The sequence below is a fragment of the Hemibagrus wyckioides genome, linkage group LG10 (genome assembly GCF_019097595.1).
Source record: "Hemibagrus wyckioides isolate EC202008001 linkage group LG10, SWU_Hwy_1.0, whole genome shotgun sequence".
Classification (NCBI taxonomy): Eukaryota; Metazoa; Chordata; class Actinopteri; order Siluriformes; family Bagridae; genus Hemibagrus; species Hemibagrus wyckioides.
Genome location: NC_080719.1, coordinates 2,098,351 through 2,170,439, shown reverse-complemented (window position 1 = coordinate 2,170,439; position 72,089 = coordinate 2,098,351). Strand labels below are relative to the sequence as shown.

The 72,089-nt window shown below is 39.0% G+C and overlaps 2 protein-coding genes and 1 long non-coding RNA gene across 3 annotated transcripts in view; 2 read left to right on the top strand and 1 right to left on the bottom strand.

Moving 5' to 3' along the window:
* Positions 1-11,512, top strand: part of ext2 (exostosin glycosyltransferase 2) — a 47,825-nt gene extending 36,313 nt beyond the window's left edge. Inside the window, exons 14-15 of the mRNA XM_058400973.1 lie at positions 5,475-5,557; positions 9,342-11,512. Of these exons, the coding sequence (XP_058256956.1) occupies positions 5,475-5,557; positions 9,342-9,480 (222 nt within the window). The 3' untranslated portion in view covers positions 9,481-11,512. The remainder of the gene's footprint in view (positions 1-5,474; positions 5,558-9,341) is intronic.
* A 2,362-nt stretch (positions 11,513-13,874) lies between these two features.
* alx4a (ALX homeobox 4a) lies at positions 13,875-43,707 on the bottom strand. Its single transcript, XM_058401146.1, has 4 exons — positions 43,161-43,707; positions 28,656-28,969; positions 21,636-21,764; positions 13,875-19,020 (listed from the first exon to the last, which is right to left on the bottom strand). The coding sequence occupies exons 1-4, from the start codon at positions 43,540-43,542 to the stop codon at positions 18,703-18,705; spliced, it is 1,143 nt and encodes a 380-aa protein (XP_058257129.1). The 5' UTR covers positions 43,543-43,707; the 3' UTR covers positions 13,875-18,702.
* On the top strand, positions 43,679-51,317 carry LOC131360560 (uncharacterized). Its single transcript, XR_009205890.1, has 3 exons — positions 43,679-43,994; positions 49,556-49,678; positions 50,250-51,317. It is a non-coding gene; the product is annotated as an uncharacterized LOC131360560 (long non-coding RNA).
* Positions 51,318-72,089: the final 20,772 nt, after the last annotated feature.

Sequence of the window (72,089 nt, the reverse complement as noted above, 5' to 3'; positions counted from 1 at the left end):
ACACAATGGAATTTGAAATACTCCTCCTAGGGAATTGATACAACCGCCACCAAACCCAGGCTAATATGATCTCAAGACATTGATACAACCGCCACCAAACCCAGGCTAATATGATCTCAAGACCGATACAACCGCCACCAAACCCAGGCTAATATGATCTCAAGACCGATACAACCGCCACCAAACCCAGGCTAATATGATCTCAAGACCGATACAACCGCCACCAAACCCAGGCTAATATGATCTCAAGACAGTGATACAACCACCACCAAACCCAGGCTAATATGATCTCAAGACTGATACAACCGCCACCAAACCCAGGCTAATATGATCTCAAGACACTGATACAACCGCCACCAAACCCAGGCTAATATGATCTCAAGACAGTGATAAAACCGCCACCAAACCCAGGCTAATATGATCTCAAGACACTGATACAACCGCCACCAAACCCAGGCTAATATGATCTCAAGACTGATACAACCGCCACCTAACCCAGGCTAATATGATCTCAAGACACTGATACAACCACCACCAAACCCAGGCTAATATGATCTCAAGACAGTGATAAAACCGCCACCAAACCCAGGCTAATATGATCTCAAGACAGTGATACAACCGCCACCAAACCCAGGCTAATATGATCTCAAGACCGATACAACCGCCACCAAACCCAGGCTAATATGATCTCAAGACCGATACAACCACCACCAAACCCAGGCTAATATGATCTCAAGACAGTGATACAACCACCACCAAACCCAGGCTAATATGATCTCAAGACACTGATACAACCGCCACCAAACCCAGGCTAATATGATTTCAAGACCGATACAACCGCCACCAAACCCAGGCTAATATGATCTCAAGACCGATACAACCACCACCAAACCCAGGCTAATATGATCTCAAGACAGTGATACAACCGCCACCAAACCCAGGCTAATATGATCTCAAGACCGATACAACCACCACCAAACCCAGGCTAATATGATCTCAAGACATTGATACAACCGCCACCAAACCCAGGCTAATATGATCTCAAGACCGATACAACCGCCACCAAACCCAGGCTAATATGATCTCAAGACCGATACAACCGCCACCAAACCCAGGCTAATATGATCTCAAGACCGATACAACCGCCACCAAACCCAGGCTAATATGATCTCGACATTGATACAACCGCCACCAAACCCAGGCTAATATGATCTCAAGACAGTGATACAACCGCCACCAAACCCAGGCTAATATGATCTCAAGACAGTGATAAAACCACCACCAAACCCAGGCTAATATGATCTCAAGACCGATACAACCGCCACCAAACCCAGGCTAATATGATCTCGACATTGATACAACCGCCACCAAACCCAGGCTAATATGATCTCAAGACCGATACAACCACCACCAAACCCAGGCTAATATGATCTCAAGACAGTGATACAACCGCCACCAAACCCAGGCTAATATGATCTCAAGACCGATACAACCACCACCAAACCCAGGCTAATATGATCTCAAGACATTGATACAACCGCCACCAAACCCAGGCTAATATGATCTCAAGACCGATACAACCGCCACCAAACCCAGGCTAATATGATCTCAAGACCGATACAACCGCCACCAAACCCAGGCTAATATGATCTCAAGACCGATACAACCGCCACCAAACCCAGGCTAATATGATCTCGACATTGATACAACCGCCACCAAACCCAGGCTAATATGATCTCAAGACAGTGATACAACCGCCACCAAACCCAGGCTAATATGATCTCAAGACAGTGATAAAACCACCACCAAACCCAGGCTAATATGATCTCAAGACCGATACAACCGCCACCAAACCCAGGCTAATATGATCTCGACATTGATACAACCGCCACCAAACCCAGGCTAATATGATCTCAAGACAGTGATACAACCGCCACCAAACCCAGGATAATATGATCTCAAGACACTGATACAACCGCCACCAAACCCAGGCTAATATGATCTCGACATTGATACAACCGCCACCAAACCCAGGCTAATATGATCTCAAGACATTGATACAACCGCCACCAAACCCAGGCTAATATGATCTCGACATTGATAATGCAAAATTTGATGAGGGATTTTTGATCTCAAACGGTTCAGCCGTGAGAAGCCCTTAAACTTATGGCGAATAAAACGAAACAGGATGTGGCTAATAACTTCAGTGTACATTAAGTGATCTACATGAAACCTTAGGATTATGTTAAGCATTGGAAGCTGATCACACTGATATGACTACTGTGAGTCTCGGTCATAGCGCCACCAACTGGCAGGAAGTGTCACTTTTTGAAATCTCTAATATTTTCTCCCTTACTTTCACCTGATTTGGTTTAAAATCAGTCAGGATAATGTCAGGACATCGCTGATGTGAAATCTTGAAGGAATTTTTGATACCTTGAATCGTGTTACTATGGCGACGATTTACACGAGAACATAATAGAACACAATGAATCTTCTCATATCATATGAGTGGAAAGGCCTAATGTTCCAAAATATTTCCCATAGAGAGTGTACATGTTTATGAGAAAGTCCAGTGTGGCTGGTCCCCGGGCGTGGCACAGGGCTGTCACAGCGCCCCCTGGAACTTTGTCAGAAATATAGCTGCACAGCTCATCTTCACTTGGACGTATATGCATGAGAGCCGGGATACATTTAGATCTCATTGAGATAAATGACGTTCATCCACCTGTCATGGGATCTGCTTAACAGGAAGTCAGTTATTTTGGGATGTTTGAAAAACACACCCAATGGAATTTGATATACTCCTCCTAGGGGATTTGTATGATTTTGACCAAACAGGGTCCAATATGATCTGAAGACATTGAGGATCTAAAGTTGATAAGGGATTTTTGATCTCAAACGGTTCAGCCGTGAGGAGCCCTCAAACTTATGGTGAATAAAAAGGAAACAGGAAATGGCTAATAACTTCGGTGTATACTGTGTCATGTATATCAAACCTCAAATTTATGTTAAGAGAAGAAAGCTGATCACATGGACATGACTACTGTGAGTGTCAGTCATAGCGCCAGCAAATGGCAGCAGGAAGTGTGTCACTTTTAGAAATCTCGAATGTTTTCCCTTCCTTTCTCCTGATTTGGTTGAGAATCAGTCAGAATAATGTCAGGACATGGCTGATGTGAAATTGTGAAGGAATTTGTGATATTTTGAATGATGTTGCTATGGTGAGGACATAATAGAAAAAATGTTCTTATATCTTAACAGTGGAAAACCCTAATGTTTCAAAAAATGTACAGAGAAAGAACAACTGGTTGTGAGTAATTCTGCTTAGCTTCATGATTTTGTGACGCTCAAACGGCTCACAACAAATTTTTACATTTATCAGTCCATTGACTGGACATGGTTTAGGCCTGACTCCTGCAGTACTAGACTATGTCCACTAGAGGCTCTTTCCACTTCATTTTTATTTTTTTTAAATATGGCTTCATGTTCACAATTTATATATACAGAGTCAGCCAAAAAATGTATATACACTTCAAGAAAAGAAAAAGTAGACATTTTTTCCTGGGTGTCTCTGTCTCTCTCTCTCTCTCTCTCTCTCTCTCTATATATATATATATATATATATATATATATATATATATATATATATATATATATATAAACTGATATAGAAATATAGTTTAGAGAGAGAGTCATTGTCCCTTTTGACATCACCGGACATTGCTATGATCTGTTTCATTACACCCAAACTGTCCCATTTGCCCTTATATAGTTTAGATGGAGAGTTAGTTTTCTTGTTGCCATCAGTGGACTTTGCTGTGATCACTTTCATTAGACCCAAATTGTCACTCTTGTCCTTTTGGTATTTCCCCTTTTAATGCACGTACCCACTGTGCCCACTGTGTCTGGTGCGCCTGGGCGGCGATGGCACCGTGTAGTGATGACCCATAGTGCGAGGGCCCGTCATTGCTGCTTGCAGCTATATTTTTATTTTTGTTGTACTGCTGCTGCTACTTTCTCTGTTGCTTCTTTTCCTTCTGATTTCTTTTTGGTTCTTCTACACTTTTTTGTTCTTCTTGTACATCATCATCATCATCATCATCATCTCTTTGTCATTATTGCCATCGTCATTTTCTTCTTCTTGATTTTTAACTTTGTGTTTGTGCTTCTTTTCTTCTTTTTGTACTTTTTCTTCTACTTCTTGCTCTTGCTGTTCTTCTTTTTCTTTCACTTGCTCTTCTTGCTGTTCTTCTTGCTCTTGCTGTTCTTCTTTTTCTTTCACTTGCTCTTCTTGCTGTTCTTCTTCCTTTTCTTCCACTTCTTGCTCTTCTTCTTCTTCTTTTTCTTCCACTTGCTCTTCTTGCTGTTCTTCTTCCTTTTCTTCCACTTCTTGCTCTTCTTCTTCTTCTTCTTAGTTATTTTTGAATTGTTGATCTTTCTCTTTACCTTTTTTTTGACTTCTCTTGTTTTGCTGCTTTTTTGTTGACCTTTTTCTTCTTCTTGTTCTTTTGCTTGTTGATGGAGTGGTTGTTCTTTTTTGTCTCCTCGTCATTTCCTTTTCTCCTTCTTCATGTTCCTCATGATCGTTCTTCCACTTCCTTCTACACTTCATGTTTTTGTGCTTTTTCTTCTTTGTTGGCTTCAGAATTCAAAGTCTTCCTCTTCTTTATACTGAAATTCTTCTACTTGCCTTTCTTCTTCTTCTTTTCTTTTTGTTTTTCTTGTTGATGATGGTGCTGTTTGTCCTCTTTTCTGTTTGCTGTTTCTTCTTCTTCTTCTTCTTCTTCTTCTTCTTGATCATAATGTTCTTCTTTGTACTAGCTTATTTTCTTATTTTTGTTCTTGTTCTTCATTGTTTTCTTCATTGTTCTCGTGTTTTTTATCCTTCTTTTCTTTTCTCATACTTCTTCTTCTTCTTCTTTTACCTCTTTTTCTTGTTCTTCTCTGTACTAGCTAAATTTCCTTATGTTGTAGTTTTTGTTCTTCATGTCTATGTTCTTCTTGTTTGTGCTTTTTCTCCTTTACCATTCTTCTTCTGCTTCTTCTACTTTTTCTTCTTCATGTACTACTCTTTTTGTTGATTTTGTGGATATTTTTCTTGTCAGTGTTCTCTTGTGTTTTTTTTCCCTTTTCTTCTCCTTCTTCTTTTTCTTCTTCTTCTTCTACATACCATTCACAAATTTTCCTCTTTTTGTTGTTTTTGCTCTTCATGATCTTCTTGTCATTGTTCTCTTGTTTGTGTTTTTTCCTCCTTTTTTGTCCTTCTTTTCTTTTCTTTTCTTTTCTTTTCTTTTCTTTTCTTTTTGCTCTTTTTCTTCTTTTTCTCATTTGTTCTTATTAAAGGCACCACACTGCTGATTGTCACGCTTTTTTTTTTTTTTAACTTCGATAAATGAAGGCCATGAAAGTTAGCAAATTAAAGTCAGATTGTCGATCAGCTCTGATTTGCCCTCCCCCCTCCCCCCCTCCAGGTGACGCCTCGTAAGAAGTTCAAGTGCCCCGAGTGCACGGCGATCGACGGCCTGTCGCTGGACCAGACGCACATGGTGGAGAGGTAAAGTCTGAACCGGGTGTAGGAGCGAGCAGAACCCTGGCAGCTCTCAGGACCTGGCATGGCTTTTCCGCCTGCATCTGAAACACATTCTGTATTTTCTCCCCCAACAATAGCCTCATTGTGGCGCTTCACAGGAGACATGTGCATTTATCAGCCAAACACTGAGGAACTTCTCCGTCCAATTTCAGGCAGGGGTTTGCGTGCCAAGCTCCAGTCTGATCAGCACGGCGACGTTCACGCTTATCCAGAGCACACAGAACAGCGGCTTCCATTTCCCCAAGCTGCTTCACACACGAAAGAACGCACACACACACACACTCGACAATCACGACACACGTTTCCAAAAAATCTTCTAGTATTAGTTTCTGCTTTAGTTCAAGAATCAAACCAAATGCAGCTCTGCAGTCTACACTGCTTCTGTCAGACCCTTTAAACGTCCTCCATACTGTGTCCTCTGTTCACTAAGAACTAATTATTCAGAGTTCCAGGATTGCTAAATGCTAAAACTGCTGACTGGTTCTAGATATTATGAGAAAAAGAATTTCTGCCACATTTCCGCAAGGATCTCGAACGGGTTCTGTAAACCTCCATGGGATTAAACAGGGTTCTAAAACCAGGCAGAGAGGAAGGTTCTATACGTTCTGTTCAGAACACACTTTCTCTGTTCTATAAGGGTTTGTTGGATCACTTAGGGATCATAAGGCTTTTTGAGTGGAAAAATATTTCCTGTGTTCTACAAAGAAACTTTAATGGTTCTAGCACGAAGGTTTTTGGCACTAAAGAGTCAAATGAATCACAGACAGATGATTATTGAGGAACGGAGTGACAAGAACGTGAAAGAACAGATCTGTACGTCAATTAAGAGAGTTAATTGCCGCGGGTTACGTGCCACCTCCGCGTGAGTGACGGCTGTAACACTTGAAAGTGAGGCGGTAGCCTGCGCACTGCTCCGGGCCTGAACAAGTGCACGACCTTGGAAGTGAATAAAGAGTGTTACTAATAGAGTCTGGCTCCACAGACCATGCAGCCCTTTGACTGGAGGCTCAGCGGAGATTGATGGGGTCTTTCTGGTCACGCTTCTCGCTCTGAACATGTTTCCTGCCATAAAAGCCAGGCTTTACACCGCTCCAAAAAATGCCAGCACTCTGCCGTTCTGCAGTCTGAGCTCAAACGCTGGCTCACAGGAGTGTTCACTCCCTCTTAAAGTTTTTCCAGATTTAAATCGGAACATCAGTTATATCACTAATATACAGAGGCAGAGAAGTGCAAAATAAATGAACAAATCGGGAAACAAGATGAATCATAAAACAAAATAATAAAAAATCTGAAAACAAAGTAATAAAAAAAATCTGAAAATGAAATAAAAAAAATCCAAAAACAAATCGGAAAACACAATAACAACCCCCCCCCATAAATAAATAAGAAAAATTGGAAAACATAATACCATCCAAAAAAAAGGGAACAAAATAACAAATCCAAAAAAAAACAAATTGAAAAACAACAAACACAAGGGCAATTCAGACAAAGCGGAAAAGGAATGGAAAGCTCGTGAATGGAATTCTTCCCTCTGATTGGATGAGACTGATTGGATCTGTCACTCAGGATATACAAGAAGTAGGAAATTGTGTATCTAACTTGATTTCTTGTACATGTGTGGAGTTCTGTCTTCACTTTAAACCATTTTTTTCCAATAGGGCAACTTTAAATCTTTTAAATAAAATGACAAACATCTAAGCAGAATAATTTTGTCACCTTGAAGCTCAGCTCTGATTGTGAACGGAGGGTGGTGTCCAATCTGTGTAACACAATCCCGGCTTTAGACATCTGTTCACTCGGGTATATTTACTTGAACTCAGGAGCCACTGCAGTTCATCTGTAGTGTCACATGATCTTAATACAAATACACCTGTTCTTAAAAGATGACACATAATTAGAAAATAGTGGCACAGCTATACCCAAAAGGAACCGCTTAGCTTGATGCTATCACCATTACCCAATCCATCACCACCTCACTACATCCACCACCATTACCATCATCACTACCACCTCCATGACCACCATTACAACTATCACTATCACCACAACCACCAAATCCACCACCGTCATCACTGCCATCACCACCATCACCAAATCCACCATCACCACCATGCACATTAGACCTTATTAGTGGAACTCATGAATCCACATCTGTATTATATATACAGTGAGGTAAAAAATGATTTGATCCCCTGCTGATTTTGTACGTTTGCCCACTGATAAAGAAATGATCAGTCTGTAATTTTAATGGTAGATTTATCTGAACAGTGAGAGACAGAATAACAACAAAAAAAATCCAGAAAAACACATTTCAGAAAAGTTCTACATTGATTTGCATTTTATTGAGTGAAATAAGTATTTGACCCCTTTGCAAAACATGACTTAGTACTTGGTGGCAAACCCTTGTTGGCAATCACAGACGTCAGACATTTCTTGTAGTTGGCCACCAGGTTTGCACACATCTCACATCTCAAGGAATTTGGGCCCACTCCTCTTTACAGATCCTCTCCAAGTCATTAAGGTTTTGTGGCTGACCCTTCAGCTCCCTCCACAGATTTTCTATGGGATTATGGTCTGGAGACTGGCTAGGCCACTACAGGACCTTAATGTGCTTCTTTCTGAACCACTCCTTTGTTGCCTTGGCCGTGTGTTTTGGGTCATTGTCACGTTGGAATATCCATCCACGACCCATTTTCAGTGCCCTGGCTGAGGGAAGGAGGTTCTCATCCAAGATTTAACGGTACATGGCCCCGTCCATCGTCCCTTTGATGCGGTGCGGTTGTCCTGTCACCTGGGGATGGTGTACTTGGGATCAGAGGCTGCATTCCTCCTCCTCCAAACACGGCGAGTTGAGTTGATGCCAAAGAGCTGGATTTTGGTCTCATTTGGCCACAACACTTTCACCCAGTTCTCCTCTGAATCATTCAGATGTTCACTGGCAAACTTCAGATGGTCCTGTACATGTGCTTTCTTTAGCAGGGGGACCTTGCGGGCGCTACTGGATTTCAGTCTTTCACGGCGTAGTGTGTTACCAATTGTTTTCTTGGTGACTGTGGTCCCAGCTGCCTTGAGATCATTGACAAAATCCTCCAGTGTAATTCTGAGCTGATTCCTCGCCGCTCTCATGATCATTGAAACTCCATGAGGTGAGATCTTGCATGGAGCCCCAGACCGAGGAAGATTGACAGTCCTTTTGTGTTTCTTCCATTTGGGAATAATCGCCCCAACTGTTGTCACCTTCTCACCAAGCTGCTTGGTGATGGTCTTGTAGCTCATTCCAGTCTTGTGTAGGTCTACAATCTTGTCCCTGACATGGACAGCTCTTTGGTCTGGGCCATGATGGAGAGTTTGGAATCTGATTGATTGCTTCCTTCTGTGGACAGGTGTCTTTCATACAGTTAAGGAGCTGAGATTAAGAGCACTCCCCGAGAGTGCTCCTACTGTAATCTCAGCTCCTTACCTGTATAAAAGACACCTGGGAGCCAGAAATCTTTCTGATTGATAGGGGATCAAATACTTATTTCACTCATTAAAATGCAAATCAATGTAGAACTTTTCTGAAATGCATTTTTCTGGATTTTTTTGTTGTTATTCTGTCTCTCACTGTTCAGATAAATCTACCATTAAAATTACAAACTGATCATTTCTTTGTCAATGGGCAAACGTACAAAATCAGCAGGGGATCAAATCATTTTTTCCCTCACTGTATATATAAAATCTCTCTCTTCTTTCGTTTCTTTTCTCTCAGGTCTGAGTGCATCAACAAATTTGCATCCGTATTCGGCACCATGCCTCTGAAGGTTGTGGAACATCGCGCCGATCCCGTTTTATACAAGGATGACTTCCCGGAGAAGCTCAAGAGTTTTCCCAACATCGGAAGCTTATGACCGAGTCCCGCTTCCATCCTTTACACCTCCGTCCGGTGAAAACCACGTCACGGATCACAGACTTCACAAACTTTTTATCAAAGACATGACGTGACCTGACAGAGGGAAAAGCATCCTGTTGCTGTATCTACACGTGTTCTTTTATCGAGATGGATCTCCAGGAACCCGGAAGGAACATCCAACACCTGGAACGTCACGGAACAGATCACGTCTGTCGATAACACTGAAACTTTGAGGTTCACTGAACAGAAATGTCTGACTCTGAGAAGCCAAAATCATGGCTTTTTATACGTTTTTATGGAAAACCAGGATTGGACTGGAGAGTCTCAGAGCTGTATGAGTATATTAAAACTCTCAGTGGTCGGAATTTCTCACTCACAATTACTCACATTTTACACGCTGTATTTAATGTTCAATACTTCACACTATTCAATATGAACTGAAGAAGGTTTTAAGGGTTAAACATTTAAAAAGTAGTTAAATAATTACCCTTTTTTTTTTTTTCTTTTTTTTTCTTTTTTTTTTTTGAAGTAAAGATTCCTCGGTACTAAATTACACACCAGAGCTGCTACGTAAATAACTGGGAAAAAACTCTTATTCTTTTCCACAAACAGGAACTTAAATCCTGTCACATTTCGGTTCTTCACTCTTAGAAACCATCGTTATCTCAAGGGTTCTTATGAAGTTTATTCAGATAAGTTCATATCAGGGTTCTTGGCTTTTTAGGGAAAGATCTAAAAACGTTTTAGAAGATCAGAGCTATTTCATTATCATATGAACCTTTGAAGAACCCTTGTAGAACCCTGCATGTGACAAGATAGCTCAACCTGACAGGTTCTAGATAGCTAGAAGAAATAATGAGCATCATTTGGAGCTTCTACTGCACACCTATAGAGATAGTCCACACATTCTCAGAAATTAAAGGTTCTTTAAGGCTTCATTAGCTTATAATGCTAAATTTAAAGCCATTAATGGTTCTCTGGAACAATTAACATTTTCCCAATGAAGGCTTGAAGAACCCTTTGTTCTAAGAGTGTGTGTATTAACTGGGTTCTGTCAACCTGCACATAGTTTTCTTCTTGATAGAAAATTCAGACTTTTAAAAAGGTTTTAAAGTGGAATATTGAAAGAATAAGGGTTCTTAGTTTTAAAAAAAAGCTTGCTTCTACTTTAGAACCAGATGTTATTTTATCAAAATGAATTTTTGAAAGCTAAGAACCCAGAAATGATCCATTAAAAGCGCTGGAGGAACTCTGTAGTACCTGGGTCCAAAGTGTAAGGTCCAAACTCCAACCTTAATACCATGTAGAAGTAAACAGTCAGTTCTCGAAGAGCTCTTTAAGTGTTATTAACTGTAATAATCGTTTTATAAACGGTTCCTGTAATGCTGAAGCTTCAGATCTCCTGAGGATCGTTATTTTCTTTTTAATATCTAGAACCTGGCAGGAGTTTAATGTTTTGCTTGTGTTTGGTTCTTGAAGCTTTTAGCCTTGTTTTACCGGGGGAAGAGTGGTGGTGTGTTCTACATAGAACCTTAAAGAATTCCCTCATGGGGAAAAACTGGAGAACCCAAACTCTTAACTTTTCAGAACTAGAATTAAAACATTTTTTTTCCAAAACACTTTTAAGAACTAAAATTTTTTTTCCTGCAGCAGAAATTTGAGCACTTTACAGTCGAATTTTTAAACAAAACAGAAATGAAAAAATGTTTAAAAATCTGATTTTAATTGTGTCTGGTTTCATCAGCCGTACTGTTAGTGTTGTGCAAAAAATGACCAAAATAATTTTACTTTAATTTATCTAGTAATTAATCCTGTTTTTAAGAGGAACTGAACTATACAGTAAACAAAGAGCTATCAACATTTAGGATTAATCGCAGCGCTTACTTTATATACGACTCGATCCTCTAATAACACAAGATCTGAAAAAATACGCTTTTTTAAATAAAGCAGATGAATAACATTTCTGCTTCGTTCGGTGTTTAGAACGATGCTGAATTTAAAGAAATTCATAAAAGAGGAAAAGATGCTGATGTGAACAGTGCTTTTGTTTTGTTTTCAACTACTTTTGCTAGGTCCTGACTTTATCCTCGATCTCATGAGCCAATAGGAAAGTAGTGGGCGGGGCCATAACCTCTTTGGTCTTTCTCTCTCTCCAGTAACATATACACTAAATGTATTTGTGGTGCAATTCTGTTTTTGTTTGTTTGTTTGTTTTTTCTCCAATTTCTAAGATTTTCGCATTAGCCAGCATTAATGCTTGTAATATATTGATCTGTGTGTTTTTTTGTTTTTTTTTAATAATAGAATAAAAAATAATAAAATAAAATAGTCGCACGTCTTATGTCTGGACCGACATATTTATAAATAAATCCTGGTTAAAAGAAAAAAAAAAAAATTTACATTTTTTTTTTTTGCATTTTATCCCCCCCAATAAATATTTTTATTTATTTCTTTTTTTAAATAAAAGTTTATTTTGCTGTTCGTAATTTTTTTTTTTTCCAATCAACAAATGATTTTTTTTTCTAAAGCATGCCGAAGTGACATTGTGAAGTTAAAACTAAGCAGTGGTGTGTGTGTGTGTGTTTTGTGTTTTTTTTTTTTTTTATAGTTTCTGTTGTCTAGGGATGGAGCAGATGTCTGAGCTCTGTGAATGATTTAAGTGCAGGAGCCTGCATGTCTGAGATAAATGCATTTCATCTCTATGGGGAGTGAACTTGTGAAGAGAAATGTATTCCTGCTCCGCCTGTTCCCTGACAGAGAGAGAGAGAGAGAGAGAGAGAAAATCTGGTAAGGAGGAGGTTTCAGCAATGACTCGGCTATTGGAAATGTCAGCGAATGACCAATTACGTAGCGAGAGCCAGATTGTCTGCAGCTCTTTGCTTTATGAAGTGTCTGTTATTTAGTCCAAGCGAGCGTTTGTGGGAGTGTTGCAATTGCTTCGGGTTTAAACGGGTCTGCTTTATGAGAAGTGTGTGTGTGTGTGTGAGAGAGAGAAATAGAGAACACACCATGACAAGCGTTGTAATACATTTCTCATGGTTTCTATAGTAACAGATCATTCGCAGGGACTTTTACGCTGGACAATCCGCTAATAATAAACAAATTTATGGGTCAGGAAAAGCTGTAACGTCTCTGTGAAAAGTTGAGAGAGAGATATTAAGAGAGAGAGAGAGATAAAGAGAGAGTAAAATAGAGAGATTTAAATAAATATATATATATAGAGAGAGAGAGATTAAAAAAAGACGGAGAGTAAAAAATAGTGAGGAAGGGAGAGAGGTTAAAAACGATGAGAGATGGAGAGAGAGAATTAGTGTTTAATACTGGCACTAATTAACATCACATGTAGCTATAAACGGATAAAAAAAATCTCCATCATTGGTAAGTTGCTGTCATGTAAGTGAAGTAAAGTCCCGATCCTCACGGGATGTCGCTGATTATTGATGATTTTCCTTTAACAGCGCCACACGCTGAGTGTTTTATTCCAAACCCTTTTACAGTATCCTGAGAAAGAGCATGTTAAAAAAGCTGAGTCCATGTTAAGGCTTTTATTGATCAGTATCTAAAGGGAGGGGGAAAAAACCAAACAAACACACACACACTAAAACACACACACACATTCAATTCAAAGCCCCAAATAAAACATCTTAAACCGAGCCAAGCTCCCTTCCCCTACTTGGGTTAGAATGTAATGTTCTTTTCTTTCCCTCCACTGCTGGAAGACGCTCAAACCCACGCTGCCTCTTCTCTCGGCTGGAGCTCCATTAGTCCAATTTATTAGAGAATGGAAGAGGAATGGTGGTGCTTTGAGAATGCATGCGATTTCACAAGCCAACAATCTTAAAATAGTCTGCTGAGTGGGAATTGTCCTGGGGCACAAAAAAAAATAAATACGGCGCTCATAAAACCAGTGCGAGCCTCGGACGCTTTCTTTTTGTTTGTTTGTTTGTTTGTTTTTTTCCAGAAATGCAATGATTTGTAGCTGAGTCATGTGTAATTATGGTCGCGTAAGACAAATCCGGGACGAGGAGAAGAAAAAAGAAATGTAAAAAATAATAATCAGTGACACCAAATGTTGGAGCTTGATTATAAACCTCTTATTAGTGATGATAAAACCCAGGTCATTAACTACGAGCATGTCCGTAAGTGCAATAACTTACTGTTCAAATCTCACACACACAATACACACATGTATGTATATATAATATATATATATATATAGAGAGAGAGAGAGCGAGAGCGGGAATATCCACAAGCTTGGAAGTAAATAATTAATTAGAATGCCGTACATTTAGTTTGAAGCTTTTTGGGGAGGAGGGGGAAAAAAATAAAATAAAAAACCACACACAAAAAAAAAATAAGAAATCACATTTAAATCCTAAAATTCAAACACAAACCCAACAAAATAATATTAAAATTCCTGGCAAGGATAATTACAACAAATTCATTACATTTTTTAAATTCCTAAACAGCAAGAAAATGAAACATTTTTTATGTTTTTAACGCACAAGAAAATTGTACATGCCCGCACACAAAAAAAACACAAAAGCATTATATTATTATTATTATTCTAGAACTCGGATATGCCTTCTTCAGTAGTATTAGAAGTGTGACGAGGGACGACGACGCAGAGCTGGACTTCATTCAGAATTTTTTATTTATTTTATTTATTTTTTGGGTGGGTTTAATGTTTAGTAGAACCTAGTAGTATTTATTTATTTATTTATATTTTATTTTAATTTTTACATTTTTTTAAACCTAAATGACCCCACTAGCCGTTTGTTTGACCTGAGTTCTTGTAGCTGAGCTGTCCGCAGTTGTCCCGGTGATAATTAAGAAAACTTCCCGAGTGTCCGAGAGCGGAGGGGTTTCGAGCGTGAGAGCGTGAGTGGAACCTGGTGCAGTGTGCGACTTTGTGAAAGAGGAGACTGGACAGCTGACCGCGAGCATGAGCCAGGCATGTTTGTTTTGCATTTACTCCACACACACAGCTGCGTGGACCGTCCTTTCTCAGAACGCCGGAACACGATATCGTCAGTTTGGCCCTCGGAGTAACCCGAGAGCGAGCAAAAAAACGTTGTCCTACATGATGCAGGAACGTTTAGAGGAACTGAAGAAAAGCACTAACCCTCAGGAATGTCTATAAAAAGATGTAAAAAAAAAAAAAAAAAAAGATGCAACTGGATTCCTGAAAGCTTGGAACCCATCCTGACTTCCTAAAGAACCCTAAAACAACCGTTTTGGTATCATGTAGCAAAGCTTGAACTTCTTTTAGAAAACCTGGACATTGCATCATCATACTAGAACCCTGCTAGGTTCGATGTAGAACCCTAAAACAGCAAGGGTTCCAAGAGGAATCACTCTGAGAACCCTGGAAGATCTCAGACTGCAGGAAGAAGCTGAAATGGAAACTTCTGAGAGGTTCTAGGTAACAACCAATGAGCAGGAAAAAAGGGGTTCTTAAGCGGTTCTTTAAGGAGGATCATTACGATTACCTAGTGTGCAAAAAAAGGGCACTGGTGTCCTTTTGAAGTCTTCTTGCTTCTGTGTAGTGTTTCCTTATCAGAACTGGTTCTAAGCAGAACCTTTCAAGAAAGCTGAGAATTCTGAGTAACAAGCTGAACTGTAAACTTCACACAGGTTCTAGGTGTTCAAACCTTAAAGAGCAGGTAAAAAAGAGGATACTCAGGTAATTGCCGGTTCCTCGTTTGATTAAAAAGATAAGATAAACCTTTATTTGTCCCACAGTGGGGAAATTTCCAAAAGGCTTATGCTTGGAACCCTTTCTGACAGAAGTTGAGAACCAGTGAAAGGTTAAGGAACCATTCGGGAACCAGTTTTTTTTTTCTCTAAAATGGTGTCACATCCCAAGCTTAAATTTGAAATAACGTTCAATAATTAGACGTTACTACGTACACGCTAAGAACAAAAGGTTCTTCAAGGGTTCTTTAGTTAATTATGGGTTCTTCATCTCATCCTTCCTTACATTCACGGAAATTGTTTGGTGAAGACATGATATTGCGCGCGTTTTCTGCTAAATGCTGCGAATCTACCTGCAGTGGAAAAGTCCAGCGCTCGTTAGAAATGTTCAGAATTCCGTACTTTTCTGTCGTCATGGCAACAAAGCGAGTAGGCGGTAAAAAAAAATGACCGTAGTGTTTATTTAGTGTAAGATGAACCTGATTTCTGAAGCTGATCCTCTGTTGCAGCTGATCACATGCTTCCTTTCAATTCAGTCGATTTAGGTCAAAGCATGGAGTGGGGAACGTGTTGTCCCAGAATTTTATTTAGCCTTTGGTCTGATTAGCAAAACTAGACTTCACTAGCTTTAGATAAAAGCGTTAACGTGAAACAAAACATAACTAAACTGATCGAACTGATGATTTAGTTCTAAAAACGATTTGTTAATGGTTTAACGATTAAATAGTCACCGTTGTCTCCGTTCACTTCCGAAAGCAGGAATCTTTCCAGATCTAAACAAACATTCTCGATCAACTGAGCTTCCTTCCTTTTTCTCTCTCTTTTTTTATCATCATCTTCATCCTTTGACCTCAGGCGAGTGTGGACGTGTTAAACACCGGCGCTGATCGCTCATCTCCGTTTCTGAACACGATTGAAGTTCTCCACCAGGAACTCCGAAGCCTCCCATTAAGATGACATAAACGTGGTTCCCATTTCTACACTGGAAACGGCTTGTCCAAATATGTATCGGATTCTTCCTCAAATTTAAAACAGATTTGCTTTCTTTCTTTCACCTGATCTATATCTGGAATCCGGAAGAAAGAAAAAAGCAAAGCAAATCGGACTTAAAAATTCGTAGCTTTTAGCTGTGTGAGTGAAATTTCCGCCGATAAAGACGCAGAAGGAGGGACGGTGTAGAAAGCTGGACGTCTCTCCGACTCGGAGGGACGGCTGCCAAAAAAATAATGAAGTAAGGATCAAACTCGGGCCTGCTTTTAAATGTTTATAGGTATCGTATTCTGAGCGGCCCTCTCGCTGGAAGATCGGACGCTCAGATAAACCCTCCAGAGGTCTCGGCTAAATCAGCAGAATTTCTCGGCGTCCGAAACCTCGAGCCTTAGAGTTTATTTCTTTTCCTGCCTAATGTCCCAAACCACTGTCAGATCCCACTTCCAGGAATCTCGTCCCTCTAGGAGCCATGATGATGTTTGACGTTATTGTTATAGCCGTGGAAAAACCCCCGGTCCGAGCTCTCGGACACGCGCGGCATCACTTCGGCTTCAACATCTAGCCCTGATCCTCTCCAGGAGAGAAAATAAATTTGGATTGAGATGTAGAAGAACTGCTAATATATTTCAACAAATCTGTCATCTCGCTAACGTGAGGCTCGGGTCAGCCGTTAAGAGCCGTCTCACCTGGGAGCTCTTGGAGCGAGGGAACGGCTTTTCTTTTGTTTTTTAAACTCGTGACAGATTGCTAAATCTGCACAGAAGGGGAATACATTACGTAGCATTTTTTACTGCGATGCAAATGTCAAATTTTATTTATCCAGACATGTAAGGAAGGCAAATTATCCATAATTCTTCATGTTGCTGCAATTTCCATGCCTATGAGGTGAACCTGAGCTGAATTTTGGGTCACACTCTGACATGGGTACCATGATAGCTGAGCTGGGATATGTGGGCGGGGCTAGACAAATAGCGCAGACTAGCGATTGGTTGAAAAATCGATGTGGTTTAATAGTCTCGATTAAATTTAGTGGGCTTCTCAAGTTTCTCAAATCATCTTAAAGCTGGAATTTTCACGAGTTCAAGTTTCCGATTAGTTACTAACTAGTTTTAGCGTTTTCTCAATGCCGATCTCTTTGATATTTTTTTAGACTGTACGAAATCAACGCTTTGTGTCACTTATTATTCAGTCACTCTGTTCAGGATCTTTTGAGTTCTCCAGGTCAGATTATACCATACCACAGAGATCTAAGAACCTCTAATGATACGCCTGCCATGAAAAGAAAACGTCAGCGTATCATCATCATCGATCAGCGTATCAACATCATCGATCAGCGTATCATTATCATCGATCAGTGCATCATTAGCGATTAGCGTATCATCATCAATCAGAGTGTCATCATCAATGATCAGCATATCATCATCATGAATCAAAGTGTTATTATCAATCGGTGTATCATCATCGTTTAGCGTATCATCATCATTGATCAATAATAATACACTGATTGATGATACGCTGATCAGAGTATCATCAATGAGCGTATCATTATTGATCAGCGTATCATCAATCAGAATATTATTATCGATCAGCAAATCATTACTGATCAGTGTAATCATCATTATTGATCAGCATATTATTATCAGTCAGCACATCATAATCAATCAGTGTGATCGGGAAATCAGCTGGTGCAGAAAACAGGCTCATTTAAAGCATCCTCCCTCTAACTGAACTAAAGGTAACGGGTTTCTTTATGTCTCAGAAGTTTGCCGTCGTCCTATTGGTGGATTTAAAAAAAACAAAACAAAACATCATAACAATCTGAAATGTCTCACACTAACTTCGAGTGCAGATTTCACGACGTCCTGTCGAAAGTCATAAAGCATAAAGCCGACGTTTTTCTACACCTCTAACTGTCCAGGGTCGCTCTCTTAGTGTCACACACTGCGTACCAATGAACACTTTCTGCTCTGTGGGACGAAAACGCCGCTGTTAGACATGAGAAAAAAATCTTCAGTGCAACGATCGGGTGGAACGATTTAACGACGTCTGAGTGTTCGTTTTGCCCCAAAGGAAAGAAAAGCTCCGTTTCATATTTCATAATTTGCAGATTAAGAGATTTGTATCAGATTTGTGCGGACTCTCAGGCCTGTTCCGGTTTCTGCATAATTGCTCTCTACACCTGGGACCTACGGGTTCATCTGATAAGTGCAGAGGTTGCTTTTATTATTAAGTTTAAGTTTAATCCCAGAAGCTACAAATCCTTCACTGGTTAATTCTCAATTGATCTCAGATTATTCTCCTCCTTAGAAGAGGTTTTCCTTCACAGGTTTTTTTTTTTTTATGATAATAATAATATTATAATATCATAACTTTTCTGTTCTCAGAGTCAGTCCACTCCCTCACCGTCTTTGTCCTTTGCCACACATGGCATCGTGATTGCTCTGGTATTCACCCACGCTCGTTTTTTTTGTCCTCTTCTCTCCCCATGTTGTTAAAGAGCACTACGAGCGGCCGTGCCAGTGGGTCAGGGCGATCATGTGGCCCAGGAGATGGCTGCACTGTGTTCCTTGGCTTTCATGCGCAGAGCGGCGATGCTGGACGACTTCCGGTCAGGGTCCATGTTCAGATCGTATCCGTTGATGCCGGCGCTCATGCCTGGACTCCCGAACAGACTGCCCATGTGGCTTTGACCCATGTGACCTCCGGGACTGGGCACGCCCAGGAAGTCGGACACTCCGCTCGCCGCGTGGGGGTGAGGGGTCATGCAGGAAGTCACAGAGTCACACGGAACAACGCAGCCTGGCACCGGGGACGCCGCGCTGCTACCTCCGATCCATGAGGGATTCTGGATCTGTGATGCAGTGGAAATAAAACATGGCTGTTAGTCTGATTATCACAGCTCTGTACTTATTCTGCCATGTATTCAGACACAGGAAGTTAAACCGTTTTTTTTTTTCAAACCTTTTCAGACCAGTAAAACAATCTGTCCAGAACAACACTAAAGAAACGACCAAGAAAAGCTTCTGGAAAAATCTCTACATCTTCATTCTCATTACCAGAACATCTGATACATAGATATAGATATTTACATATTCATAAATATGCAAATTACATACCGCCCGCAGATCCTAATGCTACATCAAACACATTATCATCACTAACACAAGCTAACTCATTAAATAGCTCTAATTAGTGGTGTTCCAGTGTCTCACTCTATTTACAGCGACCAAACCTGTCGTAATATTACGTTACCATGACAACCATCATATCTACACCAGAATGTTTAACATTCTCCTAACACACGTTTCCTGCGAAACTAAACCCCTCGGCTCACGTGGAGAGCTCGCCTCGTGGCCTGCCAGCAGGGGGCAGTGTCCATCTGTCATGATGCGAACGCTGGAAAGTTTTTCCAGCTAGCATAACCAGCGTTAGATCGTGCGAAAGGTACAACTTGTCAGTGTGATGATGTCATAACCCTCGAACACATGAATGTTTTCTGTCTTTTATACGACACAAGCGTGAAGGTTTGCTCGTGATAGATTTTAACGCTAAATGTTATTCTTTTTATTTCAAATGCATTTGAGTAACTGAAATCCGAGCGCCATTTCTGAAGATATCTGACTTCCGTAAACTTTTAGGAACAATCTAGAACCTAAGTGAAGTGTTTTATGGATTGTGTTGAACCCCTTTGTTTCTTGACACATTGACACGATAAACATGACACATTGTTTCTTTAAGCAAAACTATAAAGCAAGCATTAGTTATAGCTTGCCTTTGTTTCTAAAACTCGCACACGTGTTCGTTCGGTCTAAAGTTCTCGTTTCAGCCGTGACGACGGGTCCGAGACACATGTTTTTTCTTTTTTTTTTTTTTTGACATTTATCAGACACTTTGAGGTTCTCAGCCTCACTCAGAAGAGGAATGTCTGTCTGTGCTTCTCTTCAACACCTAGCGTGACTCTGTGGATCTGTCTCTTCTGCTGAGGGGAGGAGGAGCGTGGAGGGAAGTGAAAGGGCAGTGCTGTGTGTGTGTGTTGAAGCGAGAGGATCTGAGGGAGGGCTGCGGCGGGGAGAGAGAGAGAGATGAAAGCCCTCTCAGGGAGATGCCCCAGATGTGCGTCGGGCCGCATTCCACAGCTGCAGGCCTGCTCCCTGAAGAGCCTCCTCTGCTCTCCCACTCTCCTGCAGATTGACAATAAATCCGGGGGAATCTCTCGCTCTCCTGCGAGGGCGTGTCTCACTCTGCCTCGGCCTCCGATCCTGACCCGACTCCCGGGACACGAGAAGCCTCGAGCTTTTCTCCGGTCCCACGCAGTGTTTACAACACACACACACACACACATACACACACAGAGCTGCTGTTATTATTTATCCTGCATTTATACCACAGAGCTGATTGAGTAAGGAATAATAAACTCGGTGTCCTTCTGTCCGAGTCAAATAATCAGTGAGCGGTGGTGTGATGGGGCGGAGACACTGCTACCATCCCACTGTTGATAATTTTCCTCTAAGAGCAGTGTTTTATTCTTCAGAATCTATCGCAATCTGACAACGATTACTAATTGTATTGTTTGTTATCCAATTATAGTTCTTCAGGTTTGTTCCTGTTCTCACTTACATTACAGCAGCTGTAATCAGACCATCCTTCACCAACCTCTCTAAGTTAACAAGACCAAAAACACAGCTGATCACGTTGCCAAGAAACCACGAAGAAGCGTAAAGACAGCTTTACCTCAGACTGCCAAAGAGCACCGACACTGGAGACTCCTTCCAACATTCCATAAAAGAACCCGGAAAAATACGCACTTACACGCTTTTTATAATCCGTTCAAGTAACAGTGAGTGAGCGGTTGCCGTAGAAACGGGAACGTATTCGAAAACAGGCGTATTAATTAATCGACACCTTGATTGACCAATCACAATCCTTCTGACCAATCACAATCCAGACATCAGGAGAACAGCAGGGGGCGCTCCGCATTACTGAGTGTAGCTTATAACAATAACAGGATTGAAATACAATGTTCTGAGGCTATCTATCTATCTATCTATCTATCTATCTATCTATCTATCTATCTATCTATCTATCTATCTATCTATCTATCTATCTATCTATCTATCTGTGTGGACAAGAAATAAACCTCACTGATGTGTAATTGTAGCCATGTTGCAATAAAACACTCCAGAGTGTGTGGTATATCTTAGATAGATAGATAGATAGATAGATAGATAGATAGATAGATAGATAGATAGATAGATAGACAGACAGACAGACAGATAGATAGATAGATAGATAGATAGATAGATAGATAGATAGATAGATAGATAGATAGATAGATAGATAGACAGGTAGATATATAGATAGATAGATAGATAGATAGATAGATAGATAGATAGATAGATAGATAGATAGATAGATAGATAGATAGATAAATGTATAATTCCTTCTTGTTGAGACAGTTAGTTGTACCTGAGCGTAGTTCTCTGGCCGAGTGAGGAGTGGAAGCTCGTAGGCGGTGGAGAAGTGCGTTCGGACCTGCTGCATCTGTCCGAAACGTTCCCTCTTCCTCCACTTGGCTCTCCGGTTCTGGAACCATACCTGCAGGAAAACAGAGGTATTTATGAAAAACTGAGCTTTTGATTTTTCAGTAGATGATGTGATGATATCAGGACAAAAACGTGAACATGGATTTTAAAATAAAAACACTTGTGTGTGTGTGAAGAGGCAGGACGTTGCAGGACGCTCGGTCAGGAAGCCTCTGGACTGTTCCAGAGCGCTGTATTATTTCTGCATCTCTTCCTGGAAGAATAGTTCAGTGAGACCTGTGTGCTGTTTGATGTTGTGGGAGATGACGGATTGCGAAGGCCTCCTCCGAGGATTTTTTTTTCCCTCTATATCGGAGCCGTCAGGAACGGCAGGAGGTAGAGAGGGGAGTGCAGGAACCCGGCGGGGCCCGAGGTCTGGGAGAACCGTGTCACTCCTCCACCTTCACTCTGATAGAGCGGAAGAATGCGGTAAAAAAAAGAACGTCGATGTGCTTTCACTCCGTAAACACCGAGAGGAAACGTGTGGAGATGTGGGAGGGTTTGTGGGACTTTTCATGCCATCAGGTTGGAGATGAAGTCAGAGTTTTATATGTTTTATATTTGATGATGTAATATCAGTCAGATGATTGGTGCACAGTTTTATGCTCACATATTTTACAACATTTTTAGTCGCAAAAACAAACTCCTGAAATTTTGTGTTGAATCTTTACAACTCTCTCTCTCTCATTCTTTTTATTTCTCTCTCTCTCTCTCTCTCTCTCTCTCTCTCTCTCTCTCTCATGCACTAAATATCTGTGTATATATGGCCTAAATTCAAAACTTTCTTTCTTTCTCTTTCTCTCTCTCTCTCTCTCTCTCTCTCTCTCGCTAGTGTGAAATGTTTGGATCTCTGTCCTGAGGTCTCTTGAGTCTCCATCTGATGTTTTTGGTGAGTTTAACAAAAATAAATAAATGAATGAATGATCTGTTCAGTCAGAATATCGTATCCTTATTCGTTAACGTCCCAGAAATCCGTACATCGTCACGCGTGTGGTGTGGTGTGGTGTGGTGTGGTGTATCGTATCGTATCGCTCTTTCGGAGAATCCTCCATTATTTTCCTATTTTTTTCTTCTTCTGTTTCTTTTTCTTTTCTCCCAAATTTCTCGAATCAGACAATCGCAAGCTTTGTTAATTTTTTTTTTTCGTCAAAAGAGTTTGAACTCGGAGCTGGAAAAGAACTTTGGCCCAATCATCTTGCTGATCTCTGGTCCACTGACATGCATTATTTCGTGGCTCTGGGCTTTCCACACGCATGCAATGCAACTCGCACACAATTAACCACGAGCAGAACCCGAAAGAACCCGAGCCATTCTTCTAATTCCACAGCGGCACAGACAATCAGAGGAGAAGAGAGAGGATGGTCCTTAATACAGACAATGTGGAGAGAGAACTTCACATCACATCAGTTCCTGAAACAAAATGTTAGCAGATCCCACAGCAACCCCCCCCCTTTTTTTACCCCCTCGCCCCTTTCTTTCCCTTTGTGCTTAGACTAGCATAGCACAGCATTCTCATGACAAAAGTCTTCCATAATTACCTCTGACAACTGATCCTAAAAGCGTTGTTTATGAGAGCATTATTATGTTTAAACTACCATCAAAGGCGGAGAAAGCGATCTAAATACAGGCCCAGCCTCAGATGGGTTTAAGTCTGGCATTTTCCACTGCAGCTCTGTGGAGAGAGAGAGACGTCATCCTGCTATCTGCTCTCTGTGAAACCTGATCACGCTGCCACTCTGATTGCACTTTATGTCATGTATGTCGGGTCTCAGGGGGTTTGTAGATTAAGCTTCTCTTAAATGACATTATTTACCATGAATAAAAACACTGCACTTCAGGACTTCAGAACCAATTGTGTTTGTTTCTTTAAATAATCAGTCTATAACAGCTCGTTATAGGAGACTGACAGCTGACCGACTCGTATTCAATAACCTTCTGTTCATCTGCTAGGAAACATAAACTTTCTGTCTTTATAATGATTTATAATCCCACTCTCAGTGTTTATAATGATTTATAATCCCACTCTCTGTCTTTATAATGATTTATAATCCCACTCTCTGTCTTTATAATGATTTATAATCCCACTCTGAGGGTTTATAATGATTTATAATCCCACTCTCAGGGTTTATAATGATTTATAATCCCACTCTCTGTCTTTATAATGATTTATAATCCCACTCTGAGGGTTTATAATGATTTATAATCCCACTCTCAGGGTTTATAATGATTTATAATCCCACTCTCTGTCTTTATAATGATTTATAATCCCACTCTCTGTCTTTATAATGATTTATAATCCCACTCTGAGGGTTTATAATGATTTATAATCCCACTCTCTGTCTTTATAATGATTTATAATCCCACTCTGAGGGTTTATAATGATTTATAATCCCACTCTCTGTCTTTATAATGATTTATAATCCCACTCTGAGGGTTTATAATGATTTATAATCCCACTCTCTGGTGTTTATAATGATTTATAATCCCACTCTCTGGTGTTTATTATGATTTATAATCCCACTCTCAGGGTTTATAATGATTTATAATCCCACTCTGAGGGTTTATAATGATTTATAATCCCACTCTCATGGTTTATAATGATTTATAATCCCACTCTCTGGTGTTTATAATGATTTATAATCCCACTCTCAGGGTTTATAATGATTTATAATCCCACTCTCTGGTATTTATAATGATTTATAATCCCACTCTCTGGTGTTTATTATGATTTATAATCCCACTCTCAGGGTTTATAATGATTTATAATCCCACTCTGAGGGTTTATAATGATTTATAATCCCACTCTCAGGGTTTATAATGATTTATAATCCCACTCTCTGGTGTTTATAATGATTTATAATCCCACTCTCTATGTTTATAATGATTTATAATCCCACTCTCAGGGTTTATAATGATTTATAATCCCACTCTCTGGTATATATAATGATTTATAATCCCACTCTCTGGTGTTTATAATGATTTATAATCCCACTCTCTATGTTTATAATGATTTATAATCCCACTCTCTTTGTTTATAATGATTTATAATCCCACTTTCTGGTGTTTTGGGAGTTTTTCCTCACCACCATCTCCTCCGACTGGCTAACTAAACTAAAATTTGACTAAAATTTAACATTTTGAAATTTTTATTTGGAATTTTTATAATCCTGTCATGAAGTCTTCTGATTCCTTCCAGCAGCTCTGACAGTGTTACAGCTGCAGATTTCGGGATTATTTTAACGTAATAGATTTAATTCATCGTGTTTGTGTTTCTTACCTGAGTCCCAGACAGTGAAAAGCGAGCCGGTTAACCACGTAAGCGATAACTTGTTTGTTTTATGGGTGTTTCATAATGTGACATGTTTAATAATGTAAAAAATTGTAATATCTGGCAACTTGCTGTGGTGTTTAAGTGAAAAAATGCATAGTAATTAATAATAATAATGTAAAATAATCAGCTTTGTGGAGATAAAAGTGCTTCATCACACCACACTTGGTGTTGATTATTTTCCTTCAACAGCACAACGTTACTCTTAATGATGTTAAGCTTCATTGTTCTGAGGAAAAACCTTTTAAAGAAGTGCAATGTTTTTTATTAGTTGTGTAGCTTCACGCCTTTCTCCTGTTTATACGATTAAAAAACCCTGTCAAAGAGGCGGCCTGTGTGACGGACTGTCCCCGTTTTCTTCCCGTCCTCCACTCTGGGTTTTTATCTCCGCTCTTCACTTTGGGAAATTGAGAAAAGCGAGATGGGATCGTTTCAAAACCCGAGCTTGTTTTCATTTTATGTTTAATTTCCTGACGCCTAAGCCCCCCGGCTTTCCGACGCCGCTCCTCCAACCCCGGAGAGGCGTTCCGACAAGGAAAGGTGGACGTATTCCCTCGCTCCTCTGCTCTCCTCTTTCTGAACCCGAGCACACGAGCCAACGCAGAGGCGTGTAGAGTTTCTGCTCTCACCAGAAAAACCCGCCTTTATACCAGAGAGACCGAGAGGCCAGAGCTTCGAGGGAGGATTGTTAAGAGAGCAGAGTTCACTTTAAAAATGTCTTCTCTTTTCCTGTCTCTGTCCCATGGACTTTCCTCCTCTTTTTTTTAACTTGTTCAGCAAAGGGAAGAAAAAAAAAAAAGTATTTTTGTGTGTGTTTAGCACGCGTGGTAACGACACAGTAATTGGTAAAGACGTTGACAGCTAAAGCCACTTAGACGCTTATTATGGAGCTTTATTTATGTTCCAGCTCTGGAGGAGAGCGAACAGAAACACTAAACTCGGCCCAGCGGAAAGAGGGGAAAGATCAGCTTTGAAGTCGCTTTGAGGATTGATCGTCTGCTTCTGCTGTCACTCAACTTCACCTTTTTTTTCTTTTTTAAAGAAAACCTCTTTCCAAATAAACAGCTTCGTGGCTTCACTATCTTTTTATAGCATTTTTTGTTTTGTTTATCAACTCGCGCAGATATTTCCTCGAATCCCGGCTCATGAGGCTTATGAGGAGGTGCAATAAAATTGTGTCAGAATTTTTACAGACAAAACTTGACTGCTAATTGTGAATGAACTCAGCCAAGCTCTCTGAGCGCTTCTCTTTCCGTGACATTTTTATTTCCGTTTTAAAATAAATCCTGTCGTATGGAACTGAGGCGTGGGTTATTAAAGTGCTTAACCTTTGACCTCAGGCGTCTCACTAACCTTGTGTTCACTGTGCGGTTTGAGACGTGAACCTCGAGTGGTGCTGTTTTTTTATTGAGATTCGTTTAAAACCGAACGTTTTATTTGGACTACTTTGGTGACGGAGCTTATCTTTATATTTATGGCACGGAGACCGTACTCGACGTGTACGCACACGTTTTCCACCTTTTTTAGTCACGCTTACGAACTAAAAGCGGCTCTGCGTTTTATCCGAGTAACCGAGACGAGGTTGAAGGTTACGAGTGAACTTCGGCACATCCAAAGCCTCCAGCGAGGTTCTCTCACCCGGCCCAGAGAGGAGGGAGGGACGCATTCTTTCCCGAGCAGGACGTTAATGAAAAACAAACAGTTTAAATCCCGGGGTTCTTAGCGAAGCGTGCACGTGCTGTTGGGTGAAGCGGGTTCTCCCCGTGTGTCACTCGGGGCTGGAATGCGGCCGTGGTCCTGCAAGGATTATATGCAAATATAAAGAGGGGGGAAAGCCGAGGGTCACGGGTTCTGGGTTTTTTTTCCAGATCCAGGTATGCTGTAATTCCGAGGTTCTGCCGAAGGCCTCGGGCGCAACCTGACACCGAGCAGCGTGCATGCGCTGTCCTTTTTACCCCCCTCGGCTTCACACATATGGATTTGGATATCTGAAGGTTTTCTGAGTTTTCTTTGCCTGTGTTTGTTCTCGCCGCTCCGCTTCATAACCTCGCACTTCTGAAAAGCTGAATCCAGATTTCAAAAATATTTGCAAGGTTCTTTCATGTGTTTTTAACCTTTTCAGTTCTTAAGTTTTTAACTCAGTTTTTAAAGGAATTTTACAGTAATAGGGTGTAAAATTCAGCACACAGGTTCAGTAAAGAACAGAATTATCGTTTAGATGATTATTGACTCGATGTTTTCTTTACTCTTCATACGACATGTGTAGGAAATTAGTGCAGGATTATAAAATCAAATATTACATGTGATAACATTTATAAAGCCCCAAAATTTCCCAGTTATTATGTAGAATTTGTAGCAGAGTTTGAGTAGTTATGTGCAAAAGTTTACACACCCTTTGAACTTAAAATCTCAGTTCAATGATCAGTTAAGTGCAAAAGTTTGCACATCCCACCTTCACCCCTCCTATTATCCTTGGGGGCAATTCTCTAAATATATGTTTGAAATATACATATATCTATGTTTTTTGCTTCATATTTAATGAATGTTAATAGGGACAACCAGATAACCATAAAATGATCATGATAATATCATAATGTTTTCAGTGTCCTGTAGACATTTTGTGCCATCATTGTGTGTGTTCCTTGGGGTCAATTTGACCCTCCGGCTGTTTTTGCCATATAAAACACATGCAAAAACAATACGGTCACTATAACTATCAATTTTATCATCTTTAAGAACATCCCTCTGCTTTAGGGCTCTAACCCTAACATAAACATACTGACATGGCAGGAGGGAAAGCATCGTTTCTCTGCGACTCGGAGGAAAAGACATGTTACTGACAAAAATCTGTACTTAGAAATAATAAAATAAAATTATTAAAAACCAAAAAGATCTTTCGGTCCAATTTGGGTCAGTCACTGAGATTTTATGTTGATTTGTAAAATTTTTCTGTAGTCACGCAATAGAAATTTGGGGTGTTTCAGAGAATGGGGTTATGTTTTATTTAAAAAGCTATTTTGGTCGGCAAGAAAGAAATATAAATTCCCTGAAAAAAATGGGTAAAAATGATATTTTAGAGGTTTATATTGCTGCGGGCCCTGCGATGGACTGGCGACCTGTCCAGGGTGTACCCCTGCCTTTCGCCCTATGTGCGCTGGGATAGGCTCCAGCAGACCCCCGTGACCCTAGGAATCCTAGGAATAAGCGGGTATAGACAATGAATGAATGAATATTGCTGCGGTCAAATTGAGCCCAATGGCAGAACATTTGTTTTGAGGATAACAGGAGGGTTAAATTTACGGAATCGAACATTCAGTGTGAGATAAAAAGCCAATATTTCAGAATAAAAATTGCATATTGATTTGTATTGGTCACTTCTTCAGCTCATTGTATTCATGTTTTCCATTTCTAAATCCTGATTTTTATTCTTAATGCCAGTTTCTCTGCACAGTAACTTCTTTATATCTACTGTTTGCATTTTTTTCACCTTCATGACATCTAGAATGTGTCATCTGTATGAAGATCTCACAAAAAGAAGCTTACAGTCTGTAAGGAGGAACATCGGCTGGACTTTACCTGCACTCGAGCCTCTGTGAGGTCCGTCCTGAGGGCCAGCTGCTCTCGAGCATACACGTCCGGGTAGTGCGTCTTTTGGAAGACTTTCTCCAGCTCTTCCAGCTGATAGCTTGTGAAGGTGGTGCGGTTGCGCCTCTTCTTGCCCTTGTTGCTCTCACCCTCGCCTTTGTCCAGAGGCGAGGCCAGCTCCGAGCTGGGTCTATCCTGAGGAACCTTGGCTCCTGGATCCTTCACGCTGAGGTAGCTACCATCCATCCCTGTGTGGTCGGTGTTGGCCTGTAGCTCTGAGTCGGTCAAGCCTGGGGTGTCTTTACCTGACAGAGAGAAAGAGAGAGAGAAAGTGTTAGAATTCAAACTGAAGGATGTTCATCCACAGGAAGCAGGAAATAGAATGGATATTTTTGCAATATCTTTAGATGACTTTAATGATCTAAAGATCTCTCAATTAGTGTTATTTTTTCATATGGTAGATGAAGATTATGTTGTGTAAACTGTTGGTAATCAGGACCATGTGCTTAAAACCAGAAGAGTTTTGCAGGTTTGCAGAAAATTAAAAAGGAAAACTTCAACTAATGTGCTCTTGTAGAAGAAAGGTTCTTTAGCAGGTTCCTCTCTTTACCAACTCTTTCACTTCACATCTCTGCACTTCCAGTTCCTATTCTTAAAGGGTTCTTTGCCTCTTCATTGATGGAACCCTTAAAGCTTCAAGGTCAGAGGTTTCCTTTTCGAAAGGATTTTAAGTTCTTTAGAAGCTAGGAACCTGTAAATATCTACTAAACCCTTAAGGAACCCATAAAGAACCTTTATGTCTAACCTGAGTAACTAGGTGTTAAACCCTCCGTGTTATTGCTCCTCATTTTCCTCTTCATAAATATCTAGAATTTGTCCAGATATTAACATGTAGCTATCTTGGTTCTTGTTACACTCTGAGGGTTCTCCAAGGATTCTCTGCTGGATAATGAATAGTTCTTAGCTTTCAAAAATGATTCTGATTACACCTTCAGTGGAACCAGTGAAGAAACAAAAGGATTCCAGATCTGACCTTAGTACGTGTGTACGTCTGTAGAGCAAAATGTTTATGTATTAAGAAGGGTTCTGCATCGAATCCTTTTTTTGGAAGCTAAGAACCTGTAATTAAGCGCAGAACCCTTAAAGAACCTTTGAAGAACATGTTTTTGTATGTATGGATTTTAACAGGTAGCGCCGACTCTTAGAAAGAAAGTTCTTCACATGTTCTTTAAGGGTTCTATGGATATTTAACAGTTCTTAGCTTCCAGAAACTATTCTACATCTCAAGAAAAGCGACTGAAGTGAGTTCTAGATTTGACCTGAGAATCTGGACTCTGCAGCGTTTCAGCCTTGATTTGTGTCAGATATATTATGCTTTAAGCGCCGGTGTTTTGTTTTATTAAGGTGAAATAAGGCTTGTATGAAAGTGAGACGTTGTGTTTGGTCCAGTTTCATAGCAGTGATGTCATAACCAAAGTTCTGAATGCAAATCACATCCTGACTTCAGGCTTTGAGTCATGACTTGCGTAAATCGTTAGGAATATTTTGTCGAACGGACAGATGACAGCATCCAGACGTCGTTAGATGAAAATATGTAAACGAAATGATGATGTCTGTGTCCTGTGTTTTATTTCAGCCTCTCAGGTTCACACCTGGATGTCGTACCGCCGGCGTATACCAATCACTTCTGATCCATTGCCTGAGAGAAGGATCCAGAGTTCCTCAGGCTGTTTGTGAGCCTGGAGCGAGAGTGTTGGTGTCAGGTCTTTGGCGTTGTGTAATATCTGAACATGTCTGACTTGCTCCACTTACGCCTGCCAGTCTCAGCTCGTAAATCAAGTGCTCATATGAAACAGATACCCAGAAACAGATGTAATTGCAGCCTGATAGAAAATTGCAGGTTTCCTCCTCAACGGCTGGATTCTTCTCAGTGGCCTCGTAGACACACGCTCGTCTATGTGATCTGCTGCGACACGGAGCGCGGGCCAGTCATGATGCCAAACTGACCCAGCGATGAGACGCCGGAGTGGTAATTTTCTGCATCAAGCCACTGGAAATGCGCATCAGTTCAGCTGTGAAACCACGGTCTGTCACTCTGAAATGGATCAGATTTTTTAGCCTTCAGACGTTCAGCTTCTTCCACGGTACAGGATGTGGAGCGACTGGAGCTTTAAACCCGTGTTTGGGATTTCCTCATGCAGGAAGGAGTCGTGTTTTCTCATGATGCAACAAAGATAAAGAGCTGAAAAGTTAAAGGTGTGTGTGATGTCAGTCTCTGGCATGTGGAACGTGTAGGTAAGGTTCGAGGATGGGAAGCTTCATGATTACGCTGCGATATGAATCATACTTAGGAAGCAATTCTGGAATTTGGTCCCTGACTCAAATTGACTCACTAACTGACTCACTGACTTGTTCTTTTACTCATTTGCTTGTTCATTCATTCACTGTCTGAATCATTCATTCATTTACTTCTGACTCATCAACTGACTTCTTAACTGATTACTTGACTTATTGATTCACTTGCTTATTTACTTACTGACTCACTCATTGCTCATTCATTCACACCTTCCCTGACTGTCTCACTGATTCACTGTGTGACTCACTTATCCATTTACTAACTCACTGACTCACTGACTCACTGACACAGTCATGTGAGTTCTTGGCTGACTCACTCAGTGACTAACTCGCTGCATCACACACTCACTGCCGGACTCAGTGATTCATTCGCCCCCTCACTAACATTTACTCACTGACTGACTGACTCACTGAACCACTCACTTATTCAATGACACACTTACTGACTCACCCAAGCATTGAATTAATCTTTCCATGATTCACTCACTGAGTCACTTATTCACTATTTCACTCACTTGAGTCACTTATTCACTGAGTCACTTATTCACTAATTCACTCACTCAAGTCACTTATTCCCTGATTCACTCTCTGAGTCACTTATTTCATGATTCACAAACTTTTCCACTGACTCACTAAATCAATCACTTGTCTAACATTGAATATTGTTGTACATTTGTGGTTCTTATTATTATATTGTTTATTGGATTTGTTTCTGAGAGAGGTGGAACATTTGTCTTTACATCAAAAGCTGCAATAAATCAGTTTAAGGCCATTTTGGGGTCAGGAGCTGAAGGATGTAGCGTTGAGGAATCAAGGAACCATCTGAGTTTTTACTAACAAGCAGTCATGTGATTGGACAGTCAAAAAAATGCCGGATTGTGGAAAATGGAGCTGAATGTCTAATAAAGATGATAATAAAATGATTGGTTTGTATAAACAGCCACAATATTTGACTATAAAATACCTAAATAATTATTAGCTAGTTTTTTCCTCCTTTACTGTTCAGTATAAAGTGCACTATTTTGAGGAAGTTAGTATCCAGTGCTATTTCAGTCCCACAGCGCACTCTGATATGCATCTCGGCAGCTGCTGAATACCCATAATGCACCATGTTCTTCAGGTGGATTTGTGCCCCATCATTTAGAGAAGATTTTCAAATTTTTTAACCAATCGAAATCAAACTTTATTATGTTTGTGACGTCACCCCCCCCCATCACGTGTTCACCTATGCGTAGCGTTATAGTGTATTTGTTAAATTTTAAACGTATGTTTCTTGGTCGCCTAGCAACAGCATCCTCACCGCTTTTTCCGTTTAAGACTATAAACAGACAGTGTGTTTACATTCCCGTGTCGGAGGAAGGAATTTGAACGGACCGCCCCGAACCCTAATCAGACACGTCCTCGTTCTGTCGCCTGCATACACCTGGGTCAAATTTCCATCTAAACAGTCATAATGGAGACTCAGATCTTTTACATTCGCTTCGATTTAGCTTTAATTCAGTCACCTGATACACTTACAGCATCTACAATATAAATCATCAAATATCTATATAAAATAGCATTCTATTGCGTGTTAAAGCCGAATTGTTTGTATTTATTTCTTAGCCTTGTCCAGGTTTTATTGCTTTTTTTTTTTTAACATAAACCAGACCATACAAATCGTGCTCTAGAGAACCGTCAGTGTCAATAATGCTGACATGAAGCATGGCATTCTCAATACGTCTGCTGTTCACTACCTGCCTCGCCTCGTTTCAGATAAACGCTTGACCACTTGTTGGTGTAAACAGTCAGTGATGAGAATAAATCCCCCCCACCCACCCCCCAAGGTCTGCTGTCTGTCCCGTGTGTAACCGAGACCCCAGCGAGAGCCGGCTGTACGGGACCGAGTGCTTTCCCTGGTCACTGTGGCCTCTGTGCCGTGACAGACGTGGAGCCGGGGCTCGGGAGAGAACATAATGGCTCCCATATTGCGTCCTGCTCAGGACTGACACATCCTGTTAAGCGAGAGGGAGCGAGAGTAAATATTTTCAGCTTTGGCTTTGAGATGCCGTGTGCCTCAGACTGTCAGACGGTTCGCAGTCGCTGCCTGGCGATCAAAGCGTCTCGCTGATACCTCGTGTCGTTCCTGCATTCGGTCTGACGTCGGATATTGTGACAATCCCTCGCTTGTTAGAATCGGGGATTGAACCTGGCGGCGACGTTTCTCTATGGTTCGAGGTGAACAAGCGGTTCGGCCCTCAGAGTTCCTCCATATGGCCGTGAAACACGATCCGGGCACGAAACCTCACTGCAAATCGGTTGTGTCAGAACGGGAAAGGTTCGGAAAGGACTGCGGTCGAACGACGTCGTAAAAGGGCATGTGGGCACGGCATTTAGCTTAGGAAAAAATCTCAGGCTTAAGGCAAATGAGGCTGTGGAGGTCACTGTGAGTCTGTTCCCAAACCCCCAAATCCCAGATCCCTGTCTGCTTTTACAAATTATACCAGAAAAAAAAAGAAAAAGCTGCTTTTGTACATGTCCTGTAATTCCTCAGCTTTCTAAATTTCTATTAGAATAAACAGATGTAATCTCTTCTCTTAAAATGTTCCAGTTTAACTATTAAAGTCTGTGTAAAAACACAACCATGGAACATTTTAACTTTAAAACTATCAACCACCTCCAACAGCGGAGAAGAAAAGTCTGGAGATGATTGTTTTCCAGCCTCAACCCCAACCCCAGCTAAGACGTAGTGCCATACCGCATCTGTGTCGACGGACCTCTGATCTAAAGTCGGGCCTTTAACCCAATAGCCGTGTTTTTTTCCGTGGAGTTTCTTAGATCGTGTCACTCTTTGACGTGTGGATGAAGTACAAATCGAGCGAGAGTTCATGAGTTGGTTAGCAGAGGCTGAGGTTCAGCTCCGGGACTAATTGGCTGTTTAACCTGAGTGTATTCACACCTGCCTGCTTAGCATGAATGGAGCTTGTAAATCTAGTTTTACTGTATCTGTAGCTCGCCGCTTTCGAAGCGGGATTGCTCTTCAGAATCGCTCGCCATCCGATACGTCTAATAAAGAGCGGAGGAGAAAGGGCAGCTTTTACACATTCCATAATACATGCATGAGCGATTCAGACGCTGGTTCCAGACACGAGTGCACTAAAAAGGGTGCCTTTCCTCGCGACAGGAGACGCCAGAGGCTCCCGGCCTCGTAAGATGTCAGCCCTCGACCCTCGAGTTAGTCGGGGTCATATCTTTACAAGGGGCAGCGATTTATTCCCAGTTGAAAATGGGGGAATACATCAAAGTGTAATTTAACTGGCTGTAAAGCGGCAGGACATCCCCCGTGCTTTTTATGCAATCTGATGGGCAAGGTCAGCACCGGGCAAATAAAAAGCAACACTATAAATTAGGCACCCCAGGGTTTCTGCTAAGGGTTAATGGCTAAATATTACCCAGCTAAAAACACTGAGATATTAAAATCCCAAATCTAAATACAGAGGTATTAAATAGGCATGTTGTACAGTTTATAAGTGAAAGGAAGGAGAAAAAGAAAATGTGTGTGTTTTGTTTCTGCCCTGCATTTATTTGTGTCTCTAATTAGGTTTGTTTTCTGTTCATATGATACGAAAAAGATCATTACGGGGGCGAGCTCTGAAGCCTCGCCAGTGGTCTGAAACTCGCTTCCTCTTTCTAATTGTTTCAGGCTCTTATACACACACACACACACACACACACACAAGCACAGACACACACATGTCCTGAGACTGATGGATTGGCTGGAATATGGATGTTGACACATTGACAAGAAGTTTTTTTAGCAGTAACTGTTTGATTAATGTAAGAAAATATTAGCAAAAAGGTCAAAAGTGATCTCATTAGTAAGCCATTAGCAGAACCAGAGCTATAATTGAAGAAAATTCCACATCCATAATCTTATGTTCATTAAAATGTTGCACTAAACTGACCACACACTTGGGTTAAGTGGCTCTGAGCAGCATTTCTAATTAATCAGGACCTCATTTTTTTGTTTTTCCCCTACGTTCACCGATTACTGAACCGATATATTCCAATCCAGACCACAGCATTCTTTTCCCTTTTAACGTTTTAAGCATCACCTCGTTTGAGGCTTTCAAAAAAAAGGCCCAGTGGTGAGAACCTGAGCCGTCCACAGAGAAGTCCAAACACATCGCTAAAGTCCTGAGGGAGGATTTATCCCAGCAGGCTGCAACAAAGAGCACACGCTGTGCAAGAAAACACGGCATTTCCTTAAAAACCTCTGCTGGTGATAAATCACTCCTCTATCCACCCGGCTGAGGATCTCTGAGCCTTCGCCGCCGAGTGATTTCAGCTCTTTAAAGTCTCAGGAGATTTATTCATAGATTAACAAAGTTTTAAACTGTCCTGACAGCAAGCGGGGGGTTAGTCTAATGTTCGGGTTTGATGTTAACGACCTGAAAATAATCACTACAGGTACAAATGACCATCGGATTTATTTATTTATTGTATTATTTGCATCAGAAGAAGATCTGAAAACACAATGATCTGAAACGTCTGCTCTTAAGCTCCGCCCACTTTACAATCACTTCCTGTGAAAGCTGCTCACTTCCTGCTCATGATGTAGAGTTATCCGTTATTACAGTGATATATATACGTGAAATAGACGTCATTTATCCTTTTAAAAAGTTTATAAAGCACAAAAACTAGAATAAAAAATTTCTCAAAATCATTTTCTGGAATAAACTTCTCCTTTCCTCTCCCTTTTGAGGTGCTAAAAGACAAAATGCTAAAATTCCTTTCATGCTAAAAGATGAATAAACCCTAACATCTAACTTCACATGTGTTCTTTTAATATTAGACATGCAAATTTTCTATAATTAACTCAATGTATTCTCATTTGCATATGTAAATATCAGTTTCTCCTGGAAAAAGCTGATATCTGTTGTTGTAGACGTGAAGAACACGTGTGCTAATCTGCAGGTTTCCGCAAACCCTCACTTTGTTGTGATGACACAGCTAATCTTTTTTCATTAGCATGCACTCGCTAAGCGATTATAGACTCGACCCTCGAGGGATTCTCCTGAGTGACGTTTAAAACCACGCTGACGTAACGACCTGCTTTACGAGTCTTGACGTGACGAAGCGATGAGGAAACACGTGCAGATTTAATCTTTAACCTGGATTCAACTGGAACTGTAATGACGATCCAGTTCATCCAGTTCACACCATTACCTTAATCTCAGGATTCAGTTCCGTTTCCTTCAAAAGATTTAACATTTCTCACCTTTGCTAATTTTCACTAAATTGAAATATTGTAAGAGACGTTATTGATCTCAGGAGTAAACATGTTAGACCTCAGATTTGTTAAAGCCATAAACCTGACTCTGAATAAATTTGATTAAGAGATCCCTGACGAATCCACGTTAGCGTAGCCCCCTGTGTAATCCTGTGGGAAATGGATTCTCGGCTAATTCACGCCAGGGAGTTTTAATAAAATTAGATTGCTCGGTTCTGCTCGGATTCGTGAAACCCGCTCGCGTGTGTTAAACCCCGGGTTTGATTAAGCCCTCGTCCAATCAGCTGCCTCGTCTTTGAAGCCTTCGGTCAGCCTGCTGCGCTCCCGTGTGCCAGTCCAGACTAATGTAAATTGTAAAAGCCGTAATGTCGTCTAAGTGGTAAAGTGATCCTGGGTTCTTGTCACCACTCTTTAGACTAACAACCTGCAGAAACGCAGCCGGTTCTTCAGACTAAAGAGAACCTCAGGGACTGGTTCTTATTATTTTCCACCCCTGTTGCTTTACAGAAGCTGGAGCTGGTCACCCTGCGCTGTGACGCGCTAAACCACCAGACTCCATCTGACCAGGCTGTGCTTTTATTTAGGTGTTTGTTGGAATATAAATTTAACGTATAAACAGTTATGTATTTAACCTCGGCTTAAAATCCAGAAACCAAGTCGATCGGATGGAAATCAGATTCTGTGCTTTTGCTTTTCATGTCAATAGACTTTAAATTTAAATTATATATATAATTTTTTCAGATAATATCTTAAGAAGCTTCATAAGATCATGAATGTAAAGGGAAAAAAATCTGAATTGAACCAACACAGGCTTTTTTTCATTTATTTATTTTTATATATTTAGTTTTTATAACTAATAAAATCACACAGGCATTATTTTATTATTCTGTATTAAAGATGACATTATCTCCATTTCCATTACATTAGCTCATGATTTTTCTCTGCTGAATAAAATAATATATATTTATTTGATTTATTGAATATTTTCATTTAATAATTTTTAGTGTTTAGTTTTGGACTATTTCAATCCCCTGCCGTTGTAATAATGGTGTACCTGTGCTAGTTTAATCTAATTTGTAATGTTTTATCTTATTTTAATATTGTAAAAGAAGCTTTAGACACACATCTCTCACCGCAACATCATGATCAGATGAAAAATATGAAGAAAAAAATCTGTATTTTAGAACTAATTTTAGCTTTTATATAAAAAATCATAAAAAATCACTCTGTTTATGCATTTATTTATGTAACTGATTAGCACACACACACACACACACACACACATACAAGGGTGTATGGTTTAGATCAAATAAATTAGACATAAAAGTAGTCTAAAAATGTTTTATTAAAGCATAAACATTAAGGATAAATTCTAACACATCTACAACAGAACCATTCACGCCTCATATTTTCTGTTTTAAAGGAATCTTTTGAAAGAAACCGGAACGTTCTGTCCTCACTTTACAGCTTCACTAATGGATTTATTTCACATTATGTGCCGGAGACTCCGAGCTTCTTAGACAGGTTTTTTTTTTAAATGATTGACACTCAATAAATAGCTACAAGACAGAACATCTTTCTCATTGGCTTCAGAGATTGGACTTCCTCCAAAAACTGATCTGAGTCAGAGCTCCAAAATTCACCCTCCATGTGCTGTGAGGAATTTGTGCATGTGGTTGTGGTACCCAGCTGGGTCAGTGTGCCACACAGCTCCACACAGGCCTCATGGCGTCGGACAAAACCCTCTGAGTCACAGCTAGAGAACGAGGGCAGAACCCCGACCCTCCAAACGCTCTGCACTTTACTTTTTAAACTGTTTAGAAGCAACATTTCAGGTCAACCCTGTTTTCTGTGGAAGGAATGTTAGCGCTGGGATTATGATTGTCCTGGAATTTATTGGAAATGTTGTTAACGGGATTAATCAGACGTCCAATCAGGCCTTTGTTTGGTTGTGGAATCAATATTTAGTCTGAAGTCAAGATTAATTCTACGCTGAAGCTCTGCTCCGAGTTAGCATTGCCAAACTGTAACGTTAATTAAAAGCAACAACCAAAAAGAAAAAAAGGAAAATATTTTAGGATTTAAAAATGTGTTAAATAAAAAATTTAAAAGACAAAGAATTTTAAAATAAAAAGTTTTAAACACATTTTTAAATCTCAATTTTTAAATCCTTTTTTTCCTTTTTATTTTTAAAGGATTTATTTATTTTTAATGATTGATTGATCCGTCATGTTTTGCCTTATTTTTTAAAAAATACAATTTTCTCAGCAGAGTTTTGTGAATCATCCGTCTGATATAACTTAATGAGAGTTCTTGGGTTTCTTTTAGCTTTTTTTTTTTGCATTTTTTTTAATCATTGTGAAACTCGTTGTGGTTTGTGTGGTTTATTATACAGAATGTTATTGTAGGAGTCAGTAAATTACCTCCACTTTCTCAGGCTACTTTTTCATATTAAGCAGTGCAAAAGGAGTCTATCGTCGTTTTTTTTAAAATAAATAAATAAATAAATAAATAAATAAATAAATAAATAAATAAATAAATAAATATTTTTTAAAGACCGTGGAAACATTTTAAAATCTCTAAAATGCGATGGTTGCAGTGTTTACATCATTATATCATTTATTTCTATTTTTCAGTGGGTTTTTTTTTTTTTTATTTACGTCCCATTTTAAAGCCTGACAACATTTTACTGTCCCTTTCTCTCATTCCTGTCTGTTTTTCCCCCCGCAGGTCATTACTGACGTTTTCATTACGCGCGACGAGGTGAGGCGCTCACTGACACTAACACACTTCCTCTGCAAAAATAAATAAATAAATAAATAAGTAAACAAACAAAATAAAATAAAAGTACGGTAGACTAAATGTGTCTCAACCTTTAAGGGTTCTGAGTTTTATACTGTGCTCTCAGTTTTTTTCTTGAACCCCGTGCGTCTGATTGGTGACGGTGACGCGCTCTTACAGACGCGTGCATTAAAAATAATCCTCTAAACCTGAGTGTAAAGTCCAGGTTTTTATTCTGATAGCTTAACTAGTGTTGTTTCTCTTTTTTCCGTTTGTGAGGCCTGACCTTTTTTCCAAGTAATTTCCTCTTAATTTAGTAAACCGGATATCAATCTTGCGCGTCTTGTTATCTTGTGCTTTTATGTTTTTGGGGCGATCTTTCTGTACCGCAAATAAAAAAAGTAAACAAATTCCTTAAAGGTTCTCCTGTTTGTCCTTCTGTTTGGATTATGGAACCTTTAAGGATTCTTTGTAGAACATTCTCTAGCAGGAATTATGTACAAACTCCAAACCATATATATATATATATATATATATATATATATATATATATATATATATATATATACATAACATATATATAACCGCAAAATAAATAAATTAAAATTAAACTTAAAAAAATAAATAAATATAAAAAATAAATAATTACCAGGACTGAACCTAATTCTTTACAAAAATGTTCAAATGTAAAAAAAAACTTTTTATATTAAAAAGTTTTTAACATACAAAAATGTTCAAATGTAAAAAAAAAAACTTTTTATATTAAAAAAGTTTTTTTTTACATTTGAACATTTTGTAAAGAATTAGGTTCAGTCCTGGTAATTATTTATTTTTTATATTTATTTATTTTTTTAAGTTTGATTTTAATTTATTTATTTTGCGGTTAGATGCGACTGCAACATAATATATGAGATATTTTTCCCTTCCTTCTAAAAGAAGTAAATGCACCAAATTGGAACTATTCCAATCTATGAAATGTCTCTCTCTCTCTCTCTCACACACACACACACACACACACACACCCTGTGTATATAAGAATCCGACTTTTACTTTTAGAAACCACTCCGCCGTGTTTGATTTCAGTTTCAGAAGGCCAAACACGCGGTGTAATGTAATGTAGTCTAATGTGATCACGGCTGTTTACTTTTTATCGTTTATAACTTCCATCCCTTTGGTCTGAAGAAGAGGGGGGAAAGAAAAGAAAAAGTTTTGGCTTTTAATAACATCTGTGCAACAGATCAGTAATAAATCTCCTGTATGTCAATAGTTACGTCATGCAGTTACAGTAATCCTTTTAGTGAGAGAAGAATGATTGCTTCGTGAAAGCTCGCTTTTATTATTATTATTATTATTATTATTATTATTATTATTATTATTATTATTATTGTTGTTGTTGTTGTTGTTGTTGCCATTATTGTTATTATTATTATTATTATTATTATTATTTCTTTGCTGTTTTCACACCGTTTTCTGTTTATTTTTCAGAACTGACACCAATCGGCATATACAAAAATCTAGCTAATTAATCACACCTCCATATATATTCAGTTCTCATGAATGACTTTCCTAACTGTGAGCTGAATAAAACAGTGAGCGCATTGATGTAGTGTCTCTGCTTCATATTTGGGTCTCTCTAATAAAAACCTGGCCTGAGTTTTCCAGTTAAACGAGTAAAAAACACACAAGGCTACAACTACAACTGTCATTTTTTTCTTGTCGTCGGTGTAGAAGCATGAATGAATTGAACACCTTTTGTACCTCACAGGTTTAAAAGTTCTCTCTGAAAACTAATCCCAGTCTATTTGCACTCCTTAGATCAATTTAAAGGTATGTAATAAATATAAGATGCATATGAGAGCAAAAACAAACAATACAAAACCTGCAACAAGGAACGGTTCGCTGTAGCAGGCCTCTGGTTTTAAGGGGAGTAAGAGAGATCTCTTTACTTAAGCTTGACGTTTTTTGACCATTTTTTAAAAGTATTGATGATTTGTATGAATTCTTGATGTCATAAATCTTAAAAAAAAGCGAGCTAATGTTTCAGAAATGTGTCTGGAAAAATGTCAGTACTGTCAGTGTGTATATGTTACCTCGTGCACGTGACGTGTCTGTTATTATCTTTCACACTAAAGGTATTTCATTTCAAAAGAATTTATTTTGTAATTAAACGCCAAAGTTGCATGGTGAAAGGTACATGATGTCCCCACACTCCACCACAGCTATAGGACACGTTTCTGGTTCTTTTTGGTTCCTGGTGCAAACTACATAGTGGTTTTGTTTGTTTGTTTGTTTGTTTGTCTGTATGTTTTTGTTTATTGAAAACGCGTCTCATGAATGATCTTGCGTTGCATGAACACTTGCGCGCGTTGTGATCAATCTGGAACCTCGGGGCAGTCAGAAGGTCAAAGGAAAGAAGGTTGTGTGGTTTGATAAATCCCGATCCTCGAGGCTATAGGCTGCAGATGGAAAATGTTATTCCTGAAACAGACCGATCCAAATCCTGTCTTTTTTCATAAAAAAAAATAAAGCGCAAAAAAACACAACAAAAACAACCGCATATAAAGCTCAGGCGGATGTTGTGTTGTTTACTTCCAATATTTATTTATTTATTTATTTTACAGATTGCCCACTGATTCCGAGTATCAAGAATAAATCATCTTAATAGGTTGTGTTACTGTAAATGTGTTGTGTGTTGTCATGTCTGTAAAAGATCCTCCTTCCTTACTGTCTGATTTATGGGCCTGTAAATAAAACCCGACTAAATTAAAGCTGACTTTATTGGGTTAAAAAAAAGATTTTACTACGAACATAACTTTCAGCATTTGTCTAAGAATTATAAAGCAAAGCAGACGTAGAGTTGGTCGTGTTTTATGTCAACTTTTATTGAAAAATACTAGAAATATTATTCACGCGACCCGACGATTAATTTGTGTAGCATGCGATTAAAAAAGCGTTCACATTCCCACACGCTTTATTTAATTTTCTCAGACCTCATTCATGTGATTCTGCACTTCCAGAGAATTTCTTCTTCCTCTTCTTCTTCTTCCTCTCCTTTTACTACTACCACTACTATTTGTGTGCCTTATATGAGCCGCTTTTATGACCTTTACCTGCGTTTCATCCTCCTGACGTCACTAATCCGCAAGTTGCTCGCACATGCCTGAGACAGATTTCAGGGAAATTTTTTGGAGAAATTTATAGCAACATATTTATAGCATCTTCCTGGTCTCAAGATGTCGTGCTTTTTATGAGTTCACGTTCAGTATTAAACTCTCCCGTTACGAACATTCTGCACTGTCGCTAATTTGTTTTTGTTTTGGTTAAATTCTTCCAGAAATTCATTAATATTTAAGACGAAGCGTGTGTGCGCGTGCGTGTGTGTGTGTGTTTTCTGTTCTATGTTAGAAAGCAAACCCTGCGTCATTTAGGCTCTTCTTTCCTGCCAGATGTTGCACATAACCCCTTTTCCCCTTATTGTCCTCAAGGGCAAGCAATAAATCCGAAGTCACTTAATAGTAATAATTATTATTATAATGATGATGAGGTCTCCCTATGAGTTATAAATCTGTGTTAAATATTTTCTTACAAAAAGAAAATTTCAGAGACTTCTTGCAGATCGTTTGGCCTTCAAAACATTTCTTCTAAAAATAGATGAATTCAGGCGTAATTTGAAAAACGCGTTAATTCAATTGTCCGATCTGTTATATGGAGGATTGGAACGCAGCTTATCGGATTAAAATAAAAAAAATCTTTACTTCAGTCGAAAATTGAATAAGCGTCGAGGTTTGATGGCTGATTGTAGACTAATCGTGTTAGCGGGATCGTTTCATTAAGTAAGTCCAGTTTGAGAATATATTCCAAGAGCGACAATTATTAAATGTGATTATCAATATTATCCGTCTTTACTCATTTGTTTTTACTGTCCTCCTGTGGACTCTGACTCGTCATCTTGCCTAATCTGTTCTGATCAGATAAAACAGAAAGAGATATATCGCGTGGAGGAAATGTTGTAGGCCTGCATGTAGCTGGTGTTTGTACTAATGTCTTGTTTTTATAGCTGGAGATTTTTTTTTAAAGCAGACACTCACCGTAACAGGAGATGAGTCCTCCGTTGGCTGTGGTGTCCTGGTGCAGTTTGCTGCTTTCTGGTGGAGTCTTGCAAGAAGATCTCTGCATGAAGAGGTGGTATTTGTTAAAGGTGCCTTCTCCAGCGGTGCCATCCAGTGGCTGGCATTCCTGTTGGAAAGGGCTCCGAGACTTCTCTCCGTACGCCTGAACTTTGCTGCTGCTGCTGTTGCCGCTGTTGCTGCTGCTGCTGAGGAAAGTCGGGCTGTATTTGGTGTCGCTGCTGGTTGGGAATGTCCTGAAGGGGTTGTTGGCTTGCTGATCCCTAGCCTGCGCCGCGGACGCGCTATAATACGAATCCATGGATGTCATGTCGCAGTATGAAACGCACGTCTCGGCGTTCATTCCTGAAAAAAAAAGCTACTGCGGCGTCGGCGGGGGGTGAAAGCAGAGGGTTTCTCTCTCTCTCTCTCTCTCTCTCTCTCTCTCTCTCTCTCTCTCTCTCTCTTAACTTTCTTCCTTTCTTTTGCTTAGACTAAAGGAAGCAGACCCTCTCAGCTTCTCTCTCTCTCTCTCTCTCTCTCTCTCTCTCTTCCTCATACACACGCAGCACACGCGCGCGCGCGCATACACACACGCAAAGTCAAACTCAGACTCACACACGCAGCTGGATTTGGTTACTAGATGTTTTCCAGCTTTAAAAAGCCCCCCTTAAGGTTTCAGTAGTAACAAAAAATGAGTCTTTCTTTTCGAGAAGATGCAACCCAGATCTCCTCCACTCCACGCTGCCCAAGCGCTCTCCGGACATGTGGCAAGATCCCTCTTCGGTTATTATGTAGATGAAATGAATGGGTGAGGTCAGACTTTTGCTTAGAAGGGGGAAAAATGTTTTGTTGGAAATATTTGGAGGGAGGACTTAACACATGACATTAATGTAATTAGAATAGGAATATATAGCTCGGTGAAGGGGAAGCGCGCGCGCTCACACACACACACACACACACACACACAAAATGCGCACATTTTTAGATGATTTAGACTTGTGAGTGTATTTATTTGTCTTGTATAAGCACAAGTAATCCTTTTTTTCACCTCCAGATCAATCTTCTGTTTCATAATCTCACTCTCTAACTCTGAGTACGCCAAAGTGTGTGTGATTTTTTTAAAGACCAGCATTCCCAAGGGAGTAATCACTCAATTCTGGAGATACTTTGACGACGTTTAAACCTTCACCTTTTTAACAATGACTACACTGCTGGTGTCAAAACACACGTGATAAACGGCTCTGCTCTGGCGCGTAATGGCGCACCTTCCCTTCATCTTCACAGATAATGATTTTCTCCCCCCCCCACTCTTTCCTGCAATATTTAATTTCTTATTATAACCTTTCATCTTTTGTCAAGCGAGCTCGAATCCAACAATAATGTTTAGTTAACCCGCTTTTGTGTGTTCACGCGTCTCCGACTTTTAATGAACACGGGATTACCGTGTACCATCATTTTTCCTTTAAAAAAATAGTATTATTATTAGAGGAGACAAATATTTTTTTTAAAAAAGAAAAATCTTTTCTTACACACACTGAGAGCAAGAGCTGCTTCTATATATTCTATATTTCTATATATTTATTTATATTGTAGTTTATTTATTGATTTATTTTCACCATCGTGGTGAAAATATTTAATCTATCAAATATTTGTTACACAATCGCCAAATATTGTATATTATATTATATTATATTATATTATATTATATTATATTATATTATATTATATTATATTATATTATATTATATTATATTATATTATTTCAGTTACTACATACAACATATGAAACATTATATATATATATATACATTTATTTATTTTTTATTTTATTTTTTTTTACCTATATATGCACCGCTTCTGTGGCGCGTTAATCTCGTAAAATCTTGCAGATCTTACATCGATGTAGTTTGTAAAATAATATATTATTATTATTATTATTATTATTATTATTATTATTATTATTATTATTATTATTATTATTATTACACTGATGTTTCGCAATACACACTATGCAGCACACAACATACATGATTAAAAAAAATGCACGTAAACTGCGAAAGATTTAATTTTGCGAAAGATTTAATTTTTATGCACGGCGCATCCAAGATGGCTGACCCGGTGATGTATTTTTAATAATAAAAATACAGTAATAATAATCAAATATTTTTATACAGTTACCCAGTAACCTAAATATTAGACATAAATAAATACAAATGATCATTTCCAGACAATATGGGCAACTTGTGTGTCGCTGCACCGCCCATAATTAATATGTAATAGTAATATGTAAACTGGTAGATTAAATAAAATAAAATGAGACATTTCTCAAAGGTCTCGTATTTAATGTTAAACGGCTGCCAGTCAAAAGAATCATTTCCTTCTCAACAATCATTAAATATGCTTCTTTTGTATATGGATGAGAGAGAGAGAGAGAGAGAGAGAGAGAGAGAGAGAGAGAAAACTCCTGATTTTAACCTCATGCAGAAAAACGCGGGTGTAAAAACACTTTATTCAATAAAGACCAGAAGTGAAATTATTACAGCTACAACCACAACCACTGCTGAGGAATTGCGATGGAATTACGAAAGGATTTTTTTTCTTTCCTCTCCTCTCCTCAAACACATTCCCTTTCCAAGAAAACTGAATATAATTGGCTGTAATCATGGAATATACAACCGAGCACGTGAGCCCTCGCCGTATTAAGCGCTGATTAATTTTCCAAACGTCAGATTGCCGGCAATAAAAATAAATGAAAAAAATAAATAAAATTACAGGCTTTTAATTTGTTATTATTATAGTTTTTTATTAGCATTATTTTTAATAATGATTTTCGGTTCACGGCTGTGGAAGCACGAGCAGCTGTAAGTGATGTGGATATTATCTGGAGGAATATCCTGTGAGGGAAATAAGGGACATCATAAAACAGGATTATCCAAAAGCCGAGCCTGCTTATAAAATTAAATAGAGCACATTTCCTTCATGCGGCTGCTGCACTGCACTTTCTCGCTCAAAATTCTTCAGCATTTATTAAAAAAGGAAAAGAAATAAAAGAAAAAAATATGTGCAGAAGGGTGACATTTTTTGGATGAATTTGAGTCGTTTCTGTGTAATAATAATAATAATAATAATAATAATAATAATAATAATAATAATAATAATAATAATAATAATAATAATAATAATAAATACGCAAACAAGGCGATTATTATTATTATTATTATTATTATTATTATTATTATTATTATTGTTATTGTTATTATTATTATAGTAACCTTAGAAAATAGAAACCCACCCATATTCAGTTCTTCATCTGATACAGATTCTTGAACTCAAGAATTGAACAATGAACAAATTATTTCTTTATTTCTTTATTTATTTATTTATTTTGTTTATTTATTTACTCAGTTATTTATTTTATGCATTTGTGCTAAAAACATCCCATATTATTATTCTTTTCTTTTTTTTTTTTTAAATATGTCGCTTTCTCTCTCTGATCTGTACACACACACACACACACACACACACAAATCCCAAAAACGGATTCAAACCCCGATTTTTTTTACATCCTCGTCGTGTACGTGTAGTGACCTCGTGTAGAGTATTAGATTATTTTGAACCCGAGGCAAAGTGTAATTAAATTAAAGTCAGGGTTTTTAGCTCGGGGCTCAGTGTTCAGACGGAGACTTAAAAATCCGTGTGTTTTTCAGGACTAGGGGGTTTGGAGATGTCTGAAACAGTGTGTGTTTGCCTGTATATTCAGTGTGTTACAGCTAGGTCTGATCCTGCATGATCTAATATTTTTATATAAAAAGTTTTTGTTATGTCCACCAATAAAATCTGGTACAGAAAAATAATCTTTAGGAGATTTATGTCTAACTGTGGCTCTAACACTGGTCAGACCTTAGGTGAGTAATGTGTGAATATGCATTTTTAAAATGTTAGGACCTGAAATTGTGTGACGTCATGTGATCACGTGAAAAACAAACAAAACAAACAAACAAAACCCTGAAAGAATAAAAACGTGTTAAATTTTTTTAAAAAGAAACAAAAATGAATGAGGTGTAAAAATAAATAAATAAATAAATTATTACTCTGCAAAACTGGTGTAAATATTTGAAAATAAATAAAATAAAATAAGAAAATTGATTAAATAAAAATAGCTGAAAATAAATAAATTGTGGAAAGATATCATGGAAAAAAGTCTTGTTTACAAAAAAAAATATTTAATTTTTTTATAATAAAAAAACAATAATAACAAAATAAAATAATAAATTAATTTATAATGAAGTAATTTTATCAAAACAAAAAACAAAAAACATACACAAATGACAAACCATAAAAAACAGATGTAAAATCACATCTCTGGATAATTAAATAATGTAAATATTAATCACGTGAAAGTAAATTGTTCAAAAATTGCATGTGAAGAGAAATTCAGAGAATCATACAAAAATCACATATGAGAAACAAATCAAGTAAAAAAAATCTGATAAAAAATAAAATAAAAACACAAACACAGAAAACGTTTAAAACATGATGTGTAAATTTGACACGTGACGTTTCACGTGAAAATCCCGATGCTCTTTCCCTGACACATTACTCCACATATTCCCTTTTAATATGCAAATCTTTCACCGACTCAAATTCTTTGTGTCTGAGATTAAAAAATTCAGACTCTAGTGGACTGGTAGATGTGACGTGAATGCACGTGACACATTCACGTGAGGAGCTGGTGTAGAAACCAGAACGTGTAAATGGAGCTGTTCTGGAGTGCTGGTGTGTTTACAGAGAGTGACGATGTTGGGGATGCTGTAGTGGGTGGTGGGTGCTGTTTGGACAGGTATTACTGGCAGACATGATGTCATGTGCGTGTTTTTACAGCAGGTCGTGTTGCAGGGCTGCAGCCTGAAGAGAAAGAATAGAAAAAAGAAGAAGAAAAAAGCGATGCGGCATTGCAGACACACACACACACACACACACACACACATACAGAGGGTCTGCATCACAGCAGAACAAATGCAAACCAGCATTTCTCTCTCTCTCTCTCTCTCTCTCTCTCTCTCTCTCTCTCGCTCTCGCTCTCTGATTGGATATGAAGGGCAATTAGTTGGAAAAAGGTGGCTGTATGTTTATACATCACTGTCTCCATGTGTCAGGACAAATTAGTCTCAGCAAAGCCAGCCTCCACCTCGTATAAATCTTTCCTCCTACGCTACCGATGGACAATTATTCTAAAAAAGCTCGCAAAAAAACAAGCAGCACTCCAGGATGATTAGTCTGACAGGCTGGAAGGTTAAGTCAGCTCAGATCACTGGGAGGGAGGCGCTCTCGTCACTTTCTGCCTCTGGAGATTCGATGAAAAGCATTTTGAGATTGCTCACACAAAAACACTGGACTCCTTCTGAATGATTATATACACGTTTTGGTATTTGGTTGAAATCTTGAAGTGAAAGTTTACACACCCCTGCTGGGAAAATGGCAGATTTTTGTGATGTGATAAATGAAACCAAGGTACATCAAGTCAGATTTTTCTCCATCCTCAATGTGAAACTTTTTTTTATAGGAAATTTTTTGAAGCACCTTTTGATTTCATTCCACCACCATTTTTTTTTGCCTATCAGCATCAATCATCTTTTCTTGCCGATATTTTCCCACTCTTTCTTACAAAAACATTTCAGATCCATCAAACCGTTCAGTCAGGGCGTCTCCTGAGCGCAGCCTGCTTCTGGTCACCTCGCAGATTTTTCAGTTGGACTCAGGTCCGGGTTCTGGCTCAGCCATTCAGAAACATCCATCTTTTTTTTTTTGGTGAAGTCGTTCCTTTGTTGCTTTGGATGTATGCTGTGGATCAACTTTCAGCATGAAGCACAGCTTGCTAGCCGATATCTGAAGGTTTCGCACTAAAATCTTTATAAAAGCCTCAGTTCTGGCTGAAGGAAATGATGGTACCACCATCACCACCATGCTGCACCGTGGGTTTGGTGTTCTTTTGGGGGTTTTTTTGCACCAAACAAGCCTTTTGGAATTATAGAATTATTTTTATTTCGTGGAATTGGTCTCTTTAGAACATAACACATTTCACTACATGGTTTGGAGTGGTTTAGTTGAGCTTGGATGTTTGTTTTACGTGATAGAAAGCTTCCGTCTAGTCCACACCCCACAGCCCAGACATGTGAAGCCCCTGTAGGTCTCTCGGTGTGTCCTCCTCGATAAGCTTTGGTCTTGTCCATTTAGACATTTTGGAGGGACGTCCTGTTGTTGATTGATGATGTCACTGTGCAGCTCAGTTTGCTCTCATTTCTGATGATGATATTTTCCATGGTGCAGCTAATGTTTTGGAAATTCTTTTACTCCCCTCCTGTGTTTCAGGTGAGATATCATGCATGCTTTGTCAGATCTTTGAGGACCTTGGCTTCAGCAGTCCCATGAAACCAAGAAGATGTGAAGAGAATCCTGCAGAAACAGATGATCTTTATGCATGAGATCGAACGTGACTGGTTGGTTCTAAACACATCCACACCCCCTATTTTAAAAGATTACACAACCTAACTTTTCATGTTTTTTCCCTAAAATGTTTCTGATTGTTTTTAATTTCATTTTTTCCAACTTTAATATCATCTTGATGATTCATCTTGGTTTCATTTTAGCAGAAGTGAGTGTTGTCTTTTCCTGGTTCCAAACTGAACATAAGAAGTTATCTGAAAAAACTCAGGAATATAACACTTAGTGTCATGAGTTTCTGGGAAAATAATCAACAATGTCACATCCTGAACAGTGTTTATCCCCAATCAGGTTATTTTATGTTATAGCAGCTATAAACGGTCTTTCCCTCACTACCGCTCATGTTATTGTCCTGAAGATGACATAAAACTCCACCTCTGACTCACACTGGAGACTCCTTCCATACATATTACATGAACAGATCAAGGATTACATGATGAGCCGTTACTATAGGAACCGTAACATGTTAGAAATCCTTCCCAACCAATCAGAATCCAGACTTCTGCTGTCTTTAAACATGACATGGTCACAAACATACCTAATATCTTTCTCTCTCTCCCTGTCGAGGTATATGTCCCACTCCCGAGCTCCCAGTGTTCAGAGTTCCCAGTATGAGCACTTCTTCTTTCCGGACCTGCCTGATCCATCCTGACGCTTTACCCCTGGTTGGAGTCTCGTGGCTTTATGGTGCTCAGTGCTGCTGGAGATAGATCTGTGTGGACAGCATGTGACCCAGAGTATAGAACCACTTGGAGACTGTTACGTCGTCTTTGACCTGCTGTTGCATCGGTCAGCTTTCAGCAGGAAGGAATTATTTCTCAGAAACTACACTGACCTTTTAGTTCCTCAAGAATTCTTGGTTGCTGTTAATGAAAGGACATTATCAACGTTTACATTATTTACTGTCCAGTGTCACCCAAATGAGGACGCCTGAGGAGCCTGGTTCCTGTCAAGGTTTCTTCATCATATCATCTCAGGGAGCTTTTCCTCACCACCGTCACCTCAGGCTTCTCATTATAGAATAAAATAGTAACTTTAAACTTCATCATTTTCTATGTTATCTATGTGATACATTTCTTATGTTCTGTAAAGCTGCTTTGAGACAATGTCCATAGTTAAAAGTGTTAGACAGACAGTGACGTATAGACATCATCCGTTATCCTTTATTATTTTCCACGAGTTTCTAGCCACCAGGAGAGACGTAAGGTCAGCCCGGATGCCTGGATGTGTGGGATTGCACATGTTTCTAGGCCTGGAACACTGCTGGACTAGAAAACACTGGTAACCCGGTAAATAAATACAGAAGGACGTGATCTTTCTTTCCACTGACATGTTTTTTTGGGGGTGTGTGAATCTTTTTTTGGCCACAAACCCAATTCCTGTGTCTGTTATTTTCAGGGCAGGAGTGTCCCCATCCTCGGAGTAATAGATTTCTTATAAAAGCCATGCGGCATCCTCGCGTGCTGCTGCGCAGAGCAGACCGGCTGCATGTGCAAGCGGCTCCACTACGAAGTTACGCCGTTACGTTTCTGTCTGCTGAAAACGTATCAAAGCGTCCATCCTCCTCGAGCACACACAGACTCACACACACACACACACACAAACGACTGCCTGTCTTTAATAACACTCAATTTAGTCAGCATGAAACTTTAAACTTCCAAAAATATTTATATATATTTATATATTTATTGTAGATTAATTTTCAATGAAACACTTTTATTCAAAAATGTCACCTGACTATAACTACTTTTTTATTATTCATGTCTATAAATAAATAGAAATATATATATTTAGTGAATAAAATAATAGTTTGTTATTATTTACTGACATTATCAATGATTAACATTCAGGGTCTGGAAAGAAAATTGTACTTTTTCGGGTTTTTTTACAAAAAAATAAATAAATCTTTGATTCTCATTGCTAGATCTCGAATAAAATAATTATAAAAAAATTTTAATTTAATAATTAATCCGATTCAATTTAGTCCTGTGGTTATTATATTTATAAAGCAAAAAACCCTCTTTTTATTTTATTTTGTTTTATTTTTATTTTACTTAAGGTTTCTTTTATTATTTTATTTTATTTTATTTTTTGCACATTTTTTCACTACTTGTGGTCCGATTAAAAACCTGGAACTGTGTGTCGGGAATGCTGAAGTCCACATCGTTATACACACAGCTTTACTGTGTCATTATTTTTTTTAAACATGTAATGGATGTAAAGTTCTCAGTAGTTTGTTGTGTGTAAATATATAGCAGTGTAAACTGATCAGGATGAAACTATTTGTAGGAAGAAGCTGTAAAGATGCAGAGCTGAGTTCCCACTCAGATGTAGTGAGACTTTTATTGAACTTTTATTATTTGATTCTTAGCTATTCTTTGTTTTCATAAAGAACAAATAAAATGATTACTTACCGCTTCCTCCCATCTGTCACACGATGAACAGAGGAGATGGTTTGGTTTAGATTAGGAAAAATGCAACGCAGAAAAATAGGAAATGAAACTGAAAACAGAAATGAAATGGAATATTTAAATGACACTGGAAATGAAGAATGGACACTGGGAATTGGGAAATTTAAAATGGGAGTTAGAATTTCAGTGGGAAAAGTAAATGGGGGAAAGATAGAAGCAGAAATTGAAGATTGAAGAAAACTGGATTTAAACACGAAATGGGAAATTAATAATATATATTTTTACTTTTGGTGTGCATTTGTTGACATGAAAACGTGTGACCAAAAGTTTTTCTGAAGACAATGTGACCCTAAAAGACGGAGATGATGGTCTGTGTGGACCGCAAAAGGATTTTAATCTCGTGTTTTCTCCTCGTCTGGATCAATAGCCCTCATTGTGGAACCCTGTGACTGTCCAGATCTCTTCCTCTGCTTGGGCTGTGACCTTTAACCCCAGCGCCCATCAATGAAGCGACTTCTTCTGGTGAATTTATTCCGGACTATTTGTGTTTTAACCAAAACAACATTCACGGATCCGGAACAGGCAGCAGGCCGGCAGTCAGCGTGGAACAAACACTCGGCTGTTTCATCTCCGGCCCTCGAGGGCGAAGCCTGCAGGTTCCTATCTACTGAAAAATGTAATTTAGCGGAACCCAAGACGCACAGTCGGATCAGTTGTTGTGTTGCGGTTGTGTTTCAGGAAAAATAATGATGACAAACCGTGCGCTTCCATGTCGCAGACACGTCACTTTACAAGCCTTTAAAGCTTGACCTTTTCTCTCGCACACGTCTCTGATTTTAAGAGTGTGCAGTGAGGCGCTGGAGGGACGGCCGGCAGCAGGACCCTGCTCTCCATCATGCTTAACATCTCACACACACACACACACAAACACACACACGTTTTCTCCTGGCAACACTGTGAGCAACACTTCCCTGGAAATAAACAGCAGTAATTATCCTTCAAACAAACTCCAGGTCCATTAGAATAGCGGGATGGAGAGCAGACCCTGTCGCGTCCTGGCTCGCTGCTCTGTGCCTACGCCTGTGTCTCAAACACCCACACACACACAAACACCCACCCACACACCCACCCACACACACACACACTGCATGTTAACCTCCAGGTTTGATCTCATTTGGAGTGGCTCTGATGGCGTGCGCAGTAACTGCAGCCATGTTGTGAAATAACTGTTTGCTCACGTCAGTGTGTGTGTGTGTGTGTGTGTGTGTGTGTGTCACTCCTCAGTGTTTGTTTACAAGACAATTAGACCCCTTCCAGCGCTTATTTAAGGTCAGTTGACGAGGCAATCAAAATGTTTGCAGGGCCGCCATGTAATTTGTAGTCTAATTGTGTAATTTCTGCTGGTTTTCACAGTTCACACCCACAGTCTACACACGGATCAGGCGTGTGTATTTGTTGTGTGTTTGTGTGATATTCAGCCGCATCTGATCTGTATTTATGTCAATATGACGTTAGGTTTGAGCCGACCCTGTCTCCCGTCTCCGAATGGTGTAAAAAGACATCAAGGGTAAATTTGAATCATTTTAATCCTTTAGAAATAACCATTCTAATAAAACTGTGTGTGTGTGTGTGTGTGTGTGGTGCAGTTTTAAGAAAATAATCTTTATATCGTTTTTAGTTACATTTCATGTTTTTAAGGAAAGATTTCTCTCTCACGTTATAGCAGCTACAAACGTCCTTCCCCTCACTGACATCTCTTATTTTTCTCTCTTTCTCTGAAAGTTACAGAGAAACCAGACAAAGCATAAACTCCTCCATCCTGCATTATCAAAAATAAAGGTGCCAGGAAGAACCAGAAAAGGGTTCTCGCAGTGATTTCTCCGTAAAAGAACCATTTTTGGTTTCCCAAAGAACTTTTTAGTGCCATTTTTTCCTAGTCCCATAAAGAAGAATTTTATAGATTAAAGAGAACCTTTTCCCACTTCAAAAAGAACCTTTTGTGCAATGGAAACATTCCATGGTTCTCACATAGAACCAGTCACCTTTATTTTCAATAGTGTCAGTGAACTTACAGCTTTACCTCCGAAACTGGAGACTCCTTCCATAAATGTTAAAAAGCTGTTGCTATAGAAACGATAAGGTATTATAACATTAATGTATATTATATATAATATAATGTATTAATGTATATAAACCTGTGAACTGCTGTTCTAGAGAATTAATCACGCCTTCTCCTCTGACCAATCAGCACCCAGAACTCAGCAGCATTAGTAAGCCTGCAGGTCCGATGCAGCTCAGTGGTTTAGATGTTGGATGACTGATCAGAAGGTTGTGAGTTCAAATCCCAGGATCATCAGGCTGCTGCTTCTGGGACCTTGAGTGAGGATCTTAACCCTTAGCAGCTCAGGTGAGATAAAACGAGATAAATGTAAGTCGTTCTGGATAACAGCAAATGCTGTAAATATAAATTACTGAAGGAGGAAAAACAGGTGGAGGAAGAAGAGAAGGATGAAAAACAGGAGAAGGACGAGGAGGACTAGAAGGAAGAAAAAGAGGAAAAAGAGGAGGGGGAAGAAGAAAAGGGTGAAATCAGTAGAAGAATGAGGAGGTGGAAGAAGAGAAGGAGGAAGAAGAAAAGGGAGGAGGAGGAAGAAGAGAACATTATAAAACAGGAGAAGAATGAGGAAGAGGTGGGGAAGAAGAGAAGGGTGAAAACAGGAGAAGAATGAGGAGGTGGAAGAAGAGAAGAAGGAAAAAGATGATAAGGAGGAGGAAGACAAGGAAGAAGAAAAGGGAGGAGGAGGAGGAAGAAGAGAACATTATAAAACAGGAGAAGAATGAGGAAGAGGTGGGGAAGAAGAGAAGGGTGAAAACAGGAGAAGAATGAGGAGGTGGAAGAAGAGAAGAAGGAAAAAGATGATAAGGAGGAGGAAGACAAGGAAGAAGAAAAGGGAGGAGGAAGAAGAGAACATTATAAAACAGGAGAAGAATGAGGAAGAGGTGGGGAAGAAGAGAAGGGTGAAAACAGGAGAAGAATGAGGAGGTGGAAGAAGAGAAGAAGGAAAAAGATGATAAGGAGTAGGAAGAAGAGAAGGAGGAGGATGAGGAGGAAGATGAAGAAGAGAAGGGAAAAGGAGGAAAAAGAGGTGGAGAAAGAAGAGAAGATTATAAAACAGGAGGAGGAAAAAAGGACAAGGAGGAGGAGTAGGACATAGAAAAGGAGGACAAGGAGGAGGAAGAAGAGAAGGAGGACAGAGATTGCTATGAGGAAGAGGAAGAAAAATAGAGGAGAAAGAAGAGCAGGTCATTGCAGCAGATTTTCTGGGAGATAGAAAAGTTATTGTGTTCACGTGACTCTGGTAGCCAGATGGTGGGACTCTGTGAACTTGATTGTGTGTTCCTCACACACACACACACACACACACACACACACACACACACTGACTTGTTTATTCCGTTCTGAGTGTGCGGTTGTGATGTTGGTGATGTTGTCCTGCCTGGTTTGTTCAGATCCGGACCCCCGGTTCTGACCCGGTCCCGTGTCCAGCGTCCATCTAATGAAGAGCTGGGTGAGAACGAACCTTTTGAAACACTTCGGATTATTCTGCATCGCCAAAATTGGTTTCACATGAGGGACGGCTCGCGTCAGCAGATTTTCTGATCGAATTAAACGGAGAAAGAGGACGAAAGAGCCAGCGGTTGTACTGATCTCTAATTTAATAAAGTGAACCCGAAAGGAGGGAGAGAATAAAAAAGGATAATCAGTGCCCCCTTTGTTCACGGCGGTTCTTACAGACAGACACGCTTTAACGCCCAGGAACAGAAACAGATCGGTCCACACGAGCAGCACACTGCTCACAATTTCACCCAGGATCATAATTATCCCTGTCTTCTGGCTCCATCATAAACGTCCAGACAGAGAAGAGGTGTTTATCTCATTTCATCTGTTGAAAAAAAAACACACACACTTCAAAGAAGACTTTTTTTGGGAATCTCAGTCAAATTCCAAAATCACTGCCACATTTCTACATCCTCTGTATAAAGGAGATGAAGTGGCGATGATATTAGGATCTTATCGCTCCGTTTATCATTTGCAGCTCTTACGTTCTGACCAGTCTCCTCCTTCTCCTCCTCGCACAGTTCTGGATCCGCAGAACTCGTCGGTGGGCCTCGGCTCAGACTCAGAACCCCATCCTCCTTAATCTGTAGATGAAAGTTTATTGGGATTTGTAAAAATGCGTCCCATATGTGACTTGTTTGGGAGTCTGGTGTTGATCTAAGGATTCCTCCTTCAGTGATATGATCAGCCGGGCGAATTTTCCCACTTCATCAGATTCAGAGCACACACACTCACAGCCTGAGAGAGAGAGAGAGAGAGAGAGAGAGAGAGAGAGAAAGTGGGGGAGACAGAGAGAAAGTGAGAAGAGAGAGAGAGAGAGAGAGAGAGAAAGTGGGGGAGACAGAGAGAAAGTGAGAAGAGAGAGAGAGAGAGAGAGAAAGTGGGGGAGACAGAGAGAAAGCGAGAGAGAGAGAGAGAGAGAGAGAGAGATGGATTAAGGAGCAATGATGGATCTTCTTCATTGTCATATCCCTCACTAAACCTTTTAGGCCACTTTTATTCTTTATATGAAAGGATTTTTTTGGTTTGATATTTAAAATTGGATTTTTTTTCAAATCCTGCGTTCACACTAACAGAACACCTCTTTAAGTTTCTTGTGGATGGGGCCTTGTGGGCGTGGCCTGTCAGAGAGAATACCAGAGATAACTCTACTATCTATGATCTCTGCTGCTTCCTTCGTAGCTTTATTTATTTCATTTTTTTTATCTATCATAACGTCTCTGTACACATTTAGTGACAGGCTGCATTTTTTTTAAGGAAACGTCCAACTTCACAAGCATCTTGGATTTAATGCTTTATAACGAGCATCATACCTAATTTGCATATCACTCTGAGAAAATCTCATTACAGATGCTGCTACAAATGCTTTTGTCACTGGCTGGTGTGATATAAACTCTGAACACGGGGTTTATTTTATTTTTGGTTTATTTAAATTGTTTCAAAATGCTCAATTTAGTAAATTTTCAATTTCAAATTTCAATTTCAAGAAAATATCAGCCGAATCTGATTTAGCTTTATTTTTTTTAATTCTTGCCGTCTTCCTGACTTTTCTAATTTACTCAAATTATTTCATAACTCATCAAATGTTAAGTCGCCCATATTATTAATGTTTAATGAGTTTTCTTCCCCGGCTATTATAACATCTGAAATACTTTCTTGGGGAAAAAAATTAATTAATTTTCATTAATTAAGTCGATCCTCATTTAAGATGTTGAGGTTCTCTTTGGGAGTGACACGGTTGTATAGGATTAGGAACAAGTACATCGGAGGGACAGCTCATGTTGGACGTTTGGGGGACAAAGTTAGGGAGACCAGGTTAAGATGGTTTGGACATGTCCAGAGGAGGGAGAGTGAGTATATCGGTAGGAGAATGTTGGACATGGAGCTGCCAGGCAGGAAGAAAAGAGGAAGGCCAAAGAGGAGGAATATGGATGGAATAAATGAGGATATGAAGCTAGTGGGTGCAAGTGTAGAGGATGCAGAAGATAGGGATAAGTGGAGAGAGATGATTCACTGTGGAGACTCCTGAAGGGAAAAGCCCAAAGAAGAAGAAAAAGTCAATCCTCATTTCCACACGTCTTCCCCACCTGAATCCCAGTGTAACCCTGAACAGCATTTATATCCGTCAAAATCTCCATTTTGTGAGTTTTTATTAAAAAAAAAACCTTTCAAAACAACAACACAAACCTCACCAGTTATAAAACAGTGAGTGTGAAGGATCACGTCGTCGTCTGAACGCTTCTCTCTGATAATGTTGTGCAAATGGCTTACAGACTGCAATTTCAATGCCAATGTATTCTGAATAAATTACACAAATGTCCAGCAATTTACTTTTTTTTTCCTCTCTTTATTCCGCTGGGAAAAAAAGCCAGATGTGGGATGTGGAGGGTGTTTTTTTGGGTGCTGCGGTCGGCTCTGTTCTCTTCCAGCGAGTGTGTGATTGTAAAGCAGCTGCTACGCTGCAGATTTTATTAGGAGACACGACACTTCTTTACTGTACGATATCCAGAGTCATGGTTCATCTGCGCACACGGGTTCCTCCTCATCTGCGCTGACCGGTTTATTGAAGGGAAAGCAAAGCAAAAAGGGAAAGGCAAAAGGACAAGGTTTGGGTTAAAAAAAGAAGGAGAAGATAATAATGATGAAGATGAAGAAGAAGAAGCTTTGAATTTTCCTATAAAAAGAGATTCACTTTCAAGGACTGCTAATTGGCGGCCGAACGCTTTGAATTTCACGGCTTCACGTGGTCGCTCCCTGGCTTCTCAGCTCCTCTACGGTTTCTCTACAATGTTCTTTGTGTCATTCCAGAAGTTTTTCATGTTAGCTTTTTGTTAGATTTTTATTATATACTGCAGGAATGATGACCAGATAATGGATAGTTTTCTAAACAAAAGCCTTCTGTAGCAGACCCTCTCTTACAGCCAATCATGTGTCAGGCTGAATTTAACTGAATTCTCAGGCAGCTCATTGGACCAGAGACAAGCTAAAGAAAGGCTAGCTTTCTAGTAGTTCCATACAAATGTTGGACTACATCTGCCAGAGGGTTACGCCTGTGAGTCTGGAGCTTAGAAATAATTCGAGCCACTGATTTGGATTTGGAAATAAAAACTTGTGTGATACAGTGAGAGGATGAGCATTAGTCATTTTGGAAATTTGTGCAAATGTCTTGGAAATATTCAGTTATAGATCAGAATAAATAAAATTAAATAAAACTCCAAAGCATCATGGCCATCCGCAGAGGTGCCGCAGAGCTCCAGGTAAATTAGTATTCTGATTTTAACGGATAAATCGCCATCACATCGAATTAATCCTCACATCACCAGGATTCGGGAAACACGGTGGTTTAGTGGTTAGCACTGTTGCCTCACAGCAAGAAGGTCCCGGGTTTGAACAGGCAGGGGCCTTTCTGTGTGGAGTTTGCATGTTCTCCCCGAGCCTGCGTGGGTTTAGTCCGGTTTCCTCCCCCAGTCCAAAAACATGTACATTAGGTTGATTGGTAATTCTAAATTGTCCATAGTAGTGAGTGTGAGTGTGTGTGGTTGTCTGTCTATATGTGTGACCCTGTGATGGACTGGTGACCTGTCCAGGGTGTACCCCTGCCTTTCACCCAATGTGTGCTAGGATAGGCTCCAGCAGATCCCTGTGACCCTAATTAGGAATAAAGCGGGTATAGACAATTGATGGATGGATCACCAGGATTCTGCACAAGCCACAAAAAATCACTTTCTTCTTTATTTATGTGTGAGAACGCTTGATGAAGCCAGACAGGCAGGAAGAATGAACCCAGGAGGAAGAATCGCTCCAGATCATTTGTTATACACTGATGAGCTGCACAAAATTTCTTATTTATATATTATTTCTTACTATTTATGTCCACAAACTAAGCTAATGATTAAAATCTTAATTTTTATTAGTTCTTTATCAGCATTTGTATTTGTATATAGTTGGATTTTGACCTTTTTCAACACCTTCTCATCCGGCCACACACAAACCATCACAACAAAAAGTGGAAAAAAAAACACATTATATTTAAGTGTAAATAAATAAAAGTTTTGATGTGTCCGTAAAACTGTAAAGACTGACAAATTGCTGTGGTGTAAGAGAAATAAAACACGTGCGGTTGTAGGAAAATAATCAACTTCATGTGGAAACGGTGACTCTGCTACACGATTCTGACCTGCTGTTGATTTTATTTCTATTTTTATTTCTATTTCATCTTTAGTTGAATTTCTATATTCTTTATCAGCAAGAAATTTGATGTAGCTTTTATGTTTATGTTGCTTTCAGGAAACTCTTAAAGCTTTTATGTAGCACTTTAAAGCAGAGGGTTTAGCGATCAGAACATGTTCCAACCCCAGTAACCTAATAAAGAACCTTCCGAGAACCCAGTCTGAGGAGAAGTGCATGTGCGTGATAATATCGTCCGTCGCTCGGAGCGAAAACCGTGTTGCTTTCGATTTTCCATCATTTAAGGAATTAAAACAAAACAAAAAACGAAAACTGAACTTGAACTGACAGCTTGAATTTGTTCTAAATTGCTCAAGGAGAACAGACGTGTTACTGCCGTCTGCACGTTCTCCAGTATGCAAGAACGCAGAACCACGGGCTTAACGGAAAATGGGTTTATTCGAATTTATTGAGGTCATTTTCAACATTTAAGCAAACCTCATGAAGTTTCTCTTTCTTTTCCATTTCAAGACAACGCTACAAATACAAATTAACTGCGTTCTATTTAAAGAAATACATTTCATGAATTTAATAAAATTCTTTTCTTTAGCACCTGCTTGAGAAAACGAATTGAATTTCTTCAGGAATTACACGAACTGACATGTCATATCCGAGTTTATTATTCAGTACTCAGTACAGAGAGAGAAAAGCAAAACTAACTGCACTCGTCTTTCAGCAGGCTGCCATATGGAAACACTTACAGAGAGGGAATTAGTTACGAATCAAACAAGACTTCTCTGGTCTTTTTAGAACTATGGCTGATTAGAAGCGCCGGGACTCCTGTCTGACACCTGTCCCGAAATCAGACAGAGTTTAATCAAGTCGCGTTCATTTCCTTAATATTTAAATCCGCTTGACTGAACAGCGATGAGAGGAATAATTCATTTCCTTTCCATGGGACTTTCATGTAGTCTGTATAAAGTGCTTGTATTCGCTTGTAAGGTTCTCCAACACGTTCTCCGAATATCTGTTCATATTATACGTATATAATAAAAGTAAAGAAATAAAATCCGTCAGCGTGGTACTATGAGTTCCTCTTAACACCCTGATGCTGATTAGTTTCCATGAACAGCACATCCTCATGTGTTTTATTTCTTTTATACCACAGCAGTTGATCCACAGTTCTAGTTTGAATCTCTATAGGGTTGTTGAACGTCCATGAAACAAGTGACTTCCTGTTGTCCTGTTGTTATAGCAGCTATAAACACTCGTTCCTTCACTGGACTCTCTTATTTACTCTCTATTGAATTACTAAGACAAAAAAACAACAGCTTGTCATCGTTTTTTTTACAAAGAAAGACGACAAGAAAAGTTCTGAAGATGTCAGAACTTCGACACTTACAATAACATCTCTTTACAGAGTCGTTTTTAATCGGATTTTCAGCGTAGCGTTCCTTGTACGAGTCCATGTGAACGTGCTGTTGCCATAGAAATGATAACGTAGTTGAACTGTCAGAGCTGCTGCTCTAGAAAATTCATCATTTCCTCCTCTTTGGACCAATCGCAATGTGACAAAACTCATCAAAAACCACATTCTTTTTTTAAGTATAAACAGATAAAAGGTGATTGACAAATTGCTGTGGTGTAAGAGGAATAACACGTGCAGCTGTAGGAAAATAATCGACGTCATGCAGTAACAGTGACTCTGCTACACGGCTCCGACCTGCTGTCGATTCTATTTCTATTTTTAATTCTATTTCATCGTTTTTAGTTGCATTCTTAGTTGAAATTCTGTATTATAAAGAATAGAAACCCCCAGGGAATTGAACAGTCAGTCAAACTCCAAACCACACAACCATCATCATTATCATCATCATTATCATTTTCATGGCTTGTTTGACCTTTGACTCAGATGATGATGGATTTCTCTCCAGGCCACGAACATGCGTCTCTACATCTCTGAGGTTCTTCTGCAGAATCCCCTCCACCCCCCAAGTCCCTGATCTCTTCCTTTCTCAGGTCAAGGCAGGGTTTTCAGTGGTGTTGAGTTTGGCTCAGTCCAACGTCGCCGCTCGATTTCACTCCACTTCTCCCCTCTTTTCCTCCGTTACATTACTCATGTTTTGAGTTCATGGCTGTACTTCTTCATGCTGTACATTAACCACAAACCCACAAACAACCGATATGATCGTTTGGAGACTCAGAAATTAATTTATCCAGGCAGAAGATGTCCAGAAAGCTGCAGATACATGCTGGAGAAAAGACTGTGTGTGTGTGGTTATTGTCTCAGCCCAAGCCACATGGCTTCAAGCTGTTTTTTTTTTACTTACGAGGTCAAATAAAAGTTTTCTTGAAGGCCGTCTTTCCACTGCTGTCTGTAAACTTCTGACTCTGTATGTGTGTGTGTGTGTGTGTGTGTATGTTTTGTTTGTGTTTTGTGTGCTTCATTGCAAGAAGTTTCCAGTATTTTGTTCAGCACTCGTTTGTCATCACTCTTTGATGTTTTAACAATTCAATTTAAATTCAATTTATTTGTATAGCGCTTTTAACACTGGACATTGTCTCAAAGCAGCTTTAGAGAAGTATAGAAACATGAGAAAGTTTAAAGTTAATTTATCCCTAATGAGAACCCTGAGGTGACAGTGACAAGGAAAAACTCCCTGAGATGATATGAGGAAGAAACCTTGAGGGAACCTCATCCTCATTAGGGTGACAAATCTGTTGGCGGTAACACACACTCATCTCTCTGCTGTTCTTATTAATGTTTATTGACTTTCGCCAGACTTCAGAAGTCAGAGACGTCTGATGGGTTTCTCGGGGCGCCCTCATGCTCAGGACATTCAGGACATCCCAGAATGTCCTTCTGATATTAACGTTATCAAAAAGTCTCAAGATGTCAAGTTAGAAGAACAGATGTAGAGATGTAGACACAGTGGTGGGCTGTCAGGGGCAGTAAGGCCTTCTCTGCTGGCTTAAACAGCAGTGATCTGAATCACTGACTTGCATGTTAATATATTTAATATATTTTTCCATGAATGTGTATTAAATTATTCCCAATAGTCTATTCTCTACATTTCATAGCTTTTCTCTCAGTTGTGCTGCTTCCAGTAGTGTATATTTATGATAAGAGTATTTATCCAATCATATTTCAGCCAGTGGCTGACATCATGTGTTGCCAGGGTGAAAGAAATCTGCCTCAAGGCCTTTAGAATCAATAGTGCAGGCGCCTGTAGCTTAAAATAAGTGGCAATGAAATTGTTCTTTAACCAATCAGATTTCGAGTTGGCGTCACTGGGGCCATCTAGCAGGCATACGATTATGTTAGCAATTTCCTGTCCTTTGACTGGATAATTGGAGTAGTCAGAGGCAGTGAACCGCACTAACTAAAAAAAATATATATATATATATTTTAACTCACAATGGCTGACAGAGGAGAAGAAATTGATTTGGTCGCAGAAATCCTTACAAATGCAATGCAATGTAATAAAATTGACTATTCCTTGTGAGGTGTGAAATACTGTAGACTAATTTCTTTTTTACTTTGCTGTTTAATGGTTGATTAGTATCTATTGCCGGGGTGTTATAATGATGGTATAGAGGTGGATTAATTCAGGAAGGACACCAGTGAAGGCCTAGGTGTGAAATGCACGGCCCACCACTGTGTAGACATTTGAAGCATCAAACTAGTTCATGGAAAAATGTAAATAGTGCACAAATTGAAAATTTTTATTTTTTGTCTAAGATTAAACTTTCTGTTGAATTTGATGCTACTCACAGAAGCAAGCGACAAAATGAGCGTTTATCATCCATCATTCGTCCTTGATCCGTGATATTTTCCACAGACCTGTGATTTCAGCAGCAAGCTTTTGGAAGATCTTTCCCTAGATGCACTAGATCCCCTAGAACACTATCACTGACCTTCTGACTGTCTCCTTCAAATGACATTTAAAGACCAAATGCTAACTGAAATGCTTATATAGCACTTATATTGAATCCCTTTGCTTTTTAGCTGTATTTCCTCCCATTAGAATTTCAGACTGATGATACTCTTAATCCATGATCTATTGAACCAGAATCAATGTATCTTCAAAAGCACTTCCTGTAGGTCTTTCTGGGATAAGAACATATGCCAAATGCTGTGAATTTAAACATATACAAGATGCTTTGCTCTGTTCTACCTAAATGACCTATGGAATGATCAATGTTTCCCTGAGATTAATTCAAAAATCTCTGCTCACATCTTCACTTTTTGAAGGATTTGAATGGGTGTGTCAGGAGCAGTTTTCTGAGTGGATAAAAGCTCAGTGTGATCCTGAAGGTCAGCCGCTGACCCCGGCTCTGTTTTCACAGCCACTCGCTTAATCCTCAGCTCCTATCTGGGAGGTTTGCAGCAGGCTGGACAGCAGATTGACTCGCTGTTACGTTTCTGCCACAGGCCTCAGTCTTCTCAGCAAGGTGCCCGCTGTCATCGCTGTGACCTCTGACCCGGTCAGTGGACAACCCCAGGGAATCTGAGGGTCTTATGACGTGAGGTTTAAAGGTCAAGAGCCAGGGACGTCTGCCTGCACCTCACTGCATGTGGAACGTCCATCTTACACAGGCTTATTTTAATAATAATCACAAAATAACGATCATTTCTATAGCAACAGCTCATTCACAAGGGGTATGTATGGCGAGCGCTGCATTTTACCAGATTAAAATGTTTATTTGATATTTCTGGAAGGAATCTAAGGTAGTCAAAGGTAAAGCGTTTTGTATATGTTATTCAATTCAGAGAGAGAATAAAGCCAGGATGGGGAAGGAACGACTGTTTATAGCTGATATAACGTAAGTGACAGGAACTGGAAGTATCATGCTAACAAACGTTTTACAACATTAAATGGATAAAAATGATGATCAATGAAAGATTTTATTCTGTAATACATTTTTAATTGCTGTGTGCAAAACATGGACGTACATAATCTCTTAAAAGGAATACCGAATCTAAAATGGTTGTTATTATCTATCTATTACTATTCTACTCTACTACAATTATCTGTCTATTACTACTCCATGCAGTAGTTACTATAGTTACTCTCGTTATTATGCAGTATTGTTTCGAATCATCTCTCAGAGTTATCTATTCCAAAAGTAATGGCACCCATTTAACCTCACGCATTCTTTCTGTTATAATGTGACCCTTTTAATAGAAAAGCTTCCACATAGAACCATATTTTTTGGGGGAAATTGGGTTCTATTTTCCATGAACAGAACCCTAGGGGTCTATACAGAACCCTGTGGAACCTCTTTTTTAAGAGTGTAGTATCCAATACAAATAATAGCAGGTTATCCACATTTTAAATACATTATTTTCTGTGTTTTTCTACCTTACTGAACAAATACCTTGTTGAAGATGATCATTATAACATCTGAGTGATCACACACACACACAAACACACACACACACACACAGGGCCCAGCAGCTTGTAAAGATTTGGTTTTAAACAATTTTTGACACCATATAATAATGTGAGGCTTCACACAAATATGAAACCTTTTATTTTCCACTGAAACGTGTTATTTGCATAATCAACAGCGTGTCTTTTTTCCCCCACTGAGGTTCTGGTGAAGAATTGAAAACATACATATTTGTGAATTCTTTACAATTTCAGTCCTACATGCTTTAACGACAACTGCTTCCAGACCATCATGGAGGCAACGAATCAAAGAGAAAAGAAACAACACGAGTTAAATTGAATAAATCCACTGCACTATGAACGCTGTAATTACACACTGTACATCGATATACAAGATGTCGAAGCCATATGTTTTTATCTGATAAGTATAAAAAGCTGTGTTGAGAGTGTATGTGTGTGTGTGTGTGTACACATTCATTCTCAGTGCATACTTTCTCCGTGACCTGTCTCTGACCAGGCGAGCATGAGCTTCTTTAAGCAGATGTTTAATTGAATTAGGATAGAAGCCTTGGGGCAGGAGGGCAGTAATGGGAGGGGCAGAAGGAAGACACAGACCCCAATGAGAAGGTGTCCTGGTGGTGGTTGTGGTGGTTGTGGGGCACAGGAAGGGCGTTGTGGGGAGGAGAATGTGTAGCCTGGGGGTGTATGAGAGAATGCAGGTGAGTAATATATACATACATGTGTGTGTGTGTTTGTGTGTGTGTGTGAGACTTTTTTAGTATTTTGTTATTGTATTTAAAGTCATGAAATAGCTTCTATGTTTGTGACACAGCAGGAAGTCAGAGAGACGTTGTGTTGAAGTGACTCACACCACAGCCAATAGCGTTCGAGATGCACCATCACCATGACCAATCCAAACAATCTTGAAAGCATCTTAGTGAGCGTGCGAACTGATTAATAATGAGATGAGAACTTGTACTGACTCTGAGGATGCAACAGTTCTGGCAGAAATTTATAGTTATTTCTGTCACCATGCAGTAATTATAGTTACTCTTGTTGTTATGCAGTAGTTGGTATAGTTACTCTTGTTTCTATAGTTACACTATTGTCCATGAAACATTGCATGAAACATATGCAGTAGTTACTATAGTTACTATCACTGTTATGCAGTAGTTACTATAGTTACTATCATTGTTATGCAGTAGTTACTATAGTTACTATCATTGTTATGCAGTAGTTACTATAGTTACTATCATTGTTATGCAGTAGTTACTACAGTTACTATCATTGTTATGCAGTAGTTACTACAGTTACTATCATTGTTATGCAGTAGTTACTACAGTTACTATCATTGTTATGCAGTAGTTACTACAGTTACTATCATTGTTATGCAGTAGTTACTATAGTTACTATCATTGTTATGCGGTAGTTACTATAGTTACTATCATTGTTATGCAGTAGTTACTATAGTTACTATCATTGTTATGCGGTAGTTACTTTAGTTACTATCATTGTTATGCAGTAGTTACTATAGTTACTATCATTGTTATGCAGTAGTTACTATAGTTACTATCATTGTTATGCAGTAGTTACTATAGTTACTATCATTGTTATGCAGTAGTTACTACAGTTACTATCATTGTTATGCAGTAGTTACTATAGTTACTATCATTGTTATGCGGTAGTTACTAAAGTTACTATCATTGTTATGCAGTAGTTACTACAGTTACTATCATTGTTATGCAGTAGTTACTATAGTTACTATCATTGTTATGCAGTAGTTACTATAGTTACTATCATTGTTATGCGGTAGTTACTTTAGTTACTATCATTGTTATGCAGTAGTTACTACAGTTACTATCATTGTTATGCAGTAGTTACTATAGTTACTATCATTGTTATGCAGTAGTTACTACAGTTACTATCATTGTTATGCAGTAGTTACTTTAGTTACTATCATTGTTATGCAGTAGTTACTACAGTTACTATCATTGTTATGCAGTAGTTACTATAGTTACTATCATTGTTATGCAGTAGTTACTATAGTTACTATCATTGTTATGCAGTAGTTACTATAGTTACTATCATTGTTATGCAGTAGTTACTATAGTTACTATCATTGTTATGCGGTAGTTACTACAGTTACTATCATTGTTATGCAGTAGTTACTATAGTTACTATCATTGTTATGCGGTAGTTACTATAGTTACTATCATTGTTATGCAGTAGTTACTATAGTTACTATCATTGTTATGCAGTAGTTACTATAGTTACTATCATTGTTATGCAGTAGTTACTACAGTTACTATCATTGTTATGCGGTAGTTACTATAGTTACTATCATTGTTATGCGGTAGTTACTACAGTTACTATCATTGTTATGCGGTAGTTACTACAGTTACTATCATTGTTATGCGGTAGTTACTATAGTTACTATCATTGTTATGCGGTAGTTACTACAGTTACTATCATTGTTATGCGGTAGTTACTACAGTTACTATCATTGTTATGCAGTAGTTACTACAGTTACTATCATTGTTATGCGGTAGTTACTATAGTTACTATCATTGTTATGCGGTAGTTACTATAGTTACTATCATTGTAATGCGGTAGTTACTATAGTTACTATCATTGTTATGCGGTAGTTACTTTAGTTACTATCATTGTTATACAGTAGTTACTACAGTTACTATCATTGTTATGCAGTAGTTACTATAGTTACTATCATTGTTATGCGGTAGTTACTATAGTTACTATCATTGTTATGCAGTAGTTACTATAGTTACTATCATTGTTATGCGGTAGTTACTTTAGTTACTATCATTGTTATGCAGTAGTTACTACAGTTACTATCATTGTTATGCAGTAGTTACTATAGTTACTATCATTGTTATGCAGTAGTTACTAAAGTTACTATCACTGTTATGCAGTAGTTACTATAGTTACTATCATTGTTATGCAGTAGTTACTATAGTTACTATCATTGTTATGCTGTAGTTACTACAGTTACTATCATTGTTATGCGGTAGTTACTATAGTTACTATCATTGTTATTGTTATTATCCCCAGGAAATTTTTCTTAGACAATTAATTTCTAACATTAGTGCGGCCTAGAGCGTTCAAGCGACATGCACCAAACTCAGCATGGTTGTTCATCCTGGTCTGAAGTTTGTTGCTATTACTTTTCTAAGGGATCGGAATTCCCAGCACAAAAGCTCAGAGTGACCTTTTTCCAGATTTCCAAATTTGGAGCTTTATAACTTGGCGGGCTTTCGACACCAAACTCGGCCAGCTCCTTCAAAATCTTGGGCGAGATGAAGCCGTAAATTTTGGATCCGATCAGAATTTCGGTTTTCCCGTAGAGCCACACCCCAAAATTAGCAAAATCACAAAATTACTGCATCATACACATGTGACATATCAAAACACTCAGCACAATAAGGGGAACTTCGTGACATGTGTCAGGGTGACGTCACGTGATGTCTACTTGCTTCGTCAAGCCAACATCAAAGTTTGTTGCAACGAACTTTAAAAATTAGTTAAAAATAGTTACTCTTGTTACTATGTAGTAGTTACTATAGTTACTATCATTGCTATGCAGTAGTTACTACAGTTACTCTTGTTGCTATGCAGTAGTTACTATAGTTACTATCATTGCTATGCAGTAGTTACTTCAGTTACTCTTGTTGCTATGCAGTAGTTACTATAGTTACTCTTGTTACTATAGTTACATTATTGTCCATGAAACAAGTCATGACTTACATTGTAGCCTTGAAAATCAAATATTCTACAGTTGTGTAGCACTGTAGTTAGTGTGTATTGTATATACAGTATGTTTTGTATGTACAGTATGTCTTGGATGTTCAGTATGTTTGGATGTATAGTATATTTTGTGTGTACAGTGTGTGTTGTATATACAGTGTGTATTGTGTGTACAGTATGTCTTGGATGTTCAGTGGCAGTGAAGACGTCTGGACTCGACAATCTCAGCTCTCGGCTGGATAACTGCATGCATCAGAGGAGCTTGTTGTCGTTTATTTGGAAAAAGAAACGCAGTTGTAAAAAGTTCCTCGGTGGCTCTCATTTTACATGGGTTTCCACATAAAACCCTTCAAATGTGATGCCACAGGGTGATGGTGGCCGCGTCGCTGAAGCTTAAAAGATCAGGCTGAAACGCTGAAAGTCTAAAGAGCAGGAGGCTGAGCGGGATTGACGAGCATGACACCACATCGCAGAGGGAAAAACCGTAACGGCGAGACGGATTCCAGCGCACACATACCGCATGGCCTCGAACCCTGTCAGGGAAAACAAGATGCCGTAATCCCAGCAGATTCTCGACACAACACAACAAGCTGCAAATTTTATGAACATCTTTGCCTGGCTTTTAATGATGGTGTGGGCGTTTGTCATAAAACACTGCTATTAAGTTCTTTTCTCCATGGCACAAGCTCTCGCCTGTGGTTTGCAGCAGGGCTTCGGAGAGAGAGAGAGAGAGAGAGAGAGAGAGAGAGAGAGAGAGAGAGAGAGAGAGAGAGAGAGAGAGAGAGAGAGAGCGTGAAGTTAAAAGGCACTGTTTCACCCTGGAGGCTGTTATTTTGTTGGACATCAAGGTTGCGACTGGAGACTTGAAATGAACCGCAAGCCGCTCTGGTCAGCCACTGTGACTGGAAATGACATAATTCTGTCCAAAACCATTTCCAAGAATGCCCGAGGACCTCTGAGTGGTCAGCCGGGCTTCAGGTGCAAATTGTTGAATTGTTTTCGTGTGTAAATACGATGCTGGCGTTTATTCGGATTATCTTCTCACAAGTGTGTGTGTCGTTTGGCCCATGGAGTGAATCTCTCTGTAGGATTGAGTCATTTATAAATCACAATTCTTTATCATGGTGTTTATTTATAAATGATAAAACCCTGTCGAGATTCTTTACTTTCTGGGGATAAATAACTAAAAAAAAACTATAACGATGATCTTTAATACTGATCCGATGCGGTACTGCGCTATTCTTATTGGATTAACAACGATCTGATAAAGCTGTACTGTTTATTTAAAGGCTTTCTCACTTATTTATTTATGTTAGATATGATCATTATTTAGCAATAATAATAATTTAATAAAAAGTGAGAGTAAAGTCATGGGTAAGAACTCTGTGGATTCAATATTTATTGTGTTCACATATTTATTTGTGTTAGAAATTTTTTTTAATTAAATAAAAAAATATATGAATATATAATATTAAAAAATAATAAAATAAAAAAACATATAAAAATATAATATTAAAAAATAATAATAAAAACATAAGTAAATGACAGTCTTTAGTAAAGTAACACGTTTGTTGATCCATGAAGTTAAATAGAAATTTTTAGTTTTTAAATGTAAACATTGACGATAATTCTGTGTGTACAGCCTCAGAACAGGATGAAATAACACTGCAGCCTGCTGTTACAGGAAAATAATCAATAACTGTGTGGTGTGATGAAGCAGCGTCACCTGTTCCACCATGAAGTTCATTATTTTCCTTCAACAGCACATCCCTGGGTGTTTTACACCAAAACATCTTGAAAACCTTTACAATTTTTTATTCACGGAAAAACAACATATCACTTTTTATCCATTTACAGTTACATTTAATGTTATAGCAGCAGTTATAAACAGTTGTTCCCTCACCAGCCTCTCTGTTTTCTCTCTCTCTTAAAGTTAATAAGACAAAAGGAACCACAACTTCCTGCCAAAGAAACGTCTTTAGTCCTGAAGACAATTTTTCATTGAATAAACAACATGCCATCATTTTTATCCATTTATAGTTACATTTAATGTTCCGTGAAACAAGTTGTCACTGATGTTATAGCAGCTATAAATAGACGTTTCTTCACCAGCTTTCTTTTTTCTCTCTCTGTCTCGAATTTATGACCTGAAAATGTCAAAAAAGTTACAGCTTTACCTCAGATTCTATCAAAACACTGACACTGGAGACTCCTTCCATACATCTTACATCAACATCTCCAATCAGCACTCTCTCTCTCTCTCTCTCTCTCTCTTTCCCCCAAGTGAGACAAGCTCTACGACGTTTACAGGAAATTCAAATTCCTTTATTTATATAAACTTTAAGACGTTTTTAAATCCAAGTTTTTTTCCTCAGGCTGATGTTTCTGTGTTCACTCAGGACAATGGAGCAGTGATTTTTCTGATTCAGATGTTTATATATTTTCTTAAATGATATATTCCAGAGGTCATACAGTTAGACACAAGACACAAGCATATGATGAAGTGCGAGTTGCAATGAAGTTCTCACGTCTGTGGTCATCAGTGGATCAGGTATTGCGACAGCGCTGACCTCTGAGCTTGAGGTCATTCCAGAGCCGGGAAAGAAAGACGGCCTGTCCTACGCTTAATGTCTCGGAATGTCCTGTATCCGACTAGAAAAGAAGCTCTTTCAATTTCACTCCCTAATCAGAGTCATGTTGCTCATTCAATTGAATTTAGGAGGACGCTTGGATGGAAGATGTCCTTTATTCACAGTTTGTTCGTTTCCCAGAGCTGACATGGAGATGGATGTATAATGGGGAAAGATTTTCTTTTACTGTAAATATTCAATTTTGGCTTAAAGATTAAAAAATACATCCAAATTTGAGTCAATTAAATAATAAAAATCTTTTAATTTCATTAAACATTGTCAGGTTACTCTGCTTATTATTGTTTTTTTTTTCACCTTCATTTCTGTAAGATCTAAAAATGTCCCTCGGTTGGACTCGAGTCTGAAGTGTAACAAACCGCCGCCCAGTCAGATAATGCAGGTAGTCAGGAACAGGCTCAGGT

Coding starts and splice junctions, on each gene's coding strand:
- alx4a (XM_058401146.1), bottom strand. CDS start 43,542: ATGAACGCCGAGACGTGCGTTTCATACTGCGACATGACATCCATGGAT. Junction 21,765..28,655: donor TCACAGAGGCTCGAGTGCAG/GTAAAGTCCAGC, acceptor GTTTTCCTGCAG/GTATGGTTCCAGAACCGGAG. Junction 19,021..21,635: donor GGCCAGAGAACTACGCTCAG/GTACAACTAACT, acceptor ACTGCATCACAG/ATCCAGAATCCCTCATGGAT.